Below are 52,699 nucleotides of genomic sequence, written 5' to 3' on the forward strand. Positions count from 1 at the left end.
GTGAACAGACTAAGGGTCTGCCCCACACACGAATAAGGGCCCCGCCCCTGGCATGCAATGGTGGATTCTGGGGGGCAAAAATCCCTCTTGCCCATGCAGGGGCCAGGTGCGAGGATGGGGCAATTCTAACCTGGGGGATGTGGGTAGCACCCTTAGTAATCTAGACAATTTGATTAGGGGTCAGATACTTTGGAAGATTGGGGTAAACTTTTGATTCTGCTTGACTACTGAGATTTCTCATATGAGAATTTTGATATTTAAGATTAAATATTAAAATATTATATTTTAATATTATTATTATTTTGAGATTTGAAAAAGTTAATAAAAAGTTGAATTGTTTATTATATTTTATATGAAAATTTGGGAAAGTTGTAATGATGAAATGAGAATTTTGTATTTGAGATGAAAAATCTTGATAGCCAAACCATACCTAAATGTGTGAGATCGACCAATCTGATTGAGGGTTGCATGTGATGGGAGATTGAGAGGCCCTTTATATGGTCGGGAGCTCCCACGTAAATTGGCCTAATACTTTGGGAGATTGGGTATGCTATACATGCTCTAGAGTTGAGCTCTCACGTAAGCCGACCAATTTCATCGGGGTTTGTTACTTTTGGAGATTGGATAGGCTATACATGCTTGGGAGCAGATCTTACACATAATTGGAGTTTAGGGTACACTTTTCATGGTCAGGAGTCGAGCTCCCACATCATCCAAGCAATTTGAGCAGGGGTTTAATACTTTCAGAGGATCAAGGTAAACTTTACATGCTTGGGATCTCCCACGTAACCGAGATACGCTTTGGTCATGGTGGTGGATTAGTGTTTACAAAACCCTTTTTTTTTTGGTTTGTTTGTTTTTAATTTGAAATAGTCTTTATAGGATAACAGAGTAGTTGGAGGTAGGGGTGATAATTTGTGTTTTTGGATCGTATTCGTGTCTTGTCAAGTCATGAATATTTAACCATACAGGTCAATTCGAACCCAACATATTAAGCTAAATGCGTCAAACTTTCAAATTCTAATCCGACCTATTTAGATAACAGGTCGTGTTGTGTCACTTATTTTAACCTATCTAATAATTAATTAGAAATAGGTTAATTTGATATGACTCATTTAATCTCGTTTCATATAAATGGTCTGAATTAACACTTATAACTCATTTGATTTGATTAGCATAATTTATATAAAAGTTAAAATCTATATTTATTAGTAGCCACAATATCATAAAAAAATAAGACAACCTACTAATAAAAAAAATATCAATATTTTTAAAATTTTAACATATAATAATATTAATATTACAAACACTACAATAAAAAAATATGAGTATATGTCCATAATTATAATACCAATAATAAAAATATAAACATATTAAAAAATACCAATATTACAATTTAAGAATAATAAAATTATAATTTTGAAATAAAATCTAAGCATGTCATAATAGGTTAATTTCAGGTTAAGTGAGTTAACTTATTATCGATCTGTTTATAAATTGTATTTGTATTTAATTTACAGTCATGTCACGTATTGTTACCCTTAATTTAGACCTCAATTCGGTTTCGAGTTAAGTTGATAGGTCGTCTAGCATATTTCCAACACCTAGTTGGCTAGTTTTTTATTTTTGAAATTGCGGATGTGGGGTTTTAAATTCAAAATTTTTATTTAGAGAATCCGATTATATGCCGTGAGTCCATTAGGTTAATCTTAGTTGGGTAGTTGAACGGTGGCTCTTTTGGTATATAAACAGGCAAAGCAATGGATGAGGTTCAAAACGTACACAAAAGCTAAGACGAAGAAAAAGAAACAAGAAGAAGAGCAACGAAAATGAGCAGTGGAACCGGAAAGCTCGTGTGCGTGACCGGTGCCTCCGGTTACATAGCTTCGTGGCTCGTCAAGTTTCTTCTGCAGCGCGGTTACATTGTCAGGGCCTCTGTTCGCGACCCCAGTCTGTACTCTCTCTCTCTCTCTCTCTCTCTCTCTCTCTCTCTCTGTGTATTATGGTGACTCCTGCACGCAAAAAGTTATACGCAATTCCCTTTTCCAGGTTGTGGCTTATGATCGTGTAGATTCATTTTCATAAAACCTTTTGATAGCTCTCGGGGTCCCGTGTGACTCTGATTGGGAGCATTTCAGGACACTGTTCGGATATTTTCATAGGGGTGTTTCTAATTGAAAGTTCAAAGTTGTTAAGTTTTGTGGTGATTATGTTAGTTCTTGATTTGGATTTAGATTCCAGTTTCAATCAAACTAGGATTATCATATATTTTCTTTGGACGAAGTATTATCTGCAAAGCCAAACAGAGTAATTTCTCATACCATTTCGGTAAATGGGACTGGAGACTGCACTGACTGAATAATGGAACTCTCTGGAAATTACATGCGGAGTTGGATTGGATTTTGAAGGAATGATTAAATCTTAACAATTGCACTCTTTTTGTTTTTTGGAGATTTATAAGTAATCTTGGTTGTCTTTAGATGAAGATTTTGAATTTGGAATATTTTATATCAAATCGATGGGAATTGTGATGTCCATTGGTTGGATGAGAACATTTTTTAAAAGTAATGGAAAATTTTATTACTAGAAAACATAAAAGGCATAGCCCAAGTACAAAGGATGTATACAAGAGAAACACATAATGAAAAAGAGACAAGAAAATCATGCAAATTTAGCCCATTAAAATCTTTTCATGATCCTCGAAAGTTCTATCATTTCTTTCCCTTAAAATACATCAAACTATATAGATTGGAGCCATCTTCCATACTACTGCTATTTGTGGTGTATCACATCTCCTCTCCAACTGGAGAAGAGGTCTACTATTCTTCTGGGCATTACTCAAGCCAACCCAACTCTATCGAAAAATTCATTCCACAACACTTCGGCAATCTCACAATGGAGTTGGAGGTGGTTTATCGATTCCCTGCTTTTCTGCTCATATAACACTAATCTGTCACAATGATATAACGTTTTCTTATGTCATCCATGGTGAGTCACTTCAGGACTCCAAATACTTCCCCAAGAAAAGAGATGTAATCTTGAGGTACAAGGACCTGATAGAAAGATCGAACAATAAACTTCAGTTTCTTGGAAGGGTTCTAAAAGATCCTATCTGCACCTCCATGTTGTAATCTAGCAGACTATATGATAAGATCATATGAAGAAATTATTATATAATAACATTTATAGCAGTGATGGTAATGCTGGTGCTAATGGCTTGGTGATAATGGTTTACAATGTTATGGTGTTGGTGGCTATAGCAGTGGTGATGATGGTGGTGGCGGTAGCGATGACAAAAATGGTAATAGTAGAATTAATGATATGATATGAGAATGTTATTTGGGATTTCTGATGCTTGAAAATCTCAAGTTCAAAATTCCGAATAATTTTTAAAAACACTCAGGCGTACTGCTGCTGGATGCTTTTGATCAATAGAGAAATAACAATGCTATTTGGTGATGTATTGACATATCTTTTCCTTTTTAATTCCTTTTCATTCTGACTCTCTGAGTAAACAAGTCATTGGAAAGTAGTACCCTTTTCCTTGGGAAAATTGGATGGTTAATATACACGGTTAGAAGTATGGTATTCTAATCGAGTTCACTTCTATATCCTGCAGATGACTCAAAAAAAACAAGTCACTTACTTGCACTCGATGGAGCTAAGGAGAGACTTCATCTGTTCAAAGCAAATTTATTGGAAGAAGGTTCCTTTGATACTGCTATTCAGGGCTGTGAAGGTGTTTTCCATACTGCATCTCCCTTCTATCTTGACGTCAAGGACCCAGAGGTTAATCCCATTTTACTTTTCTTTGAATATTAAGTTGTTTCAAGTGTGCGAGTTATCGTTTATTGATGGAGTGAGTCTTAGAAATGAAGGTCTAGAGGTGGAGGATTAAATCGTGAAATGGATTTAGAATTGCAAAGGATCTGCTTTTGATAGAGATAGGATATGGGTTGGTAAACAATCATAAACATAGTGGTTTTGTGATTACATTGGAGTTGGGTAAGGCAAAGTTCTTCAGGATTGGGTTGACGTCCCAAATACCTTTCTATCTTCTATGTGCAAAAACTGTACAACAGTATATCTAAGTGTAAAAAACAGAAGCCCATGCCTTAAGGCCCTTCAATATCCTTGTGAAAGGTAGCTTGCGTAATTGCATGTCATTATCTTGTGAATCATAGCTCCTTACTTTATTACCTACACAAAGAACTTGTGAAGCATGGCTTGTGTAAATTCCCGTGTCGTCATTTACAAGTTAATAATGTCAACCTTGTTACTATTGCTATCAGATTTTTTCTTTTTTCTTTTTCCTTTACTATGCACTTTTGTATTAACAAAATGCTGCCTGGAATTATATTTCCTACTTGCTAACATTGATTTCCTACTTAAGATATGATTGTAAGAGATGAAAGTATCTTTTGAATGTGAAAATATAAGAATATCAAGCTTTCTTTATAAACAATTAAATGACTTTTGTTTCTTTGTTAATGATAGTCTTTGCTGCCTTTTTCCCCTAACTATTGATCTTAGCTTTGCCTTCATCTTTCAGGCAGAACTACTTGATCCTGCAGTAAAGGGAACACTTAATGTTCTTAACTCATGTACAAAGTCTGCATCTGTTAAACGGGTAGTCTTGACATCTTCTATTGCTGCAGTTGCATACAATGGAAGACCTCAAACTCCTGATGTAGTCGTTGATGAGACTTGGTTTTCAGATCCTGAAATTTGTAAGGAAACAAAGGTATGTATGTGCTATTACCATTCTTTCAAAATGAAAGAAGGTTATGCATATGAATCATTGCCCGTTATAGCACAGTTTCTCCAATACTTGAAATATTCTCAGTTTCAATCGTCTGGATTACTTATACTCCATTTTGTCCATTAATTTATTTTGGAATGTCTGGAAAAATCTTATTCACTTCAAAGTTCAAAAGGCAATTGACACAAATTGTTTGATACTTACCTTGCTTATCCTTTATTATATTTAAAAAGTCAGTGCTCCTTTTCTATTTGTTTTTTAAGCATGGTAGATTTGAAAACTTGTAACTAGGGTTGAGAATTGGCCGATCCGGACCGGCCATTTTTGGACCGGACCAGACGGGTCCAATCCAATTTTCAAGGGACCGAACTCATTCGGTCCGGTCCTGGTCTAGGGGTTTTTCACCCTGAAACGGCCCGAATGGAAATTTAAAAAAAAAAAATTATTTTTATTTATGTAATAGTTGTATATAATTAATTATATAATTATATATGGTATAAAAAAATACTAATAGTCTAATATAGACTATAGTTATACTTATACTAATATAGTTATACTAAATCACTATAACTAATACTAATATATAGCTATCCTAATAGTCTACTATTAATACTAATATAGTATTGTATAATTTATATAGTTATACTAATCACTATAATTAATACTTATATAGTTATACTAAATCACTAATTGATCATAACTAATATTACTAATATATAGCTATATTAATAGTCTAATACTATTATAATTTATATAGTTATACTAATCATAATAAGTTAATAACTAAATCACTATAAGTATAACTATATATATTTAGTATGAATGTATTATTTTATTCTTTAATGTATAACTATAATATATAGTACTAGTATATATTAATATATTAACAGATTATAAGAGTTATAGTATAAATTATAATATAGAAATTATAATATAATAAATCACTATAACAGTATAACTAATACTAATATATAGTTATACTAATAGTCTACTATTAATACTATTATATAGTTATACTAATCACTATAATTAATACTAAGATATAGCTATATATACAGTATACTTATACAATTGTACTAATACTATTAGTCTATTGTATAGTCTAAGACTCAATTCTAATATAGGCTATATAACTATAACTAATACTAATATTTATCTTAATAGTAATAATATAGAATATAGTTATACTAACTGACTGATTCAACATAACTAATATTACTAATATAATATAGCTATTCTAAATTAATAATCATCTAATACTAATACCATTATATAGTTATACTAATCATAAATTCATAATAACTAAATCATCATAAGTCTATAACTATATATATTTAGTATCAATGTATTATTATATTCTTTAATGTATAACTATTAATTATAATATATAGTACTAGTATATATTTATATTATAAGAGTTATAGTATATATTATAATATATCATATATGTATAAATTTATAATAGTATTAGCATAGTTAACTTAATATGTAATATGTTCGTATTAAATCTCTATAACTACATAGAGTATTAGTAATAAGAGTATTACTATTATTTAATATAGTATTACATAGAGTATTAATAAATGTGTGGGGTTTGAAGAGATAGTAATACTAGTATATTACATATAGTTATTAGTTATGGTATTAGTACTCATGTATTATTAATTATAGTAAATAAGTTAATAACTATTAGTAATTTACTATATACTAATAGACTAATAGTATTAGTGTATTACTAATATATATATTAATATGTATATATAATAGTATACTATATGTATATATATTAAATATATCACAATATAATTAAAAAAGTATTAAACAAAATGCCCTTGGATAAAATAAAAAAAAAAAGAAAAGAAAAAGTCCATGGTGGACCGAACGGACCGGCCCGGTCCTTAGGGAGTTCGGTCCGGTCCAGGGTGGGAAAACCCTGGACCGAATAGGTCCGGTCCGGTCCACAAAACCTCCCCATAGCAGACCGAACACCCCCTACTTGTAACTTTCCATAACAAGGACAACAGACCAAATGATATCTTTTTGTCAAAGTTGGATTTTCCAAGCTGGTGGACAATTTGGTATGGATGGGATAAAAATGAATGGTTATTTTCTCATTTTGTGTACTTGAAATGGTTATGCAATCAATAATCATCAACATCTATGTCTAGCTAGAACGATAAAGGAAAGGCGAAACCTACTTCACACTAACTGGACGATACCAAAATAATATTGTCCCAAACTCCCTTCAATCGTTAGGCCTTGTTTGGATTGAATATTTTTTCTATTTAAATCATTGATACTTTTTTTTGAATAAAAAATCTCAATATTTTTCATAAATTTGTTGAGATGCGTTTTTATGGGATTTTGTGAAATCGGTGGGGTTTGTTGATATTATGTTTGTATGGAAACAATTTTTAAGATATGTTTTTATTGGGTTTTGTAAAAGTGGGGTCCTCTGAAAAGATGTTTACAAATAAATTTTTGAGATTTTTTTATTTTTATTTTTTAATAATTTGTCATGAAACCTGAGGCAAATGATTAGATAATTTTATTTCTTTTGAAAGATGAGAAATTATTTCAGTGGTGAGTGAAAGTGATGTTTGGGAAATTGTGAGCCAAAGAGTAGGTTCAGCCTGAAAATCTGAGATTTTTTCTGAAATAACTCGTACCCAAACAAGGCTGTTGAATGTTGGGAAGAGTGGAAGTACAAATGATGGGTTCTTCTCAGGCTATCAGTGCTTTCCATATATTAATCTGCCGATCATTTTCATTTTATAAATTTGATTTTGACAAGTAATTGAAATTTTATTTAGAACTACAAAAGGTATGGCCTAAGGACACATGATGTATACCAGAGAAACACTTGTTTAGAAATAGAAAAACATAGAAGGAAAGCATGAAAATTCAACCCATTGAAATCTATAACAGATGTCTAAAGGAAAAGCATATTAAAGAAGAGAAGCTTTTAGGCTTCCAACGTCTGCTGCGGGTCTCAAAATTTGTTATTCCTTTCTCTCCAAATATAACCGACTACAAACATAGGCACTCTTCCATACTGCTGCAACTTGTGGGCTGCCATATAACCCTCCAGTTTGCAAAGAGATTTACTGTCCTTCTCACATACCCCAAGCCAACCCAACTCTACAAAAGAAGTCATTTCATAAGGCTCTACCAACCTTGTAATGGCGTAAAAGGTGGTCTACAAATTCCCCAATATTTCTGTGCTTACAACACCAATTTGACACAAAGGTATTCTACTTCCTTTAGTTATCCATGGTAGGGACCTTCCCTAAGGAGACTGTCCATGCAAAAAAAGCTGCTCTTAAAATACACCTTGGCCCGTAAAATACTGTTCCAAGAAGACAAGTTATTATCCTGAGATATAAGGAGATGATAAAAGGATTGAACAATATGCTTTCTTTTCTTGGAAGGGGTCCAAAGAGTCTGGTCTACAGTTTGAAGACATAATTTAGTAGCGTAAAAGAGATTGAGAAATTCTGTGAAAACATCAACTTACCAGTCATGAGGTGCTTTGAAAAGATTGACATTCCACTGAGGGGAGGGAGCCACTTGAAAAATCTAGTAGATCAGCCACTGAAGTCTCCTGCACATGTGCAATATTTTACATCGTTGGGAAAGTTTCCTTGAGGGTCATTTCCCCACATTAGACGCTATACCAAAACCTAGTAAGTCACATTCTTTGAGAATCTTCATAACAATAACAAAAAGTAATGGAGACACTTGATCATGTCTCAAACCCCGAACTAAAGAAAACATGCAGTAGTGCCATGCACCAAAGCAGAACGGACACACTTGAGGGATACAATGGCCTACCCAATATCTTCATTTATCCTTGATGCCTCAACTCCCCTGCAAGTAATATAGAAGCTCCAAGTTAGCATGAGCATAGGCCTTCTCAATATCTAATAACATGCAAAGTACCCTTGGTCCACCTAAGTAAGTCTACTATCCAGGCATTCATTAACAAGAAGCACAAAGTTTGATATTTGTCTTATTTTAACAAATGCATTATGTGATTTTGATAAAATCTTCTCAATCATCCTACTCAATCGATGAGTAAGGTCCTCGGCAATTATGCTGTACACCCATTCACAAGAATAATACGCTGTTAGTGTTTTACATCCACCACTACAACTTTTTTAAGGAATGAGGATAATGAGTTTGACATTAAGGCTTCCAAACTGATTATTGATATAAAAAATCCTGGAATACCCTTATGATGTCATCTCAATCACGTTAAAGCCATAGTAAATCAATCTGAGTCACACATTTTGCCATTGATCATGCTTCTTTTTATAACTTGTATACCCCTTTCTTCCGTTTGGAGAAAAGGGAACAAGAGGTGGGAAGAGAGAAAAAGAGAAAGGGGGTGGGGGTGGGGGGGGGACATGCCTTTGCTTTGGTAGTAAAATTGAATGTGGACTGTAATCATGATGCAGCTTTTTCTTGTCACACACGTTCACACATTTTTCTTTTTTTCTTTAGAACTCTTTGTACATGGACCTTAGCGGTTGATTTCAATGGTTTGGGGCTACATGTGTTCCTTATATCCATTGTTCATACCTAGATGTGGTCACTAAACTTTGTATCAGGCTTTTGCCTTCTTTTGATAATATAATTTATTTTACTTATAAAAAAAAATAGATTATTTTAGTTGTGAACATCATGTTCTACTCTATCTCTGTCATGATCTGCAATTAGGGTTTTGCTAAAATTGATGCCCTTTATGATCACTTATAAATCAGGAACCAGCCAAGAGCATGTGGCTCAGATGGCATAAGACTCAGCCTCTATAAGAGAGGTCTTGGGTTCGATCCCCCTCCCCAATCCCCAATATCAAAAAAAAAAAAATAAATAAATAAATAAATCAGGAACCAAATTATTAATGACTCATATGTTCAATGGTTCATTTGTCTCTGGGTTTCATTTTGAATTTTTTTTTCAGCAATGGTATAGGCTTTCCAAGACATTGGCTGAAGAAGCTGCCTGGAAGTTTGCAAAAGAGAATGGTCTTGACATTGTTGCAATCAACCCAGCAATGGTGATTGGTCCTCTCTTACAGCCAACCCTAAATACTAGTGCTGCTGCAATTTCGAACTTAGTAAATGGTATTTTCTTTGCTAAAGTTTTATATAAATCCTGGTTTCTGATTCATTTCAACTAGTTGATCTTGTCGAAAGGTAATGAGAGCTCTATTTGATAACTCATTCAAGGAAGGTTGAACAGTATAACCCATCCTTGTTATTGAAATGGGATGTTAACCAAGCCGCTTGAGATTCTACTGGGGTCCGCGTGACTGGCAAGTGTGCTCCATGCCAGAGACAAACTAAGAACACTTCCCAAGGGGCAGTGGCAAGTTTTCTTTGGCAGTGGAGGGTGGAAGGTTGGGGTTTGGAAGAGCTTTTTGTGCAACCATTTCTAGAAAGTTACCATGTCCCTTCTGCCCCCCGAACATCAGTTTTTTTAAGATATTCAAGGGTGTCGGGATTTGAAACCCTTAATTGAACTGGTATCTAGGTGAGGAGCAGCAGCTCCAGTGTCTAGGCTTTATTACACTAGTGCGATATAGCACTTAATTGTGTAGCTGTGTGTACAGGATTTCTCCTTGCACCTGGAAGGAAAAAAAAACAAAAACAAAACAAAAAAAACAAAACAAAACAAAATCAATCAGTTTAATATGAACCTAATATGTCCTCTTCATCCTTTGCACAGTACTTTTGTGAACATGTGTACATGTGGATGTGTCTTGTACTAGGTATTTTGTCCTGTAATAATGATATTATCCCTACTTGTTTAAGGTAGCTATTGCAATGTGATACACTTAAAATTCCCATTGCCAGAACTATACTTCTTTTCTTCTTTATTTAATCTCTTTTCTTCTGATGCAGGAGCACAGGTGTTTCCCAATCTATCATTTGGATGGATTAATGTGAAAGATGTTGCTAATGCCCATGTTCAAGCATATGAAATCCCTTCCGCCAGTGGAAGATATTGTTTAGTCGAGAGAGTTGCTCACTATTCTGAAGTTGTGAGGATTTTACGTGAGCTTTATCCCTCTTTACAACTTCCAGAGAAGTAAGTGTTTATTTCCCTCTTCCCTCTATTTTCAAGGTACAATGTTCAAGTGATACTTACCACTAGCAGTAATTGCTCCAATTGCACATTCCTTTTTATATGACATGGTTCCTTGATTTCGCGTATGGGATATTAATTATTCAGGCATTTTATCTCGTTGGGCCAAAAAATTGTGTTGTTAGGTCCTAGTAGAGCTAATTTTGGAATTCTCTCTCTTTCCCTCTCCTCTTCTCTCTTTCTCAACATTTTTATCCTTGGGCTGTGCAATATCTGTTACATCTGTCACCTTATTTGTTTCGTTCATTCATTGTTTGTTTTTGGATACCTTATGAGACCTTAATGGCTCTTGTTGGGCCCCCAAAACTCCAAAACCCTGCATTAGAGGTCCTCATCATTGTTTCTTGTAACATCTCTACATAAACCTTTCCACCTAATTTTTGTTTTCCAAAACCCTTGACAGGTGTGCAGATGATAAGCCATTTGTGCCAACATATCAGGTGTCGAAAGAGAAGGCAAAAAGCTTGGGTATTGAATTCATTCCTCTTGATGTGAGCCTCAAGGAAACCGTTGACAGCTTGAAGGAAAAGAACTTCGTCAATTTTTAAGTATTGGTAGCACCCGTGCAGATCTTTCTAATCAATAAAAATGCTGGTGATACGTGTTACCTTCATACTTGTTTTTGATATGTGTTTGAGGTATATCTATAAGATCTAGATATACATAGTTATGCTCTGGTTGGAGGAGTAACTTGTCTCCAAAACTGCAAGTAGGGTGATGTTCACTTTGATGCGAATTGGACAATGATTCTGCAGCACTGTGATTTGTGGTCTTTGAGTAGAACTTTGTACTACATTATCATGACTGGTTGGTGAATGGAATATCTATGATTATCTGTCTCGATTGGTTGCATAGATGAGATGAGATGAAAGTTAAATAAAATATTATTATAATATTATTTTTGATTTAGGATTTGAAAAAGTTGAATTGTTTATTATATTTTATGTGGGAGCTTAAGAAAGTTATAATAATTAGATGAGATGAGATGGTTTGTGAAAGCAAACTAGGTCATAATCTTTCAGTCAACTTGGCATTGTGCCAAAGACTTGCTTCTTGAAGACGGCCAATTCTTCCAACTGAATGCACTCTTTCTGAATTATGTTAGGAGCTAAATTGTGCCCTAAAATGTTTCATAAATTTCACCATTTGTGAATAGGGATACTCTCTGATTGCCTGACAGAATTAGATAATCTAATTCTCATGAGAGATATATGCATCACGTGGGGGCTAAACGGGGAAGAGTCCACATGAGCATTTAATAATGCATCTATCTTCCAAACAATTGTCAAGCTGCAATTATTTTTTCTTTGACTATATTTTCATTCCAATCAAATATAGTCAAATAAAGTTTAATGAACCATATATCATTTGTGTCAGATGAATTTTACATGTAACCAAAACATTTGAAAATTGGGTTACGGTTTCGTGGTGATTCTAAAATTTTGTTTAGAGCTAGAAATCTAAAACTCTCTTTTCAATTTTTCTTAATTTCTGTACTCCCATGTTATAGTTATATAAGGAGTTCATTCTAATTTTGTTTCTAAGCTTTCTGCTCTTATAGCAACACACCTGGACAGGGACAATGTGTATGAATTAATGATTAGGCATTTAAAATTTGATGTCTACCCTTCAAAAATGCACTTCCACTGGATGATTTTTGGCTTACAACCTATCTACAATTTATATACAATTTTAAATATAATAATATCTTTTTATTAAATTTAAATATATCAAATCAAAAGTTAAAGTCAAAATAAGATTTAAAATGATATTATTTTATTAAATAGTTGTAAACAAATTGTTATAGAGTAACTCTATCATTTCTCTTTTATTCCCAGTACGTTTTACCCAGGAGGCCATGTTGTCCATAACGTTCTGAAGTCGTCTGCAAAGTCTTCGTCTGTTAAACGGGTAGTTCTTTGGCTGCAGATGCATACACTGGAAGATTTGCAACTCCTGATGTAGTCATTGACGAGACTTGGTTTTCAAATCCTGAATTTTGTAAGGAAAAGATGGTCATGATGCATGTAAATCATTGGCCATTACACTTAAGATTTCCACCTTCTTCCAAGGGTTTATGAATGGTGATATGTTAATCAAGAGATCATGATGCAGGTTTAACTCATCACACGTGTTTAATTCCCTCTGTCCATGAAAGCAATAGATTCTTTTAATGATGAACATTCTGCACTAATCTAGTGCATGCATGCTCTGCCATTTGAGTTTTGTACTCTCCTTGATGCCCTTTATGATCACGTACAATTCAGGGAACCAAATAATGACTATCATATATATTCATTGGTTCTTTGATGAATCTGGCTGTTATTTTGAATGTATTTCCAGCAATGGTATGCGCTTTCCAAGACATTGGCTGAACAAACTGCCTGGAACTTTGGATGAGAGAAGCCAGCACGGGTCATTGGTCCTCTCTTAATAAATGGTATCTGCTTTGCTAGGCTTTATTTATATTTATATAAACCCTGGTTTCTCATTTCTTTCAACCTGTAGATCTTTGACTAGAAACCTCTAGGGAAGGGAAGTTTTAAATGTAATGTCATGAGAGCTATAATTTACTACTTGTTTTAAGGAAGGGTGAGCAGCTCTAGCTTCTAGGATTTACCCTGCACTAGTATGGGGGAGAAAACTTGGGGAAGTATGAATGCAAGAAATATCCTTGTTCCAAAAAAAAAAAAAAAAAAAGATATAAAACAAAACAAAATCAAGCAGTTTGATTCTAGCCAAGCCCTACCTGTACATAATAGTTATTATCAGAAACTACATATTATTTTAGTTCTTTATTTCACATCTCTTTTCTTTATTTGAAGCAGGAGCACAGGTGTTTTCCAATCTATCAGTTGGATTGGTCAATGTCCAAGATGTAGCTAATGCACATATTCAAGCATATGAAATCTCTCCAGCTAGTGGAAGATACTGTTTGGTTGAGAGAGTTGTTGACAACTCTGAACCTGCGAGGATTTTACATGAGCTTTATCCCTCTTTACAACTTCCAGAGAAGTGTTTAATTCTCTCTAATCTCTAGTTATAATACTCAAGTAATAGTTGCAACTAGCACTCTAGCAGTAGTTGCTCCAATTGCACAATTTGCGACAATAAAAGTAAGCTCCTTTTGGGTTGGAGAGACCACAAAGATAGATCTATCTTTCAGGTAAGAGAGTAACCACAATGAACATCTAATAGAATTCAAATAATTGGACTCAACCATGAATGAATGAGCAACACCAACCAGACTACAAATTGTTTGCCATCCCGTGGACTTCTATCTTATTATCTCATATCAGGTTTATCTAGTTAGGCTTAGTCTGGCCTAGATTTGGAATTTATCTCCTCACTTGGCTCTTGCAATATCTGTTCTCTCACCTTTATTCAGTTGATACATTGATTTTTTCTCTTTGATGATACCTCATGAAACCTAAATGACTTGGCTCCACCTTTTATCCTGTATTAGAGCTTCTTGTTATTGTTCCTTGTAGTTTCTCTACATCAACCTTTCCCTCTTATTTTTGTTTTCCAAAAACTGAGATAGTTGTGCAGATGATAAATCTTGGGTATTGAATACATACCTCTTGATGTGAGCCTCAAGGAAACTGTTCACGGCTTGAAGGAAAAGAACTTCGTCAGTTTTTTAAGTATTGGTAGCACCCTGAAGATCTTTTCTAATATATGAATGCTGGTGATATGTTATTGATTCTCTTGGAATGCTAATTGAAAAATAGCATACCCTTTCATTCCTTGATTTACATATGGTATGTTTAACTCAATTGTAATCATGTTGGATCTTATAATATAAGTAAATTTGAATAATTTAGGCAACCCAGTCATGGGACATTTTGGTTTTCTGCTCTGATGGTTTTATATTTCAAATCTCAAGCACTGAAACAACTTGTTATTCAAGCACACTGTTATCTCAGGATTAGTTACAGAATGGCCAATTAAAAACTTCACGCAAGACAAAGATCACCATTAATAAAATATGCACAAACACATTAAGGATGGGAAGGAGAAACTTGAGCTTCGAATGGTAAATGTTTATACTCCCACTTAACAACAGAATGAATACAGTTTGAAGTTGGCAATACTTCAGATGGTTAGAAAACAAATTCCACATCCTCAAAAATGAAGCAAAACAGTTTATAAAATCAATTATTAAAAGATCTAATAACAAAAGAAGAGGACCATTCTTCCGAAAAAAAACTCAGCAAGCGATTTTCCAAAGATGCAAGCTTCACTATTCTAAACGGGGTTTGACAATGAAATTCTGACGGCTGATGGGATTCATCACAACAGGAGGCCCTGCAGTGCGAGGCCAAGCCTGGAATTTCTTATCTGTTTCTTCCTGCCATTCCTTGTTTGAAACAGTTTTGGGCGTGGTACCTGCTCACCAAATTAGTAGTTCAGTCAAACTGCAAAACGATTGATAACTGTAAACTAGCTATCAAGAAAGTTGTCACTGGAACGGACCACCAAATATCTTCTTGTCAGCAAGAAAATAGTCGCAAGTATACGCAACTGCAAAAGATCCCAGAATACCTCCTACAATGTACTTCGTTGCCATGTTAGAACTGAAAGAGTTGAGAATAAAAAATAGTCACTTTATGTAAAAAGAAGACAGTGGCAAAATGCAAACAACGGCAGCCTATTTCAATCCCATGCATCAAAAAGTGAGTAACAAATGCAAGATTAAAATTCTAAAACGGCAACATAACAAGACGTCACTCAATGAACATTGAGATTAATGTGTAAAAGATAGAGATAATGCTAGTGCAAATTTCTGGTCTTTTCCTTTATTCAATCTCTTTTTCGTATCATAATTCATGACCCATTTTAACAAGATATAAATGGGTGTGTTGTACTTACTGTGCTTAAATTACAACTAGAAATAAGCTTCAGAATCAATTCTACTATAGAGTATAGAAAAATAGATTGAACGGCCAAAAAATAACCACAAAATATATATATATTTTTTTATAAGTAAAAAATAACCACAAAATATTTTAATATTATAGGAGTATATTTATCAAGTGTAAGGAGATAGGAGAAATGGCCAGCTTAAAGAGACACATGTCAAGGTAGTGGAATAAGTTGTTGTCTTTACCCAAAAACATATGTTCCAGAGCAAAAGAATGAATATAATCATGGTTCTGAGAAGAGTTAATGGGATTTGGGTAACTGAGATACAAATTAGCTGATTCAATGCTCTGTATAAGTAAGTCTCTATCACCTTCCATGGTCAATAGTACTTCTGAAAAGGTCACTGATATGAAAGACTTTAGTTTGGCTTTACCAAAGAAAGGAAAAACATCTCAAGCTGCCTCAAATTTATTTACATACACAACAAACTGAAAATTTTATACAGATTAGAAATCTCGATCACATGGGCCAGTAGTAAAGGATTGAGCTCCAGAAAATCTAGGAAAAGAATTTAGTTTGAATGGCAATGTAGAGATCATAAACTACAAGGTATATGGTACATACATGAACCAAGCCTCAAGAAAAGTGCAGAGGATAAGATTTGTAGCAATTTGATTACATTGACCTGGTGGAAGGTATTTACATTACAAAGTAGATGAGGAAATGTAGCAAATTAATTATATTGGCGTGGTGCATCTATCATGTCCTAAGTAAAGCCATCTTATCTCAACATTACCCACTGAAATAGCAGTATATTCTTCTTCTTTCATGATAATTTTTTTTATATTATTTTATTTATAGGTATTCTTTCACGAAGACTAAATGCTCTACACAAGACTACTATGTAAGATTAAAACCTAAAATCTATTCACTTTTTTCCTTTCTACTTTCAACAACTTTCAATCTTTTAATAATGAATTGTATATGTCATTAAATCGGGCACCTTAGTATCCCTTAGTGACTCAAGTGGTAAAGGCCTTGGTCTTCGTGGTATGCTCCATCCAAGGTCTAAGATTCAAACCCTCTTGGTGCAAACAATCTATAAGGGCCATCGGATTCGAAGATTTTCCCTTTGAATTACTTGAGGTGCACTACCGGGAAACTCCTTGCCAAGGGCTTGTGCACTCCAGGTATTAGTTGGGTTGCTGTTCTCTGACACCCGGTGCCAATCAAAACAATTAATTTGGGCACCTTAGTCTCCATAACATCATAATCATGGGTACAAACTATATTACCAGTTTTCTCTTTTCCTCCTAAATTAGGTTTCTGTAGAATATGTAAGCACTTTACTCAAAAGTAATTACCAAAAAGTTCACAATGTAGAAGTCTCTCAACCGGTCTTCATAAATTTCCCAGCCAGTGAAAATTCTTTTCCACATGACAGACTATGCTCCAATTATATTAGCATAAATCAAGATATAATGACTTCCATCTCAAGAAGATCACCAGCACAGAAGAAGAACAACCAGAGGCAAAAATTTTTGTTTTATGACGCAAAATGTATCTGGCTCCTATGGGTAATTTTCCAGGCCCCAAATAGATCATTCTTTTCCCAAATAAATCACAATACAAACAAAAAATGGAACAAACTCATTTCAAGTATGCAATAAAAAATTAAAAATTAATTAAAGTAACCGAAGAAACCAATAGCAGGCTATAAAATTAATGAATCCAAAGAACACACAAGCACAAATCGAACCCCAGAAAAGAAAAAAAATCGACCAGCATATATATTTAGAAAGACAAGACAAGAAAGAATATATAAATGCAAATAGAGACAGAGGCTCGGCAGTTCGAAACCCCTTAATGAAAACGAACTCACTGTGAGAATCTTTGATCTGAAACTGCAACGGAAATAGTAAAAGATGCGGTTGAGCGTTGTGGCTCCGGTTTAGGAAGAAAGTCGAATTTATAGCTGACAATACAAACAATTAACAATTTAAACAATCAGATTGGACCACGTGGAACATCATGGTTGGTTAAGTCTTAGCTGGGTGGGGTTTTTTTTTTTTTTTCTCTTATAATGTTATATATAGTCACTTTTACATACTTCTTAATTACTCTATTGATATGATTGACTGGATTAATTTTTTTTAATACATAACCAATCATATTAATGGAGCACACAAAAGAATACGTAAAAATGACTGCATATAGAATTTTTTTTTTCTTCTTTGTCTAAGGTGTAGTTTGGAATTTAGACAGTGAGATGAGATGAGATAATTTTAAATAAAAATTAAAAATTGAATAAAATATTATTAAAATATTATATTTTAATAATATTATTATTTTAATATTTAAAAAAGTTAAATTGTTTATTATATTTTATATAAAAATTTAAAAAAATTATAATAATGAGACGAGTTGAAACTATTCATGTATCCAAACTAAGCCAAGTAGGAAGGGCAATCTAACCTTATAAATATTGCTAAAACATACAAACTAAATTATCCAAAAAAAAAAAAACCACACAACACGTAATATGCAACTACGAATGACAAAATCAAGAATGAGAATATTCCGAGTAATGCTAGGAACAAGTTCAAATGTATAAGTTTTGTGTTAAGTTTTTTTTTTTTTTTTTTTTTTTTTGTTAAAAAGTAGACCTATTAAGAAAAAGTTAGTTTTTCACAATTTTCGTGACGGGAATCACTTTTATAGAAGTCTCAAAATTTGTATATTTGAAACTTGTATATATCGTTATTAAGCATCTTGATATGTTATGGCTAGATTCCCAAAGTTGTGTTGCAAATGATCCCTTTTCTTTCCAGTACATTCTGCTATGCTCCAAGGCTCGATAATGTTGCTTGGGAGGATGTGCAGTTTTGCTTAAAGTTGGTAACTTGAACCCAAACTTGCTCTCTCCTTTTAGTTGTCTTCACATATCTCATACATAACCAGTTTTAGGATGAAAATATTTGATATTTCAAAGGCAGCTACATGTTGAAAGTTTCAAGATTTGGACCGTCCAATTGTACTGGTTTTCTTAAAAGAGCACCATTTGCTCAGCAAGACACAAAGAAACTGCCTGGAAATTAACCAGAGGCTACGGGATAGCTGTTTTGATATGAAGTGCTACCCTTGATATAGTTGGACAAGAAGAATTGCCCATAGCTGAATCACAGTAACTGAGTCTCAGACTCACTCTCAAAGTTCTACACTATTGAAAGTGGAGGGGCAATGCAAAGGGAACACAGCTTTGCTATTTTGCCTCATCAACGATGATGATGAGTTCCCAATATCTCGAAAAGGCAATCGTTTCTGAGCCACAAATCCGCTGCTGGATGAGTGTGTTTTTATTCTTCTATCCCTTGAGACCTCCTTATTGGCATTATCATCAGTACAACGATTCTCTTTCAAGCGACAAACCAGTACTCGCTTCTCCGTCTCGTTTTGTGCATCCTGGGCAATTCTGGGTGCGCCAACTTCTGAGTTTTGCTCCTTCCTCATCCTTTCAAGCTCTCTGCGGATCTCTGACATCTGCAATTGTAGCTCATTTGACTTGCTTTCAGATGACATAGCCTTCTGTCTCCATTCTTGAACCTATTGATCAGAACCATGATATCTTATTAGCTAAGATGACGTTTGATAAGATATTTAAGAAGCATGAAAAATGCAAGTTTCAGGCCTTGTGAAAATCATGAAAAAGCGTATGATCATTCTCCATTCTTCTTGTGGATCACTCTTTTTCTTTACAACCAATTCCTCTTACCTTCCACCTGGATGCCTTTTTGTAGTTGTCAACCAGGATGAGGAAGGATAAGATTTAGAAGGTTAATGAAGGAACAACCAGACAAGTGCAATGATGTTTCGAAGCTATGTTTCCCAAAGAACTAAATTAACCCAAAATAACTTGAAAGTGCCTTTTGCATAAAAATTCAATCTAGTCACAAGAAAATCACAGGATAGATATTAGAGATAAAACATAAGAAAGATGGCTATGGTTTGCTTCTCTTTTTTTTATACTAAAGATGGCCATGGTTTGCTATAGGACATGAAATCTTACAGTAGAGTGTAGAGTTTGTATCTGATTATCAGAATTGAGGGCTCGATCTTCCCAAAAGTCTCGGGAAGCCTGCAGTTCTTCCATGTCCTTCCTCACTTGCCCTAGCATCTCCTGCATCTGGGACCATTGCTCTGTCTCAGCTCGAACTTGCTCTACAATTCTTCGTACTATAGCCTTGCAACGTCCTGAGCACATGTTATCTTCTGGGGATTTCTTCTTCTGTAGATAAATATATCACAGTCAGTTTGTTATGGAATTTGAAAAAAAACAGACATGCATGGAGCATTTTAAGGTCCAAGGCAAATTACAAGAAATTCACCTAATTTACAAAAATAATTCAACCTTCTTCTTTTAGATGCATTAAGGAAGTGCATCTAAATGGTTGAAAATAGAGAAAATTCTAGTTAGATGATCTGGGGAAGCTTAAACTATGTAGTACAAATCAGTAAGAAATCCATATGTAAACAAGTAATTAAAATATTCAAAACATATATAAACCATCAAAAGACAAACTACATCAATCAAACGATGTGTTTGTCAAACAATCATGATGAAGAAGCATGGTAAACAGAGAGTAAGGTTGTGCCTGCTCAGGTTGTCTTGCTGAGGTAGAAGATGAGTTAGGATACTCAATTCTCATGGAAGAGGAGGCGGAACTGGCAACAGAGCTGTGTGGTGTAGAAAGCATTGATCTATACTCCTCTTCCATCCTGTCCAACAAAATGCCCTTTGACAATGCTTCCATTTTCCTTCTTAGGATCTCCACCTGCACAGTCTTTCCAAACAACAATACCCACTTACTGATGTGGATTACAAATGTTGAAAAAGTTAAGCAAAAAACAAGTTATAATGTCAATGATGTTGGGTGTTGAGAATCAATCTTCCATTCAGTTGAGTCTTAACTTGTGCTAGCTTTTATTCCTTAAATTATGTCAACCGAAAGGAGGATATATCGATTGAAAATGAAAAGGCTTTGCATAGTTGCTCAGAATTGACCTTAAATATTCCATTACATGGGCCTCGAGAAGACAAAATTCCACTTTGTCTGATAAAGCTATAGGGCTTAGTTAAGGATAACTTTTCACTTTCAGAAACCATAACAAAATTAGGAGCTAGATGACTACTTTTTTTCTTTTGGGGCAGTCAAAAGGAGTTACAATAATTGAATGGCAGTCTAATGCTATCAAAATATTTGTAAAATACAGATCATTCTTACATTGCATTTTCCACTGGAAACAAAGCTCTCATGATTGACTTCACAACTTGTTTCCATTGACAAGCTTGCTTCTGCCATCTCCCGAATCTCCTTCACGCATATCTCATCCGATGTTGCCCCGAACTTGTGTAGCCGTCTCCGAAGAAGAGACGCCTGTTTATCAAAATTACTGAAGTTCCTAACTCCAAAATCCTTGACTCCTGAGCTCCTCTGCAACTTCTCTAGTTTCTCTACCAATTCTTGGATCTCTTCCTCCAATCCCATGCTCACATTATTTTCTTCAGAAATCTTCTTTCTCCCCTGCAAAACAGAAACCAATCACCAACCCCAAGTTATCAGATGAAATTCGTATCAAAACTGCAACCTTTGTTGGTTGTTGAAACACCTGTGGAAAAACAAAAGAAAAGACTGAGCCTTCAGCTAATCTGCCGAAGTTGGAGACAAGTGAGGGAAGAAAGAAAAGACCATCATCAAATTGCCTGTCCTGTCTTGTCCTATATACTTTTATCAAGCAAATTCAAAAGTTGACAAAATGTACCAAGCTCTAACTACAAGACAAGCAACAAACTGAGGTAACAACCATGCGAACAGAAACATGCCCGTTATAGCTATTTTCAAACCAAACAGGTTAAGCTTAGGGATGCCCCACCATATTTTGTCGCTTACTAGCTTTCATGGAAATGATCGATACACATTCAACAAAGAGGAAAAATTACCCTTATTATATTTGAACGCCCCACTACATTTCAAACTGCCATCTATCCTTGGGGCCCCTTTCACCGCCATTAATGTGACACATGGATATGGATTGACCATTAACTGGAACGCTGTCCTTCATATCACTCTGTGATCTCAGTGCGTTTGTGTGTGGAAACTTTCTCTTTGCTCAAACGGAATCATTAACTCAATCAGCGACCAAAAGCTGTAAACATGACTATCATAAGTCCATCCATCTCCTCTGTTCAGCCTTATAAAAGAGCATCTCTTAATTGCCTTGAAACTGACAGACTTCAAGTAAAAAGAAAGGGAGGAAATAGAGAAAAGTGAACATATATTTTACCTAGTTTTTTACCGACATTATTCCTCTCTTCCCTGTAGAGCTCGGATTCTCTAGCTCCAAACTTAACAATTCAAAAACTTATGCATCATTTTTTTTATCTTTCCTTTTATTTTCCTACATTTTCTCGGCAGCCAAACCGACAACCTATACCCATATAAAATAATATGAAAAACAATACGAACAGAGAAAGAGAAAGAGGGAGAGTGACTAACAGAAACCAGAGTCTGAACAGCCGATCTCAGAGTCCTCTCCATCTTCAGTCGGCTTCTTTCCAACTTCTTGACCGCAATCTCCTTTTCCATCCTCAGCAAGTTACACTCAGCCCTTAACATCTCTGCTTGGAACCTCCACTTCTCCTCTGCCACACCACCACCACCACCACCACCACTCTCACTACTACTCTCCTCAACTCTCACTCTCCTGCTCTCACTTTCCCCACGACCACCGTAGTCCAACAACACTAATGGAACCCCAGTTCTCGAAAACACACGTTCTTGGTCGAACAGCGCCTCCAGCTTTCCCTTACGGTCACGCCGGGACTCAGTGGCGGCAGGCTTTGAAGCTACGTTCTTGGGGGCTCTCCGTCGAGGCCGGCGTGGCAAGTGGAGGATTCTCGGGGTTGGTGGGAGTGGTGGGTACTGCCATTTTGCTCTCCTTGTTGCTGTTATCGTTGACATCGTTCTCTACGTATGATACCCACTCTGTTTAGCTCTTGGGTTCGAAAATATGAGGTTTTGTGGTGGTTTTGGGTTTAGGATGAGGGTGAAAGCGAGAGTTCGGACTTTGGCACACCAAGTTACCAACTTTTTCCTTTCGGGGTTTTGAAAAGAGAGGTCTAGTGGGTGGTTTTCTCGTGAGGGTTGGAAAACACGAAGAGAGAGAGAGAGAGAGAGAGAGAGAGAGAGCTGGAGGAAAATAGGCGTGCAACCTCGTTAAAATGAAAGAACAGGAATTTCAAATGAAAGCTGTGTTCTTTTTGCCCAGTAAATAGTAGTAATTTAACCTCCTACCTTCGACCAACCATCTATCTATCTACTGCATGGGAATTTGAAAAAGATTTGTACTAATAGTTGTTGTTTGTTTCTGTTTTGTGACCAATTTGCCCCTGTCATTTGTTTCCTTTCTTGAATTTCAATAGGAAAATATATATATAGATATATTCTTTTTATTGGTTTCCGTTTGGATACCGGGATTCTTGAATTTTCATGCAAAATGAGACGAGATACGAGGACCTAGTCATTTTTATAAGGATTTGATCATTTATTATATAAAAGTCTGAGTTTGTTCATATGATCGATTTTATGAAATATTTAATCATCAAAGCCATATGACAAATGAGAATGCTAAAAACTTAAATAAATATTTATCTCATGTTTTTTTTTTTTCACTAAATATTGAAATAAATCATTTTACATAAAAAAAAAAATAATGATAGGTCAAAGCTTGAATAAATATATTCTACAATTCCCTTATTCAAAAGCTTTTTATAATTTATAAAAAGTCAAATATAATACGTAAACCAATTGTACATTATGCAGTCTTTTTGAAAAAGAGTTGGATCTATTATTAAAAAATTAATTTCTTTTTATATAGATATTGTGTTGATTCATTTTTTTTTAAATGATTGCACTAATAACCTCGATGTAAATTGAGTTTTGACCATGTAGCTTAGTTTAACACTAATGGTAATTGTAATAAAAAATTTGGAAACTACTCAGTTTTGATATCTAACCGACCAACATGACTTTCATGACCCATTTCCCACCATTTGGGCAATTTCAAAAAGGTCACTCTATTTATATTTTGTACACACAGATCAGGCGAATCTAAACACAAAGAAATAAAAAAATCATCATTGTTAATTTTGATGTAGTATTGAGCAATGAAATTCGCCAACAATGAATCTTTTAATAAATTATTTAAGTTATGGGCAAAGCTGGAGCTAGACAAAAAGAGTACTTGGTAACATGATCATTGCAAGAAGAAAAACCTGGACCCAATGATGCTTGGAATCTTTTTTATTGCAATTTGCTCGAGAAGTATGGTACATTGAAGCTCAATATTCCTAATATACTCTAATAAGAAGGGAGTCTTGACTCCATAATAAGATCAATAATACTCAGCTCCGTTTGAAATTTAGATTGAACTGAGTTCAATCTAATTTTAAGCTAAATTTAACATCCAAATATCTAACTCTCAAATCATTAAACTTATCTCAACTTAAAACCTCTTTACACGTGAGATCCACAATCTTTTTTAACTTAATACTTCTTCTTACACGTGGGACCTTCAATATTTTTCAATTTCTTATAAATACATTTAAACTTATCTTAACATTTAAATACATCTAAACCCATCTTAAGTGAACTTCATAAAACTCATTCTACCATCTCAACTTACTTTTATTCATAAAGAACTCAACTTATCTCAACATCCAAACGAAACCTCAGTTGATAACATATAGGAAGACTAAACTTGAAAATAACATAAAGTTCAACATAAGTTTAAGTATCAACACTAGAATATACTCTAATAAGAAGGGAGTCTGACTCCACAATAAGATCAATAATACTCAGCTTTGTTTAGAATTTGAACTAAACAGTTTAATTTTAAGTCAAGTTTAACATCTAAACATCCAAACTCTCAAATCACTAAATTCATTTCAACTCAATTTTTTTTACACGTGAGATCCATAATCTTTTTCAACTTATTACTTCTTTATGCGGGCACAACTTTTTTCAACTTCTTATAAATACATTTAAATTCATCTTAACATTAAAATATATCTAAACTCATTTTAGGTAAATCCCATAAAACTCACTTTATTATCTCAACTCATTATTATTCATAAAAAACTCAACTCATCTCAATATCTAAATGGGATCTCAGTTGATAACGTCTCGGAAGACTGAACTTGAAAATAACATAAAGTTGAACATAAGTATTAGTATCAACACCATAATGTGATTTTACAAATATATTTATATAAAATTACTTAATAACTAAAACATCATCTTAAAAACGAGTCTTATTTATAATAATATTTAAACCATGCATGCCAACATTTAAGTGAAGACTTTAAACTAACAGTGGGGGTGGGGGGGGGGAAGACTCGATGGGGATAGCTTTTAATTGCTTTAAAGAGAGCGAGTCAGTCACAAAGAACAAGGTGGGGGGAGTGCCATTGTCTGATATATTTAGTTGGCCGCAATAAATTATAAATTAAAAAAATAAAAAAGAAAGAAGGTACGTGCCGTTGAAGTTATTGCTGATGGGGGTTGTTTTTTATTTAATTAAAATGAAACGACAACTCTGCATGCTTTTGGCTCCTCATTTATTTACTTTACATGCAAAGCATGCATTCAGGTGCTGACAACCTGATCACATTCCTCATTGAGTTCATCATCAAATATTCCTCTCAGTCTCATCTCAATATTAAACTTTGATTCCCTCGATCTTCACGTACCCTTTTTTGAAGCTTCGTTGTTGGAATACTCTTGCATGCTACGGGGTGAAACATGATGCTACACCACGTTTAAAGAGTCCTGATCATCTGCATGTAATTAATGAAAGTTGTAGCAATGTCTGTTTGATTTCATTCTATGAACATACATACTATTAATTTGGAGATTTCATTCCGTGAACAGATTATTAATTTGAAAAAAGTAACTTTTGTTGGGGGTAAATGTACTAGGCCCAATATGCACTTGGCCAGTCCATCATAAAAGCATCATCCGAAAGTAAGAAGAAAAACAACTTAGATAAGGTAAATTAAAGCTTACGAGGAACTTAAGTCAACACGAATATGTTGGGATGACATAAAGTTATATCTCTCACCAGCCACTCAAGAAACCTCAATAAACGGGGTTCTAGGAAACAGAAAAAGGAGATCATCATTATCTTCAACCTTATAATAAGAACTTCAGAAAAATTATCTTTTCCAGGTCAAAATGAGTCACAGACCCTATTGTATAATGAGGTACGAGAGATTATCAGAGACTATAAAATATTTTAATCATAGTGAATTTTTTCTCTAAATAATCTATAGATGTAAGACCTATGCCAAATTATGTAAATATATATATATATATATTAATTTTTCTATTTATATTAATTATTTTCTTTTTTCCATTTACTAATATGGATATACATATGGGTACTGTACCGACAGCCAAACTGCCACCAGAGCAAGCCACTTTAGTGAATTGGGAATAACTCTTTCTTCCATTCTGATCTGTTGGGTGACTTTAGTCCTTAACATACATTTTTCAAGAATGCAAAAGGTACGGGGTTGGAGATCTACGACTGCAACTTTGAGATATATAGACTCAGTGTATTGCTTTCTGCCATGGGATTTTTCTGTATAAAAATGATAGACTAACAACTTGTTAACAATTTGTTTACAACTATAGATTAAAATAATATATTTTTAAAAAATTTGTTTGACTTTTATTTTGATTTGATGTTTTTAAATATTTAAAAATATTATTTTGTCAAGGATTATAAATAACGTGTGGTTGAGTTGTAAGCGTATCACTACTCGTGACAAATTAATTGGGTACCATTTCTTAATTAGGTTTTTTTTTTTTTGGTCATACATATTGTTTTGGGGTATTTGTTAGGGTCTTCATCCTCTCTTTATTTATTTCTTTTTTCTTAATAATAAAATAGAAAAAATAAAAAAGATAGAGAATGGTACACATTGTTTTGAACTTGAAAACAAAAGGAAGAAACAAAAGAATTGGTTTTTTCTCTCCACTTGTAAAGCAAAAATCAAAGTCCTTTCATTTGCAACAATGATTAATCGCTATTTCCTTCCCAATATTCTCGGAACTAAATGGTTTTTCTGTTGTGGGATGTAGAGAGTAAAATATGGGTATATGAAGAACAACCAGTACTAGTAATAAGAGAAAATACTTCATTTATATAAGAATTCTACAGAAATGATTTTATATGCTGACGGGTCAGTCATTTTTCTTTTAAGTTGGGTTTTCGAATTAGTTTTATATTGAATCAAGACTTAAGGCTGGATGTTGAAATGATCTCGGATGATTTATAAATAGTAGTAAAAAAATAATAAATAATTTATAAATAATAGTGAATAGCAGTGAGGTGATTTGAGGCGATCTAAACCAAACATAACCTTCTATCTTAGTTTTTCAAAAACTTTGTATAAATATTTGAAAACAAAACTATTACTTTTTTCTTTTTCTTTTTCGTTTGAAATATTCTTTTGTTGATTTTAAATTTCAACCGGAAATAGTTTGATAGAGTTACAACCTATTGACAATTTATATATAACTTTAAATATAATAATATTTTTTTCTTAAATTTAAACCCATCAAATAAAAAAATAAAAATAATATTATTTAGAGTGGGCTCTGATTTCGATGGAGTTAAAATGCTGACCTCCGACTTCCGACCTTTGACTCTAGAGTGGGAGGTCAAAACCCCCTCCGACTCTAACTCCAATTAGAGTTGTCGGAGTTAGAGTTGGGATGTTGGAGTTGCAGAGAGAAATCGCCCAAAAAATAAAAGAAAGAAAAAATCAATCCAAATGCAAATTTGTAATTGCCAAAATCATCCACAAAAGCAAAAACCAATCTAAATCTGATTGCCAAAATCACGCACAAACATAAACCAAACCAAATCAAATTGTAAAAACCAAAACCATGAGAGGGGGCTAAGGGACTTGAACGCATGTTCTCTGAGAACCAAAACCATGTCTCAACCTTTAGTCCACTTGACTATCTTATGTATATGTTACGATATATAATATATAAGATATAAATAGTATATTTTGGAGCCAACCAGGCCTCTAGACTCAGACTTCGACTAGGAGAGTCGACTCCAATTTTCAAAACCTCTAATTTTATCAAGGTCAGAGGGTCGTCGGAACTTGGATGGAGATAAAGTGAACGAAATTTCTGCCCATCTCTAATATTATTTTATTACATAATTGTAAATAAGTTGTAATACAACGATAGTAATTCTCTCATTTTTCTTTTGCAAATGAGAGCAACCTGCAAGTCAAGTCAACGTTTCAATCAAAAAGAAATACAATTCAGCTAAGTGACAAAACGCCATGTCGTACATAATGGAGGTTGTATATTTGTCGTCTACATTCTTCTTCTCCCTGTCAAGATAAGTGGACTCTGTAGGACTGACTGTACCTCTCTCATCTTTTTTAAACAGTACTTTTTGACCCCATTCAATTTCAAAACTCATACCCCAATGATTCATGAGAAGGAAAAAAAAAACAGAAATTGAAAAAGAGAAATGATATTTACAGTCGTGATTATGTAAGTGAGGTGCAGTTACTTTGAAAAAAATGAATTAATATGAGACCTACATGAAAAAAATTAACTTTTTAATCGTGGACCTCACTTTTTTTCAAAATATTTTCCCGGCATTTGTAATTCCACGATTGTATGTAGCATTGCTTACTAAAAAATAAATAATGCAAAGAAATCATAAGAGCACGTGTGTTTCAAAATATTTTTAAAAAAATTAAATAGATAAATCCTCATAAATATTTTATAAAGAAGTGAATTTTATTAAAAATAATAGATTTTTTGCATTCTTTTATAATAGAGTTTATATTTTTATAAATGAATTCCGTGAATTTTTTCTATTTAAATTTGTACAAATCATTATTCTTATGATTTTACTAAACCATTCAAATTTTATAATTTTATATAGAGAAGTGAAAAGTTTATAAATATGATTTTAATTTTTTTAATAAACTGACGTATTTTGACGTTACATTTATATATAATATGTATATGCTTGTATTGCTTAAAAAACAGCAGTCGAGTCAAAGTTAATCATCCTTTTAACATATAGAAAATATAGAAATGGTATTTATAATTGTGAGTGTGTAAATACCGTGTAATTATTTTGAAAAATATGAATAAATACGAGACCCACATGAAAAAAAAAAATTTAATTTTTTAATAATGAACTTTATTTTTTTCAAAGCGACTACACAGTATTTATACGCTCAATAATTGTATGTAACATTACTTTTTAAACATACATATAAAAAATATATATCTAGCATTACTCAAAAGCCGATAACAAATAAGTTAGAATTAGAAGCCCAACTTATTATATTAAAAATTCCCTTTATAACTAAGTTATTATATATGAAGACATTATAGAATAATTAAATAGATCATTTAATAGAATATCAGTGTTAATATTTCGATGACCAAAATTCTAGTTGAACAACTTTGATGATCTTTTATTTCAAATTTATGTACTTCAATGACTTTATCTTTTATTTCAAATTTTATGCTCTAATGAATTAATTACTATCTTTAGAGTTCTAGAATGTTCCAGTTTACGATTCTACGTATTATCTGGACATATCAAGAAAGATGTACGGACTTATTATTCTCATTTGTTTCTATGTTAGTATTGAGAAATTTATAAACTTGTTTGAGTAATATTTAACTATTTATATAATATACAGTGTGCCAAAGTAAATAGGCTTAAATTGAAAAAACTAAAAACCCACCTCAGGAAAGGTTGAAAGATTTCATTTGTGTCAATTACCATTATTTTGATTGCAATATGTGGTGAAATTAACATTTATTTGGTAAACTATTTTTCCTCATCAAGAGTTAAATCAAGAGTTTTGCTACATACAAACAGAGTCGCGCATTAATCTGTATATTAATACTGATTTATTTATACTTAAAATTTAAATTAACACTATTTTTAATAAAATTTACTTTTTAACCAATCACATCACATTGATGTACAAATTAATGCATAATTATACTTACAACTATATTTTTTCTTAAATCAAAACAATTTTTCCTTTTTTAAAGAGCCAAAAAAAAAAAAAAAAGAATTAAGTTGCAATTAATAGCCAATTCATTTAGAGTAGGTCTACATACAGTCCCCACGCACTCTCATGCCTATGTATTATTTGTTTGAATGACAATAATGCCCCTGATTCGGTCAAAATAGCCCGTATTTTTTGGAATCCTTCTTCTTTTTTCCAATTTAAGATTGCATGAGCTTAAAAATTATTAAAATGGCATTTTACATTATTGTGATTTGGCAAGCTTTGACAGAGTATATTTTCATGACATTGAACTTCGTTGGCAATTAATTAAGGTATATACACTAAGTTAATGATGCAATTACTGTGCATGGATATATCTATTTTCCAAAAATATCCCTTTTTTATTTCCCTCTCTTTTCCTTTTTTTTTTTTTTTTCACATATCAATCTCAATAAAATTTAAAAGGTTCAAGAAGTCAAATCACAAAGGCTGATATATCATTTGTACGTTAATATGTCCTATTATCTTTTATTGCTTTTTACGTAATTTTGGTATTCCTCTGTCATAGGTGGGGGTATTTCTTAATAAATCTGGAAATGGGTCACTCTTGGACATGTGGCCCTAACTCTTCATAAAAAATAAAAATAAAAATGTCTTGTTTTTATTTTCATACCAATTTTGTTGTTTCTCATTTTTGTTGACTAATTAAGAACAATTCACAAGTGAAAGACTACATTCAGGTTATAGATAATTTAAAAAAAAAAAAATCAACATGTTCAATAAAAAGGAAAAAGAAAAAAAAAGAAGAAGATAAGAAAATTATGGAGAACAACCACTATAAACTAGAGGGATAGCTTAGTTTTTGTAGTTTAAATAAAAAAATTAGAGCTTTCAATTATCTAGTCCTATTTGAAAATAATAAATAATAAAAGGTTTGATGTTCTTATTATGAATATTCTGGATTAATTGACACTGAAAAAGGGTATTGTTGTCTGTAATAAATAAAAGAATTCAACTTCTCTTGACATATTTATTATTTTCTCTGAATGAAAATTTTAAAAAAATGTAATAAATGCTTCCTTAACCAATGATGACCTTTTTTATTTGTACTTCTCGTTATTATTTCTTTTAAGCTGTAAATGTCATTATTCAGATATAACAGACATTAATTTTGCTGAACTTGTATGCATTTGTCATGAACATGTATGCCTTTGTCATGTACAGAATACTTTCCTTACTGAAATCAGTGTTTTGGCCCTTTGGGGGCCATACATAGAAGTAATAGCTAGCTCATATCTGGTGAGTTGGACCTTTTATGACCATCATTATGGGGCAACTTAGGCTTTGCTCATCTACATTTTCGGTTAATATATATTTTTTATTTTCCATTTGTCTCATTGTGATTGGGTTGGCTGCAGCAAACTGACTTTAAACAGCTATAGAATGATGTATGGTGTAATTAATAGGAACTGTCAGAGCAGAGACCTTCAATTTTTTGAAGTTAAAACCTCTTCATTATTTGCATAATCTCAAGCTTATATGTGCTTGAGCTTGTGTCATTTTATTTTATTTTATTTTATTTTAAGTTTTGGTATGGGATTTGCTTTCTGCCCTAAAAGCTGAATTTATCAAGGAATTTTCCCTCCCACAATAAAAGCTTAAATTGGAAAAATGCCACCATCAGCCTTTATATATAAGAACATCCTTCTTTGAGTTTAGTGCTCGTTTCAAATCTTCTCCACTTCTATTGGGTAGGGAAAGCAAACAGCTATGTCTTCTGTTTCCATGGAAAGCAAACAAGATCATCAGGATGTTCCACCAAAATATGAGGAAGCATGGTTTGATGTGGCCAATCCATGTGGAAAGGAATTTGAACTTCCGAATATCTCTTGTCCAATGAGTAATCCAAACAACTTCCTGTTCTCACAACTTGATGTTCCTGCTATGCCAGAAAGTGCTTTTGTGTTAGATATAATGAGCAATCTATCTAGTGATGGAAATCATGATTTGGCTTATTCCTCACCAATCCTGGAAATGGTGCCTCCAATGAACAACAACATTAATGTCCCAGTGGTTAATTTTCCAGAAGAAACTACTCTGTGTTCTTCTGGGAATTTACCTGTAGACCATTATCAGGTAAAATCTTCTTTTGCTCCCATAGTCAATCATCAGATTCATTTTTCAAGATTCACTGGTTTGCTTGATTTTGGAGGTGGTGCTGCCTCATTCCCTTTGAAAAACCAACTTGTTCATGTCCCTAATCCTTCTTGCTTTTCTCGTGATGGCTTGGATATTATTAACTTTTCCCTGAGTAACAACAGACAATTTGTTCATGCTGGCTCAAACAACCATATCTCTGCCATAAGCCAAACAAGCCATGTCAGAATACCCTCAAAAACATCTATGTTTCCTTCGAATAATTGGATCATGAATATCAATGATCTTGTCCATTTCCCAAACTCTAGATGGCCTTATCTTTCTGTTATGAGTAACGGCTATGGAAATAGTTTTGGTCAATCATACCTAGAAAATGGTCTAAATCACCTTCAGAACTGTGGCCATAGAACAAGAACTATGAGAAGTACTCTGTCCTTTCCCTGGAGAAACCTATTGGAAAGTCCAACCCCAAAATGGGATCCACAAACATTTGGTCCTAGCTCATTTCAAGTTCTTCCGACTTCATCTGATGCAGCTCAAAAAATATACGATCTAAAATATATATGCAAAGATTGTGGTAAGGGGTTCTCTAGTTATAGTTCCTTTGGAGGGCATATGAGCTTCCATGCAAGGACCAGAAAAATGTATGCAAAGTTTTCCAGCCGAATAGATGCCTCCCAACACAAAGAGAATACAGACGAGAAAATGGATGGAAACAGCTCAAGAAAGATGAAAGCTGCCATGGAGAAGAGATTTTCTGCTTCTGAAAATGAGATTGTAAAGAAAAGTTGTCATCAATCACAGGAGAGATCCTCTTCAGTGTGCCAAGGTTTGGAAGAAATGACCTTACCTGAGATGTGAGGAAGGATATATACGCTCTCCATTTCCTGATAGCCAGCAGTGTTGTTATCTTTCTAAAAGAATTTTGTAGCATGTGAGGGAACAGCTCTTTCATGAAGAAATTAAACAATTCATGATCATGAAGTACTATCAAAGAATCATATATAAAAGTCCTTTTGCCATGATCTTCAGGTCAACATCAGGGAATGATGAGTGCATGCAAGTAATGTTTATTTGCTATGTCCATGAGTTTTCCTCTTTCTGCCTTCATTATTTCTCCAATTGTGGGTCATGACTGTCAAGCGAAACTCAAGTGCTTATACAAGAAGTCAAGAAAATGTACACTTCCATTTTTTGGTTGAAAATCCCTTTTTTGGGGGGCGTTTGTATGCTTGAAGAAATAAATATAAATTGCGTACAGTTAGTTGCTTGATTGGTTCAGATCAAATATGAAATTGTTGAAAATTGTGGGGAAAAATTAGAAACCTAAAGGCTAAAAGTACAAATTTATGCAAGGACTGGTAAAAATTTATATAAGGGAAAGAATAAACTTATGATAGTTTTTTAGATAAGCATGAAGTAAATACTGATTTTAAATCATACTGTGATGGGAAAGAAAAAAGAAAAAAATTCGTTGTCCATCTCTTTCAAAGGCTCAATCAAGAGTTTTCAGCAAAGATAAAAATAAACACGTGGCCAAAACCCATTTGCCAACGCATCTCTTTGGATAAGGAAATGGATGAAGCCCTTCCTTCTAACATGCACTGCCTCATGTTGCTGGAACTTGGCACTTTTAACTAGCAAATCCCTCCTACCCTGATCTATTAGTCACTCATTACTCAGACAACAAAAGAGAGAAATAATATTCCCAGTGCAGAGATGGCATCCATGACCATGACTGCCTCATTCTCAGTTGTGACCAAGCTTCCAGCTTCCACCTCTGCTCGCCGGCCAGGCCTCATTGTGGCCAAAGCTTCAACAGTCACAGATGCAGAAAAAGCCAACTTGGAATTCAAGCACAACAGCAAGGAAGAGAGTAGCAGTGGGAGGAGGGACTTGGTCTTTGCTGCTGCTGCAGCTGCAGCATTCTCTGTCGCCAAGCTTGCCATTGCTGAAGAGCCAAAGCGGGGTACCCCAGAAGCCAAGAAGAAGTACGCACCTGTTTGTGTCACTATGCCTACTGCACGTATCTGTCGCAAGTGAGGCTAGCCGTTTGATAAATTTCCTTGAATTGTTGTTTATGGTTAGTCCGAGGGAAATGTAAAAGATGTAACTCTATGCATATTTGTATCATTTTCATTGGAAATGGTCCTCTGACTTCATTTTAACTTTCTTCTTGCACTTCAAACATCGGAGCCTCAAATGAGGTCAGTGTGGTAGTCAGACGACAGAGCCCCTCGCCAAACCGAGGAAGTCAATCTACACACCCAGCTTGCATGTTTTGTAGAATCTTTAGGTATCTTAATTCTGAAGATTATATGATGCAATTTCATTCATAATGATCAAACACGAAAATAAAAATATTTTCTTGAATAATGCAAAAATTTAGTCAGAGAACACACAAGATGTATCCAAAAGACAATCCTCGAAAAAAGATTCGAAGAAATTAAGATCCAACCTACTTTTTAAGTCTACACAAGATGCCAAAAGAAATGAAGTTCTGAAGAAGAGGGTTTTAACCTCATCCATCATCCTCATGTGATCTCAAAATTTCTACAATTTCGAGGAATGCCATAAACCAGAGGAGTCTACTATTCTTTTAGGCATAACCCAATAAACCCAACTCTACCAAAGAAGTTCCCAAGGATTCTAGCAACCTCACAATGGAGGAAGTGGTCTATAGAGGAAGTGGTCTATAGATTTCCTTACTTTTTTGAGCAAGAGAGTTGTTGTCCCAACGTCTAAGAACCTAATAGTATGAATGGACAGTAAAATTCCCTATTGTAGAAGAGATTCATTGGGTCTTATCTACACCTCCAAGATGTATTAATGCTAGCAGAGTTAAGATTCGAAAACTAACATTCCACACTTGGGGAGTCACCGGGAGAAACCAATAATTCGACAGCCTAAGCCTTTTGCATTCTCGCAATATATGTTCTTGCCATCAACAAACATATTTGCCGCAAATTTAGTTAAATTATGATATCGTGACCCAAAATGTTAAAATACTAATAAAATCATTAGATTTACATTTTCCCATTAAAATTTGTTAATTTTGTGTAGTAAACAAGAATGAGTTTAAGAAGCATCATGCTCAAGGTCTGCAAAAGTCATTTGGTGGAAGCCTGTAGGCAGTCGGAGGATTTCCGGGAAGCCTTGCAGCCCCCAACATATAGAAGTGCTGCAAATTCTAACACAAGTCTTTGAACCCAGATTTAATTATCAAAGCCTGGAACTGAGATCTTATGAAGCAACATTAAATAACACTCAACGAAATGGCAAACTGGATACAAAATTCCGACAAATAATACATATAGGGTTGCGGCAAAACGAAAACAAAGAGAATTTGGTACAAAAATGATACCAAACCAGCATCCGCTCCCTCCAACTGTTACCGAAGACTAACAGTTCAGACAGGACAAAGGATGGTTCCTCATTAGTCATTCCCCTTGGCCAATTCGTTAAGCAGGAAAACAACTAAAAATGACTTACATAGCAAACTCATTCACCCTTTCCATTTTGCTGGGAAGCAACAAAATTGCGGATGACTTCCATGGCTAACTGATGCGCATTCTTGTTCTGCAGTTTTGCAAGTTCATGCACAGCCTCATATGTCTCCTTATCAGCAAAAAGCTTAAGGTTGTATCGCGATGGTGCTAGCACTGGACCTTCCCATTTGTCAACCAACTCTTTAAGTTTCTCAAATCCCTAACAGAGAATAGAATAATTGCAGCCCACATCAATCACTTGGCCATTAATCTTTTTCTTTTTCCTTTTTTTTTTTTTTATAATTACTTGGCCATTAATCTATGACCAAGGAACAATAAAATGCAGAATCTTGGTTGCTTTACAACTCACCATGCGGATTGTGAATTCGCCAAATGATTCTTTGGATTGCCTTCTGCGTTTCCAATGATAAAATAATGGTTCCAAAACCTTTTCAAGGTCTTGAACCTTAACCTTATCCATGAAGCTTCTTGCTAGTGAAGTTTGATTGGGTTTTCCACCAAGCCAGACCTGTATTTATAACATATTAAAAGAGGAACTCATAACTTTAACATAAATACTGATTATTGGATAAAAGAAGAAAAGAAAAACAAGGTTGAGCAAGAATTATGATACCTGATAGCTGTTGGGACCATCACCAACCAGACCAAGCTCAGCCATGTATGGTCTAGCACAACCGTTGGGGCAACCTGTTACCCTTAAAACAATGGATTCATTGTACCTGAGACCAACCTGAAATAAGAAAGACTTTGCCCATTAATATGCATAATGACTCCTAATCCCTATATAGACTGAGATTATATTCCACGTATTAGTGCTTCCCTGAATCAGTATATAAACTAGTTCTAATTGTACCTTCTCAAATACTGCCCGGACCCGCTTGATGATGTTAGGTATTCCCCGTTCAGCTTCAGTTATTGCAAGTGGGCAAAGTGGAAAGGCCGGGCATGCCATTGCAGTTATGTTGAGAGGGTCTACAAACCGAGGTTGCTATAGACAACCAAAAACCAGTCAATGTATTTCCCAAGATGAAACACGATCCCAACAAATAGATATCAAATGCAGGATAAAGAACAAATAAAGAAAGGCCTGATTAACGATAAAACATTATCACAACTCCAACGAAAGTTTAACAGAAAACCTTAGAACTAAGAAAAAAATCAAGAGTACTGAACAGAAAAACATAGTAAAGGGTAACATTTCTTGAAATATGGTGAAACAGAAATCACATGGTTTCCCATGCAAGATCATAAAACGGGAAAAATAAACCACATTTAAGAGAAACAGACTGACAGCTGCAAATTTGGATATGCCACGGCAATTAAACAACTATGTAATGTTTTATAAAGGATTTGAATCAAGCACATACAAATATATAGGTAAAATTGAAATTCAACTGGTATTTACAAGAAAAATATAGAGGGAAGAAGATTCTGAATACGAACTTATTTAATAAAAGGTAGTGTATCCAAATACAGTTCTCATGTATTTTACTCCCTCCCACCCTCTCTCTCTCTCTCTCTCTCTCTCTCTCTCTCTCTCTCTCTCTCTCTCAGAGGATAAACAGTTCTCATCCATTTTTTCCTATCAACAATTTTTTTTTTTTTTTGATAAGTAATATGATATTTCATTGATAAAAGGATAGGCATAGCCCAAGTACACTAGAGGTATACAAAAGCATACACCTTTTTAAGAATTTCCTATCAACAATTAAAAATAAAAGCAACAAAAATCGGAAGATTCCATGTATCTTTTCTGTTCTTCTAACTGGTTATCTCACCAATCAATCAGACAATAAGTGATTTTCACGATCCTTCCGTTTGACCTGCCGACTTGTACATGAGCATGCTGTATAAATCACGCTATCACAGCAGATAGTATCAATGAGATGGCCAATTATCCCATGATTTTAAATCCTTAAATCTCTAAAGAACAGAAATCTTGAAATGACACATTCCAAAGTATAAATGAACGTTTCTAAATTTTCCTAAAAAATATCATTCATAGCAATCTAAAGTTATTCCTAAATTGTTGTTCTAACGCTATTTCCTTAGCACCGATTAGATGTGTATAATAATTTATCATAAACCTACATAATATTTTTATCATGCATCTTGAATCAGATAGAAAAAAAAAAGTATTTTGATACCCCAAATTTTATTGTACTTCCCATAATTTACAGTTTTTTTCCTTTCCTCCAAACCTCACTTTCACTGGAGAACAGGTTGTTGTTTTAGTAAGATTGGTAAGCAACCGACCTTTTTGTATGATAATAATCAAGATAAGTTGATATTTCTAGAACTTAGCATAAAAAGATGATTCATGATACAGACATGAAACAATAGGCTTTCTCACAATTGTTATTGCTTTGATTGAGCAGTACAAGCACCGCCTTTAATATTAAAACAAACAGTTCCATCAATTGCAAATAGCCATATGGACATTCAACTTCAAGATTTGGCGGGAAAGAAAGTGCATAATCACAAAATCAAATTGATATCTGCTGAAAATAATGAATATCTCACCAGAAGACCAGCCTGTGCAAGTGCTGTAGTTATGGGACGCTTCCATGCCTTGCGAATATCACACAGGATTATGTTCTGGTTTGGTGTGAGCCGCACGCTCAAATCATGCTTCTCTATTATCTCCCGTAATGTCTTCTTCATTTTCCCCCCAATTCGACCATTATCCACATGAAGCCCGCAAAACAAACTGCCATCACCCTGTTAAAAGATTTATATTATCAGAATACATGGCATAGATCAGGGGCAGTTACAGGTAATGACATTTTTTTTTTCCTAAAGTAAAAGTTACAGGTAATTACTTGATAATAAAAGGTAAGATTTGGGATGGTATCAACTAAGTAGGAGAGACATTCAAATTTTCAAACCTTAGGACAAAGGTACAGATACAAGAACAAACCTGCTCATGCCATCCCAAGTAACTTCTAAATTCCCACTCTGGCAATTCACGGAAAGGTTCAAACTTTTTTCCATAATATTGCTCAACAACACTTCTAAACTTTTCAATCCCCCAGGAGCTGACCAAATATTTCATTCTACTATACTTCCGATCATCTCTTCTTCCATTTTCTCGCTGCGTAACAACAATAGCTTTCACTGCATATAGTATATCCTCTTTTGGCACATAACCCAATGGCTCTCCAAGACGGGCAAAAGTGGTCTCCAATCTGTGTGTTCTTCCCATACCACCACCAACCTGCAACAGGAATGTCAAGTAACTATCAATTATAAGCCATAGAAGCAAACATGGAACTGTTAGATTTGTTCCATCTTACATATATGTTGAATCCCTGAGGTTCCCCCTCATCATCAGAAACAACAACAACACCAATATCATTTGTGAGAATATCAACCGAGTTATCTGTAGGCACAGTAACTGCAACTTTGAATTTCCTTGGCAAGAACTGGGTTCCATAAATGGGCTCAGGTGAATCAGGGAAATTTGTTCCATGAGAATTATCATTGCGGGCCTTCACTACTTCAGGAGGTTCTGCCGACATGACTCGCTCTCCATCCACCCATACATCATAGTAGAAGCCAGACTGAGGTGTAAGGAGTGCAGCAATGTTATCTGCAGTTTGCTGTGCAAATAGGTAGTCTTTTCTTGTAAGTGGAGCAGCAGGAGCAAGAACATTCCTGTTGAGATCACCGCATGCACCAAGAGTTGAGCCCATGTTTTTAATGATGGTGCTCATAACAGTCTTGAGGTCCTTCTTCAGAACCCCATGGAGCTGAAATGTTTGTCTGGTGGTCAAACGAAGTGTTCCAATTCCAAACTGATCCGCAAGATCATCCATTGTCAAGTAGAGTTTATTGGACACTTTTCCACATGGGTTCTTTGTACGAAGCATAAATGAGTAATTCCTTTGACCACGATCATCTCTGTTGTACTGTTGATAGCTCCCATGGAACTTGATCAATTGTGTGGCAGCCTCATTTATATTTGGAGCATCTGTCAAGATCTCCTCATTAAGAGGGTATCTAATGAAATTACTTTGTTCCTTGAATATTTCAACCTTACTGCGCTTAGTCTGAGAAGCAGTGTCAGGCTTTGCTGGCTGTAAGAAAGAGATTATACAAATTTTCAGCACCACATAGTTTGCTCGCTAAAATTAAAAGGTATCAATCTAATAATCAGTATCCTCCAAAGGATAGGTTTATTCGAGTCTAACATTTGCTAATAATCAAATAATTAATATTTCATAATCTGACCTCTTAGAAGATAAGTTCAGGGAACTTTCTTTGTTAAGGTTTCTAGCAACAAGATGGGAGTAGAACATTAAAAGATTTTGCATCGAAAAAAAAAGCACCTATCAGGACATTAAAAATGACTAAAATGAGTATCCTTTTGCAGTATCATGCAGAAACCAGTATAGAGTTCATCGCTGCAATAGCAATATACTCAAGTATCAAACCTTAATGGCTTCCGATTATGAACAATCATTCACTTGTTCCGACAGAGAAAAAGATATTAAAACAGGACTATTATTCCACTTTAGGAGCTACTTGGCTCTCACATTAAAAGAGAGAAAACTACACGACATGCCACGAGAATGGCTACCTTCTCTTTCTTCCTATTTGAACAGATTAGGAAATTTCTCTTTTTTTTACAAGCAAAATTAGGAAATTTCTATTGCCAGCTTGAAAAATTCGAATATTTCGTTTTTTTTTTTTTTTTTTTTCACTTCGAAATCGTAAATTAGTTAATGGTTTTCATTTATAAGCAAACATAGAAATAAAGAACATATTTGATAGACCGATTTGGATTGAGCTCTTCCCTACATTTTCTTAACAACCAAACAAGTATCCAAAAATTGAAACAGACAAATGAGAAGAAACTTATAACGAGAATAGCTCAAAGTACCCTCATTTATAAATCATTTAGCTCCCTTCTCTCATACTCTCAAAGAAACAAACCATGCAGCCACAGAGTAAAACTTCTCTCGTTCTCCTACAACTTCTCGGCATACAAACAGAGCTAACTAAAAACATTGAATCAGAGCTTCAAACTCAAAGTGAAAAGAAAAATAAGAGGGAAAATCGGAGGGAAATCGCACCGTGGCCACAGCTCTAATAAGCGAAAGATTGGAAGACGGAACCGACACGGAGTGCAGGTGTCGGGTTAAAGCAAGAGAATTGGAGGACCTGAGGCCGCGTAAGGTCGGAAACTGAATTGTCTGGTCCTTCAGCAAAGCAGTGTTGGCAGCTCCATACGACGTCGTCATGACGTCTCGAAATCAAAGAGCAAGCCTTAGACGGAGCTAGGGTTTACGATTGGAGGAGGAGGAAGAAGAAGCAAAGGGAGCTAGCAGTGTGCGAAGAAGAAGGTTGATAGATATATGAACACTCGCCTCTCCGCGTTTGTTTGTGGCCGTCACGTGCACCTCACTTTCAGTTTTTTAACGCTTTTTTTAACCCCTTATAATCGTTTTTAGAAAGAAAAAATCAATTCATCATTTTTCTACATTATATATTATATATAATTCTTATTAATTTTTAATTTTTTTATTAAATAAATAGTATATAAATGATAAGTAGAAAAAAGCAATTAGTTTAGTAAAAATAAAATCATAAAAATTATAAAAAGATAAAAATAAATTTTATGTATGGTATGTAGAAATGATGAGCAAGAAAACTCTTTAGGAAATTATACAAAAATGGCAAGAATTTATTAAAATTAGTAGCTTAAAATTGAAGGATTTGATCCATTCACTTCAAATTTAGGTAGAAATATATTAAATTTGAACTCCATTTGCAGTTCATTATTTTTATTTTGAGTAATATTATATACAGTTTAAAGTATATAAGTCTCGCATATTTATTTTTAAAAAATGTGATGTTTATTAAAAAAATAATAATTTTTATGTGACTTATAGATTTATCTAATATTTTTAAAATAAGCAAGTGAAATTTGTACACTCTAAAATTATAAATATTATTTTTTTATTTTAATTTGTTAGAAATTGAACAATAAGAATCTAATAATTATTTAATTTTTAAAATTTATCTTATAAATTAAATTATATCACCTAAATCATTCGTGATGTAGAAATTTTATATCACTAAAATTTAAAATTTAAATATAAAAAATCGTTGATATTTTATCAAACTAAAATCTGAATCATAATTTTGACTCGTGACAAAAAAATTTAATAAATATTTAAATAAATATTGAAAATCTAATATTAAAAGTCGAATCCAACATAAAAATAACTCTTTTAGAAAATACTTAATGCCTGATTTAGATGGTGAGTTGAGTTGATATGAAAGTTTAAAATATTATTTTTTAATATTATTATTATTTTAAAATTAAAAAAATTAAATTATTTATTATATTTTATATTAAAAATTAAAAAAATTATAATAATTAAAAGAGATGAATTAAGTTGAATTTGACTGGCTTGGCTAACCAAAAGGAGCCTTAAAGATTAACCCACAATGACGACTACTGATAACTTGAAAGGAATCGGCGCGCGCAATCACGCGCCGTGACGAAGGCAGTGGAGTGGCAGTGGGGGAAGGGGTTGTATGTGGCAGAGATGCGGAAAGTTAGATATGAGATTCCGTAGGGTTCATTGAATCTGGACAACCTCAATCCAACATGTTTCCCTTGACAAATTGAGTTTGACCATGTTCTACCTAGGGGCTGCCCCCTTTTTTTATTTTTTTTTAAAGTAAATAAATAAGCAGATGTGGCTGCCCGTTCTCAATAATAATTATTAATTATTGGCAGTCTTGTCTAAGCAAATTTGAGTTTTGCTCTGCGTTAACATCCCATCTATAGTGAGACTTTTATAATTTAAAAAATAAAATAAAATATCAATAATTCTTTTAATATAACTAATATAAAAAACTTTCACATCAGTATGCTGGGAAACAAAAATAGGAAAAATGAAAGAAGAAATGAGAGAGAGAGAGAGAGAGAGAGAGAGAGAGAGAGAGAGAGAGCAAAATCATGAGAGTTTGATAGATTTATGAGCTGTTTGGATTCAAAAACAAAAAATTCTAAACATAAGTCTATGCATCATATTTTTTTTCTTTTATCAAATGTTTGGCATATAGATAATAAGTAGAAGAATTCATTAGTTTAAGAAGAATAAATCCAAAAAAAAAATATTGTAGTGTGTGGACTTATGTATAGTAAAACTCTTCAAAAACTATTTCATCTCATCTCATCATTATAACTTTTCCAAACTTCCATACAATATAATAAACAAATCAACTTTATTAAATCCTAATTCAACCTTTCAAATCTTAAAATAATAATAATATTAAAAATAATATTTTAACAATATTTTATTTAACTTTGATCTAAAACTGTCTCATCTCATTTCATCTCACTATCCAAACATCCCCTAAGTTAGAATTGACCTAGGTCATGAGCCATGCACCATTGAGCTAAGATAGGGACAATGAATGATGGAGAGAAGTGAAGGGATAGAACAGATATTAAGAGATAGAACAAATATAAAATGAAAAAAAAAAAAAAAAAAAGGCATCATTTTGATGCAAACAAAAACCTCAATTCGGCCAGACACCCTTTGTGTTTGAAAGAAGCAGAAGAGATCACCACCAAATTAAAGGAAGAAATATATCTATAATAAAAGGATAAAATTCTTATATAGTTCATACAACATGTTCTGCATAATAAAAGTTCACAAGGTTGCTGCTTTTCTGATTGGAGAGGGGGAAAGGCAAAAAGGTAAATAAAAGAAAAAGGATAGAAAGAAGAGAAACTTGACTGTGTACTTGGTGCATTTTTCTCATTTTAGGCTACTGAGTTCCATGAAGATTGAAGCCACCAGTTGAGCTTGGAGATGACACATTCTTGCAGTAAAATAGACTAGCTTCATCTTCAATCACCAGATGTTTACCTGAACAAACAAGAAGAAGGTGGCACAGGTATCATAATTATGGATCATTATTACCCAAGAGACAATGTGAGAAATTTCCATTACATTCCTTAAATGAATCTTTAGTAAATTAAATCTAGAGCTATCAAGCACTGGTCAGTGAACAAGATTGTGGGGGTTAATTTGCATAAGCACAAGTTGAGTGCCAAACGGCAGAAGAAGACAGATTCCAATTACCTTGACACTTTGAACAAAACAAAACAGCAAAGAGGATTTGAAGTATCCAAAGAAGGTCCTAACAGAACAACCAGAAATATGTGGTAATAAACTGGTCTATCGTAAGGGTAATTCCCAAAATATAAATATAATATAAATATAATATATATATATATATATATATATAGAGAGAGAGAGAGAGAGAGAGAGAGAGCCGCAACACCATTAGATATCCACCACAGCTGCGTAATCATTTGTACACCTGCTGTATCCTCGCACATCCTTGACATACTTTCATTGTAGCCTCTACATATTCTCTTTATGCATCTTGCATACCCCTCATCTTATCAAGAGTGAACATCAAAGATCAAGTACAAAACCATAGAACGGTGGCAAATACAAGTAACAAAGGTGCTTCATAGATCATATTTAGTGCAGTTAGTTTTCTTCCAATTTTTGGGACAAAATTTCAGCTGGTAAGTGACTTCTGATGGGACGTGGCAGTTGCCTAGTATTAGTTTTAACTCTAAAACCAACTTTTGCAATTGTAAAAACCAAGCACCCAAACAACTTTTTGCAAAACATGACTAAATAACGTGTGCCATATGGAAAGGGACAAATCATAAAGGGTTTAAAGGAACACAATGAAAAGGGTATACAAATTCCCTCTGTTTTATATTTTCCAGAAAATAAATGGACGGCCAACTCTTGACGTATGTTTTCGGGATTTGAAGGAAAAGAAAATATGAAAATATCTACATCAAAAAAGATTCATAAAAAAGGGAGAAATTCTAAAATATTAATCACCATATATCAACAATCATGACAAACCATGCAGTCAGCTTATTGTGCCGACGTTTAACTTGGGGGCAAACACAATGTTTATTAATCTACAGCAGAAATTCTGAATATTAAATCCTGCAATACAAGAAGTTGAATATGACTTCACAAAGTAACACAATTAAATGTCTATAACTCTATAGCAATCTCCTACAAATTAATAGGAACGTGAGGATGCACAAAAAAAGTGAGTGAAGCCTCTGCAGGAAAATAATGCAAAGGTGATACTTTCAAAACACAAACATTTCTACTTGTTCAGGACCAACAGCATAGAAAAGAAAGTCTCAAAAAAATTGAAACAGTTCCTGCTTGAAACAAGAATCCAATGAGTTCATAAATTCATCACTTCCACCAAAGTAAACAAGATCGCTACACATAACTTAAGCAAGAGATATGAGAATGCTCGTTCTCATTCCACTAAAGACTATTTAGGGCTTTAAATGATACTTACTGTGTTTGAACTGACATATTGAGTTGTGCTTTAGGCTTTTTTGTTATCCTTGGCCTTCTTTGCTTTCCCAGCTTTCTGGCCGGTCAAGTTTCTGTCCATACATTTAGCGTCTTCATATTCACTGTTCTCTACAATCTCACTCTGCTTTTCTAAATGATCATCTCCTTTCTTCTCGACATTGGAATCCAGTGTGCTATGTTGGGCTTCAACTGACATTCTGCCTTTTTCTTCTGCAAGAGAGTTAATCTTCCCATCCTCCTCCTGATAATTAACTTCCACAGACTTGTTAACGTCAACGACAGCATTCTTTATATTGTCAATTTCATCATCATCATGAGCCTCATCAATAACCATCTCCTTGGCTTTCTCAGCAGGCACATCAAAACCCATTTTTGCAACCAGTTCTTCTCCATTCTCTTCAGGATCTGTCTTTTCTTTCACAGATATATCTGACTCAGTTTTTTTCTTTGGCTCTGATTCCTTTGCCCCTTTCTCAGCATCCACCATCTCAATATCCTCCTTCAAAGCTTCTGCACTGACCTTCTCGCCATCTAAATCCTTCACTTTCTTTTCATAACTGGGTTTGGTTCTCAGCTTGAAACACTCAGTAGGCATCATTTCAAGCTCAAACCGCTCTTTCCTTAAATCCAACATTTCACGGTCACCATCTTCATACAGAATATCATGAAGCCTCTTTTCATAATCAAAAGCTTTGATGCGTCCAGTAAACCATTTTCGTGACCCTGACCAGTAAACCTTAACTCTTTTGCCAATGATCCTGTCGTTGTCATCATCCTCCAAATCTACCGAACGGAAAGCAGGCACCTCCTTTCTAGGGCGTAGCCTGGATGAACTTCTCTCTAAAGACAACCAAAACTCCTCCACAATTTCCCCATCTGCTCCCCTCTTTCGTCTCACTGGAGTGGGTGTGTCCTCTTTACTCCCCTCTTCCATAGGTGTGTCCTCTTTACTCCCCTCCTCCATGGGTGTGCCCTTTTTACACCCCTCCATCATGTTTGTCTCTCCATCCTGTTCTTCCTCAACAAGTTTGGCCTTACCTCTGGCCTTACTCTCTCTTGCTTCAGACTTCTTTCCCATGGACTTACCACCAGAAACTGCCCTCGTAAGATTATCCTTCAGCACCCCAAGTTTTAGATCATTATCTACATCACTGTCTTTCAGTGTGTTGCTCTGTTTGGCCACTTTCTTTCCAATAGACTTATCAACATCAACTCCCCTTACATCATTCTTCAGAACGCCCATTGTCAGATCATCATCTACAGTAACATCATTAGATTTTCTGACCTGTTTGCCTGCAGTGACTGAAGATTTCTCTGCAGGCTTGCGACTAGCAGCCTTCCTCATTACTTCATTCCTCAGAGCCCCTATTTTAAGATCATCAGCTAAAGGAACATCTTTGGATCTACCACTCTCGTTTACAGCAGATTCCTCCCCCTCAGACCCACCAACAGCAACCTTCCTCGTATCTTCATCCTTCAGAGCTCCAGTCCTCAGCTCGTTATCTACAGAAGCATCTTTTGATTTGTTTGTACCACTGGTTGATTTTCGAGCTGCAGACCCAGATTCCTTCTTATCCCCTATCTTAACCAAATGTCTCTTAGTCATATCAAAAATTTAGAATGCACAAACCACAAACCTTTTTAGAACAAAAGATCGTTAGGAAAACCCCAACAACGAAGCACCAGATCAAATATAAATCCTGCAAAAATCATAGAACAATCAGATGATTGTTACAAAATGAATAAATGATAAAAGGCAAAAACATATAATCAAAATAATAAAACAAAATAAAATTACAAGAAATTTCGCAAACCTATACCTCTCAACAGACAAGACACACATTCATGAGAGATGAAGACTTTAAACTCCGATCCAGAAGAAAACGACAAGAATCTAAAACTACATTTGTCATATGCAGCCAGTTTAGCAGAAAGTTTATAAACACATGTACTGGCAAAAAGTCATGCCATTTGTTTTAAGATTGTTTCCTTGAACAATAATAGTCAGGATTGGTAGTTTGGTTTCTTTCGAACAAAATTCACATATCAATCACCAAACAAGAAAGTGAGTCTCACAAGTAACATCTTGAGTATTCATTTTAGCCAATGGTTCAAGATGACCAAAACTCCAGAATGCATTAATAGCCAAGAAATTTTATATTTCAGTCCCTAATTCATACAACATAGAACTTCCTAATGCAACCCCATGTAAGTCCAATGAATCCACGAATCATCAAACCACCATTTTTGTGAGAATAGCAATTTTCAAGCTACATGTTACCACCTAATCTATTTCTCTTCTTTAAACTCATCCCATAGTTTTTTCTGCTTGTTTTGTTTGTATTATAGAGCGAGTATTGAGTTTCAGAATAGTTTTGTAACTGAAAGAATTCAAGAAAAAGCCCAGACGCAAACAAGCACCAACTCATACTTCTTAAAACTCATCCCATAGTTTTTTCTGCTTGTTTTGTTTGTATTAAAGAGTGAGTCTTGAGATTCAGAATAGTTTTGTAACTGAAAGAAATTCAAGAAAAAGCCAGACGCAAACAAAGCACCAACTCATCCTAACTGCAAGACAGACAAGTAATTAATTGCGTCATAAATGCAAGGCTATATTTAGCCTAGAATATATATCTGATGTGTAATTAGAAAACCCAGATAGGAACAATATAGGTACATTGTATATCACGACATCTATAGATGTAAATATATGTAAGCATGTACCAAATAAAAGCAAAATAAATGCAAAACAACAAAGTAGCCATATTTTAGCTCTAACGGCAGGAAAACCTTGGCCGAAATACCTGCAAGACAAAATCAATCAGAACATACCATGATTTGAGAAGCCACACAAGGGTAATACCAAAGCATTCAAGAGAACATCAAAAACCAAAACGAGCAAAACTAGAATATATATATATATATATATAATTTTTTTTTTTTTTTTCCATCGCTGAGCGAAACTTGAATCTTGCCATTGGAAAACTTACATTTCATGGCAATACAATAGTAGCAAACCATGTGAAACTTCAGCATATGATGAGAAAACCACAGATATGAAGAATCAAAGTATTGTAAAATCATAACATTCAAGAGAGACCCTTAACAAAAAGCAACCAAAACTTGAATGCTGATGTCAAAACAATGGAAGTCTAGAAAATCATAAGAAAGCACTGACATGGAGTAAAAATGGTCAAATGGAATTCAGTAATCATATAGCAGGAAACAGAGGTCGGTCTGGGGAGTTTTCAAGGGCTTAGTTGGAGAACCTCTTATGTGCTTTACCTTGGGGCTACCGCACTGCTCTCAGTACTGACTACTGAGCATAATCAAGAAACTCGCTGTTGCCTGGGGGACACTTGAGGAAGAATTTATAATTGCAAAAAGGCTATACCAACTATAATATAGAATTGTGTGCAGTGAAACTCCACTTGCTTTCAGAGCTCACCAGTGAAGACCATGGTTCCATTTCATTGAGAGGGGGTCCTTAAATAAGGCTCTCCCCGACGTTGAAAATGGAAAGTTAATAAAGAATTAACCCATTCAAATCTCAGAAAAAAAAAAAAAATTAATAAAATTAAATTAAAAGCTCTAGAAAGTAATTGTAAAGAAATTCAATTATATACAGCCAAGAACCACAATAACGCTACAACTTGCTACCAAAAAAAAAAAAAGAGAGAAATTCAATTACATACAACCAAAAACCACATTAACGCTAAAACCTGCTACCAAAGAAAATTGGATATGAAGAATCTGAAGGGGTCAAAAATTGGATATGCAATAAATTCACCCAACACAGCCAAAAACGTACAGACAAAACCCAAACGCCGAAGTGTACCAAGTGGAAAGAACCAAACCTGAAATGCTGGCACAAATTTAACCCTAGTTTCAGCAACCCAGAAGCCCTTAAATTTCCTTAACAAGTGGACCAAATAGACGATTACATAGGCACCCGAAATGAAAAACTTGAAAAAGAACTTAAATTTCTAGCTACTTGGACATCAAGAAAAGGAAAAACTGGCCAAAAAGCAACAGCAAGTTGGATATGGTACCTGAGGTAGAACCCGGTCTGGTCACTGGTGTGTGCACCTGTGACACATTGGCGGGGATGTGCTGGGAAATGGGAATTATGTAAGTATGTAGAGAGGCATTGTAGCTAATCACAGCACTGGCTGCTATGCCATGTCAGCTTCGGAATAGGCGGGAAACATTCTTCGACGTTTGACACGTGGCTACATCGGGTTGGCTACAAGTGCCCCTGTGCTTTTTCTTGGACTTGGAGAACCAAGATAAAATACGCCTAATTTTGCAGAACAGAGCATAGAGGGAAAGTGTGGACTCGGAGGCCTAACCTGTGGCCAGGCTCATATGTAAAAATTAAAACTTGCAACAAAATATCAAGAATTCAAAGGGCTTTCTTAAATGTGTTTTTATTGAACTTTTTAATAAGCAGCCAATACGGAGTCAAATCAAAAAGTCATCAACCCATACTAGCCATAAATTCATTCATATCCAAATGTAAGTTTCCGGAGTTAAAACCCAATTTAAAGAAGATGGGAAGTACCAGTTAGGCCAAAACCTAACGGCGATTATGTCTCCATCTTTCTTATTGACAGGAAATATATACGACAGTACAGTAATAATAATAATCATAATAATTCAATTAACTCCTGTCTTGATCCTATTGCATTGAGAGTTGAGATACTAATAACACCACTTGGCACTGCCAAGATCCAAACTTTGAACCTATTTGAAGTGAAAGTCTCTTCCACCTGTCACGCATGCGCAAGAGAACGCAAAACTGGTGTTTAGATAACTCCAATAACATAAAAGGAACCAAATTCGAAGTATCTACTTCTAAGAGATAACAGGTCAGATGAAATGGACTGAACTGAACTGAAGATGGGGGAGCTAGCATTAAATAAATTAAAATACTATACAAAAAGAAAAAAATAAAGTTCACATATTTGGGGAGATTTCACTGACTCCGTACCCAGTTCCATGGTTATGTTTTCAGATGCTGCGACTTTCTACCATCTAGATCCCTTCTATCTAATTTTCGATAATTAGGATGATATTATAGGCTATAGCCCATTACCCTGTGAATAGAAGTAGAATAACATCTATTTCTGGCCATGTATAGATGTGATGATTCACGACCACCCTTTGCATCAAAAGTTACATCTGCTATTTTTGAGTGTGTGAAGAACAAAAGTCTATTTATGTTTATCTTCCGTATAAGAAGTCACATCATTGGGTTCTGATCCATTATCCCTCAATCGTCATCTTAAACAGAGAAATATTTTTGTAACCAAATGTAACCCTAGTCACGTTTAGAAGCACAAGCCTCTTTATATTGTAGGATGGACATTCTATATAACACAAAACGCCGTGGATAAAGCATAGAAATGCTAGGCATACAAACGATGTTATAAAAATAAATGAATCTATTAACATGATTTGATGTGAACTTACAATAAAAAGAATTTTATAATCAATATCGAGAAAGAGTACGTACCATAGTAAATAGCATCAGGAAGTTGCTCAAAAAAATGGCAGAAAGAGTACAGCTCCCGACAACATAGAGTCGGTGGCAACTATGCATCTCGCCGTTGAGGAATTCCCACTTTTTCTTTTTGTTTTCCGGCCCCTCCATTTGAGGTTTTTTTTTTTTCCTTCATGCCTATTAGGCTATTTGCAACTCAAAATGCTATGAATTTCCTCATCTCTAACCAGCTTCAGTTTGTTATGAATTTGAAAAACATAAAAAGCTTTTTACAGACATTTTTAACAATTCATTACAAGATGACTCTTACTTTCATGGGGTCAAACCTAATTTTTTTTCCTTGGTCATTACATTTTTTAGGGTTTATATTTGTTTAACAGATCTTACTATTAAAGAAGTTGCACCATTGGTATTGGGTTTTTAGCATTCCATGGCATTTTCTATTGCCCTATCTCTCAATAGGGTGTCTCTAATGAGATCAACACTTTCATTAGAGAATCACCATTCCAAGATCCAACAACTACTTCTTAGGATAATTTAAGCTTTCAAAATCAATTATTCACTCCAATGAATGTCTTGCAAAAAGGAAAATAAAATTCACACAAAAAAAAATTCTACAACATTTGTTATCATGAGCAAAAGAGTATGATCAATCTAGAAAATGTCAAGATGAAGGAAGTAAAATTGTCAAGGTGAAACATTTAAATCCAAACAAATAATATGGAAATACTAGTAATCATTAAAATGAAATTTGCAACAAAGAAGTGCAAGGTGAGGATTGGAGACAAATTTACAATGAGATGTATTGTGATCAGTTGGACTAATAATGCAAGATTAAGCATGACAATTCTTATATGGGAGAGAGAGTGATTGAGAGGAGAAATGATTGAGAATGCAAGTTCATATATATGAAATGATCTCCCTTTTAGATGACAAAAAAATAAATGGGATTTGCTAAGAAAATATCAATTTTCTTTAAGCAACAAAATGTTGGAGGGTTTGTAAATCTTATTGGGCATACAAGTATATTGATCTAGAAAAATTCAAAACAAAGGGGAGTTTGGGAAATGATGATAGATTTGAACAAATAAACAAGTAATTGAGCCTAAAGCATTTGTGAAACATTAAACCCAAACAAAACAAGGAGGAAATTAAAATTGATACAAGTTCACAATGAAAAAAGCAAATTGAGAATATGAGAAAATTGACAAACAATAAAAAAATTTGACGGAGAAAATACTTATCTGGAAGGGATAAGAAATTGAGAAAAAAAAAATTACTAGCACTGCATAGCGAATACGAATTTCTCTATTTTAGACGAGAAAGAAGACTGTGAGATCGACTAAATTTATTAGGCAAATATCGTAATGTTCTTTGGGCGATATGTTCGAGGTTTTGTTAGTCATATCGGGTTTAGCTATATGCTTTTGACAATTGTCTTTATACTTAACTACAAGCGTTACCGTAAGATATTACTCGATCCATTTTCATTTCGCTAATTATCTATGTATTAACTAGGGCATCCATTTAGAATGCATATTCTATATTAGACTAGCATTAATGTTATATGTCACACATTAATTGCATTTTTTCAAAAAATTGGGATACCCATGATAAGCATAAGTCTAATAATCACTGTAATTTCTGCTTGGCCATGTTCCTGGGATTTTTTTTTTTTTTTGGTTGAAAAAGATGCTTTTGAGAAACAACATATACAAGCTAGATTTTTCATTTTTCAATTGTTAAAATCCGAAATTGATGAAGACAAAATCATCATATAATTAGAACTCCAGAAGGGAAAGGAAAAAAATATTAGGTATATTTAATTTTTCTTAGCTGGATAATTATTATTTTTTAACATTTTTTGCAATTTTAAATCCAAGTGATTAGGTATATTTATTGTGTTCACACCATATTGAAAAGCATATTAATTTGTCTAAAAAGACAATACCTTCATTTTCTTGTAATAAGAAATAATCTAATTATATTAAGACTATAAATATAATATATAGAATATCGATACCTATAATATGAATCGAACGTCCAATCTTTAAACACCACATTAAATACTTAACAAATCTTACATAAGAAAGAAAATAATTATTTAGCTATATCTGATTTTATTTTTTAAATCTTTTTTCCTCACCACATGGCATCCTTGCAAAAGTAAATATCCAAATTGACCCGCTAAATGAAAGCCCG

The 52,699-nt window shown here is 34.1% G+C and overlaps 6 protein-coding genes across 18 annotated transcripts; 2 read left to right on the forward strand and 4 right to left on the reverse strand.

The window, feature by feature from the left end:
- Positions 1-1,754: 1,754 nt before the first annotated feature.
- LOC122294237 (phenylacetaldehyde reductase-like) lies at positions 1,755-11,755 on the forward strand. The gene is made up of 6 exons (XM_043102822.1): positions 1,755-1,950; positions 3,620-3,789; positions 4,553-4,744; positions 9,729-9,891; positions 10,672-10,858; positions 11,319-11,755. The coding sequence occupies exons 1-6, from the start codon at positions 1,830-1,832 to the stop codon at positions 11,461-11,463; spliced, it is 978 nt and encodes a 325-aa protein (XP_042958756.1). The 5' UTR covers positions 1,755-1,829; the 3' UTR covers positions 11,464-11,755.
- Positions 11,756-14,919: 3,164 nt separating this feature from the next.
- LOC122294238 lies at positions 14,920-17,822 on the reverse strand. 2 transcript variants are annotated; one of them, XM_043102823.1, is made up of 3 exons: positions 17,667-17,822; positions 15,395-15,495; positions 14,920-15,307 (listed from the first exon to the last, which is right to left on the reverse strand). In XM_043102823.1, the coding sequence occupies exons 2-3, from the start codon at positions 15,486-15,488 to the stop codon at positions 15,162-15,164; spliced, it is 240 nt and encodes a 79-aa protein (XP_042958757.1). In that variant the 5' UTR covers positions 15,489-15,495; positions 17,667-17,822; the 3' UTR covers positions 14,920-15,161. The 2 variants fall into 2 exon arrangements, with proteins under 2 accessions (XP_042958757.1, XP_042958758.1); XM_043102824.1 differs by lacking the exon at positions 17,667-17,822 and adding an exon at positions 16,788-17,634.
- A 923-nt stretch (positions 17,823-18,745) lies between these two features.
- LOC122295038 lies at positions 18,746-23,068 on the reverse strand. 2 transcript variants are annotated; one of them, XM_043104044.1, is made up of 5 exons: positions 22,339-23,068; positions 21,067-21,366; positions 20,437-20,625; positions 19,851-20,069; positions 18,746-19,387 (listed from the first exon to the last, which is right to left on the reverse strand). In XM_043104044.1, the coding sequence occupies exons 1-5, from the start codon at positions 22,801-22,803 to the stop codon at positions 18,992-18,994; spliced, it is 1,569 nt and encodes a 522-aa protein (XP_042959978.1). In that variant the 5' UTR covers positions 22,804-23,068; the 3' UTR covers positions 18,746-18,991. The 2 variants fall into 2 exon arrangements, with proteins under 2 accessions (XP_042959978.1, XP_042959979.1); XM_043104045.1 differs by having other exon boundaries at positions 20,437-20,616; positions 22,339-23,067.
- A 10,637-nt stretch (positions 23,069-33,705) lies between these two features.
- Positions 33,706-34,249, forward strand: LOC122294257 (photosystem II 5 kDa protein, chloroplastic-like). Its single transcript, XM_043102848.1, has one exon. It carries the CDS (start codon positions 33,801-33,803, stop codon positions 34,122-34,124), a length of 324 nt encoding a protein of 107 aa, XP_042958782.1. The 5' UTR covers positions 33,706-33,800; the 3' UTR covers positions 34,125-34,249.
- Positions 34,250-35,324: 1,075 nt separating this feature from the next.
- On the reverse strand, positions 35,325-40,951 carry LOC122294256 (sulfite reductase [ferredoxin], chloroplastic). Its single transcript, XM_043102847.1, has 8 exons — positions 40,669-40,951; positions 38,887-39,669; positions 38,511-38,807; positions 38,114-38,311; positions 36,444-36,578; positions 36,204-36,320; positions 35,940-36,098; positions 35,325-35,789 (listed from the first exon to the last, which is right to left on the reverse strand). The coding sequence occupies exons 1-8, from the start codon at positions 40,834-40,836 to the stop codon at positions 35,583-35,585; spliced, it is 2,064 nt and encodes a 687-aa protein (XP_042958781.1). The 5' UTR covers positions 40,837-40,951; the 3' UTR covers positions 35,325-35,582.
- A 2,237-nt stretch (positions 40,952-43,188) lies between these two features.
- Positions 43,189-50,675, reverse strand: LOC122295088 (DEAD-box ATP-dependent RNA helicase 42-like). Of its 11 annotated transcripts, none has more exons than XM_043104125.1 (5): positions 50,510-50,675; positions 49,044-49,343; positions 48,849-48,906; positions 44,972-46,691; positions 43,189-43,485 (listed from the first exon to the last, which is right to left on the reverse strand). In XM_043104125.1, exon 4 carries the CDS (start codon positions 46,595-46,597, stop codon positions 45,002-45,004), a length of 1,596 nt encoding a protein of 531 aa, XP_042960059.1. In that variant the 5' UTR covers positions 46,598-46,691; positions 48,849-48,906; positions 49,044-49,343; positions 50,510-50,675; the 3' UTR covers positions 43,189-43,485; positions 44,972-45,001. The 11 variants fall into 11 exon arrangements, with proteins under 11 accessions (XP_042960059.1, XP_042960058.1, XP_042960065.1 ...); XM_043104124.1 differs by lacking the exon at positions 50,510-50,675 and adding an exon at positions 49,985-50,001; XM_043104131.1 differs by lacking the exon at positions 50,510-50,675 and having other exon boundaries at positions 44,972-46,542; positions 46,629-46,691; positions 49,044-49,950.
- Between the last annotated feature and the right edge of the window lie 2,024 nt (positions 50,676-52,699).

This window comes from Carya illinoinensis, chromosome 14 (genome assembly GCF_018687715.1).
Source record: "Carya illinoinensis cultivar Pawnee chromosome 14, C.illinoinensisPawnee_v1, whole genome shotgun sequence".
NCBI classification, from domain to species: Eukaryota; Viridiplantae; Streptophyta; class Magnoliopsida; order Fagales; family Juglandaceae; genus Carya; species Carya illinoinensis.

What these genes read in the sequence shown, in the direction of transcription:
- LOC122294238 (XM_043102823.1), bottom strand. Translation starts at nt 15,488, where the DNA reads ATGGCAACGAAGTACATTGTAGGAGGTATTCTGGGATCTTTTGCAGTT. An exon ending in TGACAAGAAGATATTTGGTG is followed by an intron (nt 15,308 to 15,394) that starts GTCCGTTCCAGT and finishes TTTGGTGAGCAG; the next exon opens with GTACCACGCCCAAAACTGTT.
- LOC122294256 (XM_043102847.1), bottom strand. Translation starts at nt 40,836, where the DNA reads ATGACGACGTCGTATGGAGCTGCCAACACTGCTTTGCTGAAGGACCAG. An exon ending in TTATTAGAGCTGTGGCCACG is followed by an intron (nt 39,670 to 40,668) that starts GTGCGATTTCCC and finishes TCTTTCTTACAG; the next exon opens with CCAGCAAAGCCTGACACTGC. An exon ending in ATGGTCCCAACAGCTATCAG is followed by an intron (nt 36,099 to 36,203) that starts GTATCATAATTC and finishes TTATAAATACAG; the next exon opens with GTCTGGCTTGGTGGAAAACC.
- LOC122295038 (XM_043104044.1), bottom strand. Translation starts at nt 22,803, where the DNA reads ATGTCAACGATAACAGCAACAAGGAGAGCAAAATGGCAGTACCCACCA. An exon ending in CTGTTCAGACTCTGGTTTCT is followed by an intron (nt 21,367 to 22,338) that starts GTTAGTCACTCT and finishes TCTGTTTTGCAG; the next exon opens with GGGAGAAAGAAGATTTCTGA. An exon ending in TACAAACTCTACACTCTACT is followed by an intron (nt 19,388 to 19,850) that starts GTAAGATTTCAT and finishes TCTGATCAATAG; the next exon opens with GTTCAAGAATGGAGACAGAA.
- LOC122294237 (XM_043102822.1), top strand. Translation starts at nt 1,830, where the DNA reads ATGAGCAGTGGAACCGGAAAGCTCGTGTGCGTGACCGGTGCCTCCGGT. An exon ending in AAATTTGTAAGGAAACAAAG is followed by an intron (nt 4,745 to 9,728) that starts GTATGTATGTGC and finishes TTTTTTTTTCAG; the next exon opens with CAATGGTATAGGCTTTCCAA. An exon ending in TCTTTACAACTTCCAGAGAA is followed by an intron (nt 10,859 to 11,318) that starts GTAAGTGTTTAT and finishes AACCCTTGACAG; the next exon opens with GTGTGCAGATGATAAGCCAT.
- LOC122294257 (XM_043102848.1), top strand. Translation starts at nt 33,801, where the DNA reads ATGGCATCCATGACCATGACTGCCTCATTCTCAGTTGTGACCAAGCTT.
- LOC122295088 (XM_043104125.1), bottom strand. Translation starts at nt 46,597, where the DNA reads ATGACTAAGAGACATTTGGTTAAGATAGGGGATAAGAAGGAATCTGGG.